General features: G+C 37.1%; 5 protein-coding genes, 1 long non-coding RNA gene and 1 pseudogene across 7 annotated transcripts in view; 2 read left to right on the forward strand and 5 right to left on the reverse strand.

Moving 5' to 3' along the window:
- Window positions 1-4,762: 4,762 nt before the first annotated feature.
- LOC137729074 (B3 domain-containing transcription factor VRN1-like) lies at window positions 4,763-8,035 on the reverse strand. 2 transcript variants are annotated; one of them, XM_068467896.1, is made up of 5 exons: window positions 7,629-8,035; window positions 5,824-6,361; window positions 5,680-5,736; window positions 5,400-5,599; window positions 4,763-5,308 (listed from the first exon to the last, which is right to left on the reverse strand). In XM_068467896.1, exons 1-5 carry the CDS (start codon window positions 7,692-7,694, stop codon window positions 5,015-5,017), a joined length of 1,155 nt encoding a protein of 384 aa, XP_068323997.1. In that variant the 5' UTR covers window positions 7,695-8,035; the 3' UTR covers window positions 4,763-5,014. The 2 variants fall into 2 exon arrangements, with proteins under 2 accessions (XP_068323997.1, XP_068323996.1); XM_068467895.1 differs by having other exon boundaries at window positions 5,680-6,361.
- Window positions 8,036-19,951: 11,916 nt separating this feature from the next.
- LOC137729923 (uncharacterized) lies at window positions 19,952-22,231 on the forward strand. Its single transcript, XR_011068057.1, has 4 exons — window positions 19,952-20,183; window positions 20,548-20,631; window positions 21,332-21,851; window positions 22,035-22,231. It is a non-coding gene; the product is annotated as an uncharacterized lncRNA (long non-coding RNA).
- An 824-nt stretch (window positions 22,232-23,055) lies between these two features.
- Window positions 23,056-25,384, reverse strand: LOC137727334 (B3 domain-containing protein At5g18000-like). Its single transcript, XM_068466201.1, has 4 exons — window positions 25,191-25,384; window positions 24,643-25,051; window positions 24,344-24,540; window positions 23,056-23,469 (listed from the first exon to the last, which is right to left on the reverse strand). Exons 1-4 carry the CDS (start codon window positions 25,377-25,379, stop codon window positions 23,224-23,226), a joined length of 1,041 nt encoding a protein of 346 aa, XP_068322302.1. The 5' UTR covers window positions 25,380-25,384; the 3' UTR covers window positions 23,056-23,223.
- A 16,991-nt stretch (window positions 25,385-42,375) lies between these two features.
- LOC137728148 (uncharacterized) lies at window positions 42,376-44,875 on the reverse strand (annotated as a pseudogene).
- Window positions 44,876-49,753: 4,878 nt separating this feature from the next.
- Window positions 49,754-52,711, reverse strand: LOC137727274 (uncharacterized). Its single transcript, XM_068466139.1, has 5 exons — window positions 52,327-52,711; window positions 51,964-52,197; window positions 51,019-51,102; window positions 50,657-50,786; window positions 49,754-50,311 (listed from the first exon to the last, which is right to left on the reverse strand). Exons 1-5 carry the CDS (start codon window positions 52,584-52,586, stop codon window positions 50,027-50,029), a joined length of 993 nt encoding a protein of 330 aa, XP_068322240.1. The 5' UTR covers window positions 52,587-52,711; the 3' UTR covers window positions 49,754-50,026.
- A 7,559-nt stretch (window positions 52,712-60,270) lies between these two features.
- LOC137728149 (protein DETOXIFICATION 19-like) lies at window positions 60,271-66,630 on the forward strand. Its single transcript, XM_068467025.1, has 7 exons — window positions 60,271-60,591; window positions 64,886-65,430; window positions 65,588-65,674; window positions 65,745-65,801; window positions 65,903-66,141; window positions 66,225-66,343; window positions 66,523-66,630. The coding sequence occupies exons 1-7, from the start codon at window positions 60,271-60,273 to the stop codon at window positions 66,628-66,630; spliced, it is 1,476 nt and encodes a 491-aa protein (XP_068323126.1).
- Window positions 66,631-68,509: 1,879 nt separating this feature from the next.
- Window positions 68,510-71,541, reverse strand: part of LOC137728727 (uncharacterized) — a 10,839-nt gene continuing 7,807 nt past the window's right edge. Inside the window, exons 12-15 of the mRNA XM_068467476.1 lie at window positions 70,976-71,111; window positions 70,025-70,199; window positions 69,292-69,374; window positions 68,510-69,173 (exon numbers count right to left, since the gene is read on the reverse strand). Coding sequence (XP_068323577.1) covers window positions 69,048-69,173; window positions 69,292-69,374; window positions 70,025-70,199; window positions 70,976-71,111 — 520 coding nt within the window. The 3' untranslated portion in view covers window positions 68,510-69,047. The remainder of the gene's footprint in view (window positions 69,174-69,291; window positions 69,375-70,024; window positions 70,200-70,975; window positions 71,112-71,541) is intronic.

Genomic DNA, 71,541 nt, shown 5'->3' on the forward strand with positions numbered 1-71,541 from the left:
ACCAAAAACATAACGAAAACAAACTAGGGGTAAAATTGTAATTTCACACGTGCGTTCCAATAATCCCGGGACGGGATGTCACAGCAATGCCATCAAAAGATGGTGGCCATAGGCGCCAGGCTGAGTAGCATAAAACTCAAAGCTAAAATTACTGTGGGTCCTTAAGATCCGTCGAGAACGATGCGATCTGGGTTTCCAAGTCTGATGAGATTCTTCTAGATCTCTAGAAACCAATTTTCAAGTATGAGTTATCTCATGACGACTACAGGTCATTGTAAATTTCAATTCTCACCGGAATTTGGTGGGGCGCTTTTGGCGCGGTGGGAGAGACGAAAAATAGATGAAAAAAATGGACATACCTAAGAATGATGTCATCTTGAACCATTGTTTTGGGTCTGGATTCTGTGTAGCGTTTTCCACTTAGGCGAGAGCTTTTCGTGCTGATAACATGCTGTAAAATTGGCGATATGTGTGCAGTGGAACATAAAGTAAATAAGACACAATATTATGAGGTTCGGCAAGTGTGCCTACGTCCTCGGGGCAACAGTAGTACTTTATTTCATTATGTGAAATAATAGGAGTACAAAAATAACTCTTACTATTTTCTCTCTTTTTTCTATCCCAGCTCACTGATATTTTCTTTTGTATCTCTCTTCTTTCTCTTCTTCCTCTCCTCTCTTCTTTTCTTTTTCTCTCTTTTTTCCTTCCTCCGTATGCTCTCATTCTCTAGTCAAAAGATCACTGTAGCAACATTATTTGCTTTACTAACTTTCTTCATATGAATAATTATATTACAACATAATGGAGATTAGTGACGAACTATTCATGTGGCCCATCTACGTATTACATTACAACATAATGGAGTTTTTTGTAACTCTATGGCTTTCCTGTTTTTCTCTTTTTATATTTCTCAGCAAACCAATCATAAAAATCTAATGAATCCCCCGAAGAAGTGCATGGAACTTTACCAGTTACTTATTTTTAAAGAGCAAAAGGTAGAATTCGCACAATCTTCGAGAAATATTGGCTGCTGGAAGATTTCCTAACAAAGGTTTCTTGCAATTTTTGGCAGACGGCGAAAATCAGAATACAACCAATTGAAACTTGAGTTTTGAAAGTTTATTTATGTTATTAAGAAGGTAATAGCAGATTGAAACTCTTACCAACCTTGTCTAAATATGCATTTTCTCCAAATGCCTACTCAATTACTTATTTCCCAAACTAATGAAAATTGAACAGTACCGTAGATTTTTCGTTAAAACTCTCAATAAAAAAGCTAAAACACCTACAAACCATTTATTTTCCAAAATAGTAAGGGTCAAGGCAAAATAAAAACATTGGGTTTGGGATCATGTGAACTCAATGACCCCAATGTGGCTCCGCTACCAGCCCCTGTAGGCCCTAACTACTGTCAATTTTATTTTTTTTTTTAAAACAAAATTCTTTTAAAGATTGGTTTATAGGTTGATAAATTTCAACAACTTGACATATTGTAATTAACTTGCAGAACAATTAATATGTCTATGTATGTATCCTCAATTACTATCAGTTTAAAACACACAAAAATATTCCCTTCAAATCTAGATCACCTCTTGCCCTAAACCCTAAATCCTAAATATCACCTTCCAAAGTTTTTCTTGGAATGAATACCACTTTTTGAAGGAAATTTCTTTAATACTATGTATCATTGAAAGAAAGAAAAAAATGAATGAACGAGATTGATAATGAAATTTGGAGAGAAAAAAAAAAGATTGATAATGAAAAATGTACAAATTGTAGAAACCAAATTTAACATCTAAGAACACTAGTAGAATGAAACCACACCCATTTTTAAAACAACGTCGCTTGTTTAAAAAAGGGCTGCATGTGAAATATCTTATGTCTAGGCTTGATGTAAGATCCCACATCGTCCAGGGGTGAGGGTGAGGATCATGTAAGTCCTATATGTATATGCCCATCTCTACCTTGCATGAGGCCTTTCGGGAGCTCACTGGCTTCGGGTTCCATCAGAACTCCGAAGTTAAGCAAGTTCACGCAAGAGCAATCCCAGGATGGGTGACCCACTTGGAAGTTTTCGTGTGAGTTCCCAAAAACAAAACCGTGAAGGCGTGGTCGGGGCCCAAAGTGGACAATATCGTGCTACGGTGGAGTCGAGCCCAAGATGTGGTGGGGGCTCGGGCCGGGATGTGACAATTTGGTATCAGAGCCACTCTCTGGCCGGATGTGTGTTGATGAGAACGTCGGGCCCCTAAGGGGGGTGGATTGTAAGATCTCACCATATCACCAAGGCCGGATGTGTGCTGACGAGGACGTCGGACCCCTAAGGGGGGTGGATTGTAAGATCCCATATCACCAAGGGGTGAGGATCCTGTAAGCCTTATATGTATATTCTCATCTCTACCTAGTACAAGGCCTTTTGGGAGCTCACTGGCTTCGGGTTTTATCAGAACTTCGAAGTTCAGCGAGTTCGCGCGAGAGTAATCCTAGGATGGAAGATCCACTGAGAAGTTCTTGTGTGAGTTCCCAGAAACAAAACCGTAAGGGCGTGGTCAACACTTGAAGTTTTCTATTTCTCAACTTTCCAAAGCGGACTGTTGTATGCCCTATTCAAGTAAAGAATGTAAAAATGTTAATAAAATTGACCTAATTTATACTATAGTAAACGACCATAATCTTGCATTTCCACTTATTCGATTGCATGATGTATTATATTGATAGATTGTTAGATTGAAAGAATAATTCGTTCAAGTTTTTGTAAAACTATATTTCCCACCATCCAAACAAGTTGTCCCAATTTTGTTTTTTATTCCGCCAGTCCTTTCTGAAATGTGGACCGCCCTTGATATAAATAGTAAAATACGCAAAAATATAAAATGAATTTAACTAAAAGATAAACAACCACATGACATGATGTTATTATTTTTTATTTATTAAGAGAAGACAATTAGTAGCAAGCTATAGTTATTCAGCTAGTTCGGGTTTGAAGGAGGCTATTTGAGAATTTCACTTTATCAGTTGCCGCGATCAAACAAATTCACAGCTTATAAAATATGGAACCGAAGATCTCTTGTTTATTCTTTAGAAAGCTGTTGTTTGTACTTTTCTACTGAACAAATTGTCGTGGTTCATGACATGATATATTTGGGTGGAGAATTGGATTGATCCTTTGGCCTGTATGAAACAATTTGTATACGTACGTCTTATTTGTTTCCCTTCCCTCTCCCAATATTATATTTTTAGAGTTGTCAGAGGATTATATTTTTTAGTTGGCTAAATAACAATTGATTATAAGAATAATTAGAGAATTACTATTGTCAGCCATTGACGGAAGCAGGTCTCCCAGCCCATCAACGTATAAATTTTGAATGATTTCACCTACTCAAAATTCACATAAGATGCATCCTACTACTAAAATTCTGGTTTCTGCCACATATTTGTTCATCCACGCAAAAAGAATAAAGAAGTTTGGATATGAAAAAGTATGCTGACGAATTTGTATTGTTTCAAATCCCTATTCTTATCAAACACAAGAAAAACAAAAAATTTCCTACTTGAACAAAAAATCTTGTAGTTTTGCCGTCCACTTTGCGTTGGTGGGTAGTAGTTGCTTGCACAACTCAAATAGTTAATGTGAAAGAACATTTAAACTTTCAAATGTGATAAACCAATTTGGTCTAAAATATCATCTACAAATATGTGTTAGGTCAATTAGTTAATATAGCGTATTTTCGCTTTGCACCAGAGTCGGATCACTCCATATAGACTAAACTAGTTTAGTCTATAATTGACATAACATGACATGCACGCATGACTATCACAATATGCATAAAAATAGTACAAAAATAGGATCTCCCTCACATTTTTCTTGCTTGTATAAAGAAAAAAATGATCATCTTGAGAAAAAAAATCACATTTAATGGCAAAGATGGTGTGCATCTTTTTTCTTTTAAATCATTTTCAATTGTCCCCAACTTCCCAAATACTACCAAATTCCATGAATTAGTCATCAACTACTTCCCTTGATCTCTAATGAGGATTTGGATCCCATCCAGATCCAAATTGTGGGGATTCTAGAGATCGTCACATCTTAACCATTCATCATATATTGTGCAATCAGAAATCATTTTGAAATTTTTATTTAAAAGTAAACACAAATAGTACATAATGAAAACTGACCACACAATATTCGATGAACGGTTAGAATATGAGTATCTCTAGAATTCTCACAAAGAGAATCTGAAGAGAATCCTCGTTCCTCCGCTGAGACATTGGAAAAAGTTGCCACCAAATAAAACAGAGCCGAAAGCAATAATACGTTGAGGCTTTTAATGAGGCTTCTTTTGCCTTTTTCTTATTTCATTCAAGTCTTTGGGTCACTCAGAGAATAGTGAGACTGTAAAGTGATACACAAATACAGCCTAATCCAGCCCAATGTGGCTTGGCTTCCATTAAAAAATTAAAATGATAGACAAAAAGATGGTGTTCAAATAGAATATTGTTATATAAAATTCAATGAGGATAAAGGCAATGCCATGAGCACTTGCACATCAACCTCGTAAAATAATTCAATAGGAATAGTAAACAAATCTGGCAGATGGAAGACATTATCGGAATTATGCATTGGTTGCAGGAGAGAATTTCTCGTAGGTTAGTTAAGCCAGTTGGCCAGATACCCGAATTCAATGCATTTTACCCGTAAGACGTAACTACATAGAACGTAATGCCAGATGAAGTACCAATGACTAATAAATGCATAGAAATATGAAGCAATAACGGCAATTGACAACATAGCATTGAACAATCTATTTACACTGCTAGCCAAGACCCGAAAATTTGTATTAAAACTCCTAAACAACAAAAAAAAGTTCCTAGTCATCCTGAAAGTTGGGTACTAAATAGATCTAAATACTTCCACATGAACAAATCAGATCACTACACAAAGAGAACAGAGATTCTTTGATACAGTTTCGACATTCAAATTTACCAGAAAGGTACCCAGTAATTTCTAGTCGGTTTAGCTGGGGGTGAGTTGTCGCTTTTGAGGCTGGTTCACAAATCCTGCATCTTCAAGAACGCGAAATACAGTAACTTTCAGCACAATGTCCTTCATCTTGAGAAATTCAAAGACACAAACATCCCCCTCTCCCAGATTGTTATCCATCGTAAACTCATACCATCCCTGGCTTAATTTTGCTCTACCTCCTCTATAAAGGCATCGGACTGACCATTGTCTACCATCAGCGGACTGAAGTTTGATGAATCCTGAAACCCCATTTAAATTCTTTTCGGCAAAGCAGGATGGCAAATACTGCATGAGCAAAAAGTAATGTTAAGCCAAGATGTAACAATCTGAAATCAACAAGCAGAAGCAATGTATCACATCATTATTGAAAACTCACCATTATACAACCTCTATATAGGTAGGATGGTCGAAGGACGACCCTGCAGAAAGGATTATCTGGCTCAAATGTTTTGGCTGCATTGATAGCCCTTTCTCTTTCTTCAGCTGTCACGGTTCTCTTCCTTGCAGATGCACTTTCATAAAACCGAAAGCGGATTTCCACTTCTTTTTCTTGTTTAGAAGAAGACTCCTGCACATCTGCACTCTCATAGAATTAAAAACGAGGTTCGCAATTCCCATTAACGATATGACAAACAGTATGAGTTCAGAGATCTTACCAGGATTAACCTTCCGCTTTTTTCTCATAGTCTTCTTTATGCTTCGTGTATCTTCACCTGGACTACGCAATTTGACTTCATCCACTGTCTTTTTAAGCTCTGTTACATTAAATTGAAGACCATTATCTCGAGTAGATTCATTACCTGCTTGTAGATCATCACCCTTCGACAGATGCAGGTTCCCAGCATCACTCCTGCTCATGCAATTCTTAGGTTTGGAACCATTAAACAAATTCTGCAGCGATGGAGTACAATTTTTCCCAGGCATCAGTTGATTTGCAGAGTCACCAAAGCGCTTGTCTCTCAAAGAATCAGTAACAATGGATGTAGGGGAGGAACCCAAGATTTCAACCGAGTCATCATCTTCCATTTCTTCAAAAACTTGATACCGGTAAACAGAACCTCCAGTACTACTGAGAGCAGTAGGTTGATAGTTAATCTCAGCAGTTTTCAAATTAAATATATGGACAGTGAAAGACGAACACCCTTCATATCTGAATGTTAAAAAGTATCCAACACGGATTGAATAATGTTCAATGAACTCCTGCCAAACACCGTGAAACCAAAACTTGTTATCAACCTTCTTTACTCCCACATGCCAAACACGACCATCAGGAACAGTGAGCTTAGCAGTGGTAGATAGCTCATTTCTGAATTTCTGGACAAAACTTTCCGGGATCCTCTACAATTACAAAATCAAGCAAGGGTTTTAGCTAGAATAAAACACCCACCATGCAAAGTTTCAGGTCCATGAAGGTGATTCTTAAACCAATCAGATAATTATATGAACAAAACTCACGTTATTTGTATGAAACAAATCTCATGTTTCAGAGGCCTCCCAAAGGCATGAAGCAAGTAAACCACAAATTTTTTCGGAGACAAAAGTGACCAGAAAATAAAAGCAGAGGCAACTATTAAGAAGCATATCAATTTTTGATATGAGCCTAAACAATCAGATTGGAGAGACTAGAAATGGAGTAAGAACAACGCTATTACCACCATTCGGGAAATGAATTATAATTGTAAAATCCGATAAAAACTTCTTTATTTGCTGAGAATTCATAAATTCAAAGTTGCTAATGCACCGTTGCAACTTTTACCGATAGTAGAGCACTACAACTCTAATTTTGTTTCTTCAACGAATAGCAGAGATTAAGAAAAATAGTGGAAATCTCAAGCGATTTTTGGTCCTACCTAAACTATAGTCCAAATAACTTTTATCTAGTTAAACAATTATACGTGCAACGGTGCAAGACTCCCTCTACCTCGACGAAAATTCCTACCAGGAATAAACAATCTATCATATATCATCCATTGGTGCCAGAAGATTTTCAAACTTAGAATAACATTCCATCTCCCTAAACGGAGCCAAACCGATATCAAATCTCATGTTTTCATTCCAGTAAGAAATAAAGTTAGCATCCATACTGGGCTGGCTTTTGATTATCTTCCTAACATTAGGAATCTGATGAACGAAATTTAAAATTAAAAATAATAATAATAATAAATAAAAAATCATAGAAGTCAAATTTCATTTTGAAAAATCTTATTAACCATTGACAATGTAACCAAACAAGTCTATCGGATTTCTATTAGAACACCCTTTGACGAAAAATTGAAGAAAATATCTAAACAACGTGGAATTACCATACAACCAAACCAAAGTTTCAACCTTTATGTTTTTACCCACCCACCAAAAAAAACACAACACAAACTGGGAATTTGAAGGGTTTTTTCCTGTCTTAAATGGGTCTGCAAAATCCTCCAGAAACAGAAGAAATAAAACCCAATTTTGCATCTGGATTCCACACCCCCAGTTTTCTCAGCACACCAAACAAAGCAAGATTAAAATAACCCAAACATTAATCACTAATCAGCAGTTCAGCACAGAATTAAGAACAAAAAACCACAATTAAAAGGCTAAATATAAAGAGAGTAAGAGATTGTACCAGCTGCTTAGCTTGGAGAGTAGAGGACACAATCAGCTTGTGAAAATAAGGGGTCATCATTTTCATTTTTTTTTTTTTGGGCTTTGGTCGCAGGAAGGCTTATTTTTTTTTTTTTTTTTTTTTTTTGGGGGCGGGGGGTGGGTTGGTTTTGCAGGTTTTGGTCAGGAGAAAAGCATTGAAATTGTGTAGATTTTGCAGGGTGAGAGCGACTGCCTGAGGAGTGAGGGAAGGCTGTTGTGTGAATCTGTGTCCTTTGTTTTCAGATCTGAGTTTTAACCCCTCCACAGAACCTACAGGCCTACACAAAAACACTTCTCCAAAAACAGGTCTTAGGAGTCAAACTCTCGTTTACCAACAAAAAAACACAAAAATAAAAACAAATAAGCCTCTGTGCAATTACGTATCTAATCTACTCTGCTCTGCTACTTGACCTAAACGTTGAACGAGTCCAAGCTGGGTCCATGTCCTTCGCCTGCCACAATCCATTTTGTGTACGGGTCGGGTTCCTCACAGCGGGTCGGGTTCCTCACAGCAAATTGAGTCTAACCCAACTATCATAAACTCGTCAACTTTCTTGCTTTTCCTTGTTTCCCTTTTTTTTTTTTGGTAAACTTCCTTGTTTCCTTTTTTGTGAACGGAATGCTCCAGTTAATTAGTACACAATCACATTCCCAAATAAACCCACATTTTACAATGGTGTAAATGAGATTGGTCGTGCGATCCAATACCTTGGTAAGTTTCTGGCAAGTAGACATTGTGGGACAATGATTTTTCGAGATCGGGGTAAGTGAATCAGAATACAGGTACCTTAGAAGTTCGGTCATGACTCATCAGTTTCGAGTGGAGCTGGATCAGACGGAGTAGTGGTGCCACCATCATTCTATTCCGTGGCAATAGGCAAAGTCAGAGTGACTTCGTCAATAATGACCATACTTGTTCCGCAAGATAAAAAGATCTGATCCAACATGGAATAAGCTAGATCCTCTACATATCTTAGGGTTCCTACAATCTAGAAATTAGCATGCGCTGCAAGTAATCACACTCCTAAGAGGATGTGACATCTACTTCTCGATATTCTTTGACACACCCCGACCGAGATCAGGGCGTGCTGGGCGTCACACGAAGGTGACGTAACCATGTGCACGTGCGGAAGCTAATAAAGTAGTAATATAAAAAGTACGAATAATTAAAAACTAGCATACAAAGTACTAAAACAAGTGCTAGCGTAAGTGAAACACAAATTCAGAGCAAGTCTACAGCAGTCCAAAAGAAAAGATGCGACAACAGTACACCCGAAGGTGACCCTACGCTGGTGAGTGTCTGTCAGAAATGCCAGAAAAGCCCTTTGGGAAACCACCGAAACTGCTAAGCAACTAGAACCTGGAGGGGCGCAAAACAAAAGCGTGAGTGGGCAAAAACAAAGCTTTTCGAAAACCATTTAGTAAAATACATTCTAACCCCTCGCCGTAAAACCTGTATACTTCCCAGAAAATAACATATATACGTATGTATAGATATGCCAATCATGCTCAAGGGTATGCCAATCATGCTCAAGAATATGCCGTGTCGGAACCTCATAATGAAATGCAAGTGCTCAGGTATAGATCGTAATCATAACATATAATCTGGCAGCCGGAGTCACCTAACGTGACCTGTACGGCTGCATATAGAGCTCAAATCTCATACTCAATAACTGAACCTGCCCACGAGTCGGAACCACCTAAAGTGGTCTGTACGACAGGCCTGGGTGTAATACATATATACGCTCTAGTGCTACGATCACGTGAAGGCTGTGCGAATAATCGCGGGTCACCTACGAGTCGGAACCACCTAAAGTGGTCTGTACGACAGGACTGTGCACCTAACTTGGATCCAAGCTGAGCGTGTGGTGCGGGAGGTGAACATCACGTTAAGGACTATGCCCTACTCTGGGCGGGAGCACTAACACCGGGGGTGCAGGTTATGAGCTCTCTAAGCATCTCAAACTACTACTGAATGTAAATATGAATAACACTTACCTGGCACTTACCTGTGCGTCCACAGCACCCAATATGCATATGTATATGTATACCACTACTAATGTATGCAATGATGCATAAACGATAATAATATGGTGCATGGCATAAAACAATTAACCCTTTTCAAACAATTTCTGGGAAAATAAATGTATATAGGTATATACGGAAAACCAAAAGCCCACTCACTGGTATGTGGAAGGGTCGTAGCCCCCTACCTCGAGTGACCACGCTCGTCCTCGGGATACGTATCACCTATATGCGAAACAACTATAAAAACGTCAATTTTAAAGCACATAACCAACTTCTCGTAATAACTTCTCATACATTGCTCAAATTGGACAAATGAATATACCAACGTGCTTTACACAACCTCAGGATCACACCCATATTTTTAGAAAAAAATTTCTCCGCCGCACGCGCCCCCACGCGCCGGCCAAGGCACAGCCACACGCACCGGCCACGCGCAGGCACGTGCCTGGCACGCTGACGGCGTCAACTGACGCCGTGAGGAATATTCCGTTAGTTCTAACGGATTCCGTCAACGGCGTCAGGAATATTCCGTCGGATTTGACGAAATATTCCGTCTCCTTCTCCGGCGAACCTCCGGCGCCGTCGCCGGTGCCGGAAAACTGGGAAATTTTAAAACCGTGTTTTCTCACTCGTTTCTCAACCATTTTTCATGATTCTTGCACCAAAACAACGCCTAGAACTAGTAGAACAACGATATACAAGTTTTAAGGGTCAAAAATCACCAGAACTTACCTGTTCAAACTATCCAAAACCGGCCAACTCCGACCACGGTGATCCCGACGTCAAAACTCTTCAAACGAAGCACTCCGAGGCTCCTTGGGACACCACCAAGCTACCTATGAGCTTCAAATTTCCTAAAACGTTAGTATTTACGTTCGCATGAATAGTACTCAAATCGGACCACCTTGAAACGACGTGAAAACGTTAGAGTTCTCACCTGAAAATGGTACGATCGTGCTCCTCTCAACCTCACGAGCTTGAAGGTGTACTTGGTTTCCTCGATCTGTAAGGGTTTGGTGTAGTTGTGTGTGTGTCCGTACGTTTCCAAAGAGAAGGGAAGGAATGGAGCTCAGGAGAGAGAGACAGGGAAATGGACAGGGGATAGAGGAGAGTGACAGTGTGTGTGTGTGGCCCAGCACATGCCACACCACACAAAACAACCAATAATGTAACGAAAATGAACTAGGGGCAAAGTAGTCATTTCACACGTACGATTTCGATAATTTCGGGACGGGATGTCACATTCTTTAGGATTCTCCAGACTTAGAAGATCAATGAGAATGTCTTAGGATCGAATCAGCTTGACTTCAATCGTCTAATATTTTGTTGATGAGCGAAGAAAAATTCGGGGGCACAATATTCTTGGTGGTGACTTCTTGGATCATCTGATCTATTAAAGTCACATAGAGCTTCGAATTGCCCAACAAGAGCTCCCACGCATGTCTACTAATGTGTGGCATAGTGAGTTGATGGGAGCTTGACATGATTTGAAAATGTCGCAACTAAGGTCAATTATGTGGACCTAGAAGATATTGCGATACTTCCTAATAGTAAAGACATAACCATTTGGGAACACCTTGTGCAAGTTTGATAAGCAACCAGCGTCATCAAAACTAATAAGGCAAACATAATTTTGAGGATTAGGGAGTTGGATCTAGGGCTGGGCCCAATTTTGAAGGGACCAGACTGGACCCGGGTTTAAAAAAAACAGGCCGGGCTGGGGCGGGTACAACAAAATCTAATACATGAACTGAACCTAACCCGGCCCGTTTGAAACGTGCCGGGTCCAAGGGTCATTTTTTTTGTTTTTATTCTCTTCTTCTTTAACTCTCTTGAATCTCGATTGTTCGAGGAGATGTTGAATCATGGCAACAAGAATGCAAGCCTTCTAATTCTCTTCTTCTTCAAGTATCTTGTTCCCATTTAACCCTTTCAACCCTACACAAAGATTGGGGATTCTCCCCCAATCTCAAAACCCTCAATCCAACCTTTTGACATTCCAATATAGCAATACTGCAATAACACCTATATATATCTAGCAATATTGCAATAAGTCAGAAATGTAATTCAAATTTTAAAAAAAACCCTAAACGGTGGTAATAGATCAATCATCAATCTACAAATTTTAATTTAAAAACCCTAAAATCCCTATACCAGAAATTCACATTAATAACAAAACTCTAATTCAAAATTATCTAAATTTGAAAGGGATGATGGTTGGTAGCAGTGTCCTCGACGACGGTGATGGTAGTTACGACGGCAGTGGTGTTGTCGAAGAGGGGAGAATCAAGCCGTCATGGTTTTGGAACTTAGGTTCTCTGGAATGTCGTCGAGGAGGATAGCTGGATAGGTGGTGCTGTTGTGTTGGTCATGACGGAGGTGATGGGTTGGCTGATTTATGTGAGGTGAGGCTGGTGAGCACTATCGTCGAGGAGAAGAAGACGATTGAGAGTTGGAGACGAGGAAGTCGAGGGAGGGACGGATAGTGGAGAGGTGGAGGGACTGATTATGGAAACCTGGACTTGGGATGACTAGGGTAGAAACTAACGGTTGAGATTGGATGATAGGTTATCATTCAATCTCGACCGTTCATTATAATTAGAAATGGGTCAGTCTAAGACCCCATTTTTCTAAGTATATGGACTTGGCCCACCCCGTAAATGACATTAGCCCACCCCGCCCTACCCCGTTTATTCTCTAAAATATTTGGAACCGGCCCGTACCCGCCTCAAACTTAGACTACCCGCCCCAAGCCGTTGTTCCTCTACCCGTTTGCCCACCCTTAGTTGGATATGCTTGAGATGCGAAAAGATAAGCCCAAATTCATAGTACCTCTAGGGTAGTGGAAAAACATTTTTAATGCCAATTTAGTGGTAGCATGCAATTGTGGTGTTGTATGTTGTCAACATATCAGCAACAAAGGTGATATCCTCCTAATACAATTAGTTAAGTACAATAAAGTACAAGTTGAACTTAGATATGGAACTTCGAGTTACACAACCTCTTAAAGGGTCTCATCTGCATCTAGCAAATGGATGATCATGGGTGTACTCAAAAGTAATACTTTTTGGGTGTGGTTTGACAGAAAAACCAGAATATCGTCAGAACAATGCTTGAACTTCAGGTCAAGATATGAACAAGTTTTCCTAAGATTCTTAATCTCAAATTTCCGACTTCATATGTGAGGTAGTTTGCTCATGCTCTTTTAAAATCTTAGTAAGATTCATATCATCAACATAGATTAAAACTCTAGCAAGTTCGGAATACTTCTTAATGAACAAGCAAATGGCATATTATACTCAAATATCCATGATTGATCAAGTAATCACTTAGACGGGTATACCACATTGGCACATTCACTAACATTGATTGAATTCGCAAAGTGAATGTCTCATTCAATTGAGACAATATTTTGTGGTCTATAATTATTTGAACCAATCCATCTTATTCTAAGGAAACTTAATGTAAATCTACGTATCAAGATCCCTAGAGAGAAACAATACAACTACACTTACAATGCTACATCAATCATAGGGCGTTTGAGAGAAGTCTTGCACCATAAGGTGTGCATTGCATCCCATTATTTGATTCATCTTATTACGCTTCCTTTCCTATTTGTCACACATCAAGGTTACGTTAGACAGTGTAGGAATGATAGGTCATAAACATACTTTTATTGTGGTGGGCTAATATGTTAACAAAATTAGCTACTTGCTCCTATATTGTAACATGACCATCATCTACCAATCCACCATGAGTTTGTAGTAAATCACATAAAACTGCAAATGCATTCCTATCCATTCGCAGCTCCCACAAACAGTTAGTATCACTCAATCGCGTGATACGATTTATTTCCTCTCTCCTAACATGAAGTCTAACAAATGTCCTCTGCTCTAAACTAGCTATTTCCCATTGTCTCCTTTGTTGTTGTCTATACCTTAACAATTGTGCATTTATAGTAAAGAATTGTGCCATTATAATCCAAACGTTCAAAAGAACAAAGAATTGAGTCTCATATTCATCCATACCTTCACATGCAAAAAAAACAACACATGAATGAATGAAGCATCAACATACACATGATTCAATTACAAGTGTATGATTAAATGATAAAACAAAGTGGAGCATCATATCCTTATTGCAATTCTTAAAGTGAAGCATCAACTTTGGCATGCACTGAAAATCTGAGAGTGCTACCCTCTGAGGATTCGACTAATGTTATATGACCTAAATGCACTTCAGTCTTGCAAAAACCAAGGTCATTAAAAATTAATGCAAACAAAGAGATGTTGCAATGAAAAGGTGAAATTTTGAAAGATGCATTTGTCTGTGTCCATATTCAAGATATGGTGCTCGGTTCCTTTTACAAGAAAAATTATATATTGTATATTGAAACACCAAATAATGGGACTCGGTCAAATTATTTATGTGCTTGAAAATTCTAAAATAAGTAACTTCTAATTTCAAAGTGTCAAATTATTATCATTTGAAATGCTGATATGAAATAGAGCAAGGGAGAGGCATTTCCTTCCCGGGAAATCCATGTATTATAGCTAGCATACCATATATACTAAATACTGTATAGAATAAGAAGACAAAGAAGACATTTAAGATGATAATAAATGTGTAACTATGAAATTTCTAAGACAAGAAAGAGAATAATCCCTGAACTCATTCGAAACTGATGCCCAGTATCTAACTCTACCCTATAGTTCATCTACTCTCACTCCCTTATAATCCTCAAAATTCTTATACTACAGACAAACCAAATGTTTAAAAAAACTTCCAACGTCAAACAACCCCATGAAACTCTAGCCTTTTCTCCCTTCCTAGAAATCAAAAACTTCTAAGCCAAGCAATTATCCTGAACAATCATATATATTGGTGAGGGGAGCACTAAGATTCTGTGTGTCTCCGTGTTTTTTGTTTAGCATTTAGAAGGTCAATGTATAGAAAACTAGATATAAAATGACTATATTTTAAGTAGCAATGAAGTTCAAAACTATACTTTACGACTTATAAGAAATTTCCAAGAAACACATGGAGGGTGAGATTCCTTGTTCCTCAACAGGAACTTTAGAAATCCAGTTCATTTGAAACGCAAGAGTAACACAACTAAATATAAAGCAAATTAGCAAACAAATAAACCATGAGGATATTCATGCTTGAAAGAGCTTTCTTCTGCCATGTAAATTAGAAAAGAATATGATATTTCTGGTTATCTCTATTTCAGAATTGGTTATTTTTGGGTCGATTTGATAGAAACCATTTGGATGTTTCTTCATACAACTGTTCAATCTCCAGAGAACAATTTACATCTGGGTATTTCTTGACTAGAGAAGCAATGAATTGCTGGGAGTGGAAGAGGAAATAAAAAGGATGCTAGGAGTGGTTCTTGAACATAAAAGCAATTTAATTTGTTTTTTTTAAAAAATAACATAGAACACAATCCAACAGAGGAAAATCCAAAACATGTAACCCAAGCCAATCCAACAAAACCTCAAGACATCAGATTTATTGATTTCAACACATAAAAATCGAAACTTGAACATTGAAAAAATGAATCTAGATAGAGATACCTCTGAATGTAGTACTGCTTAATAGGGGGAGTGGAAGCAAATAAACAGAGGCGGATCTTTGGTTGCAGATGCAGTATTGGGCAGATCGAAGCACTACAAAATAGAAAGAAATCGAAACAAGCAAATCGGAAAAGAATACAAAGAAATCAAAGCACTACAAAATACAAAGAAATTCAGTAGAATTAGGAACTGGGTGTAAATGAATTTGAAACAAGCAAATCAGAAAAGAATAATAATGCCACTTCCAATTTACATCAAAATTAATTAAAGGACCTCTTGGAAGCAATTTTTTTATTTTACAAAGAAAGAGAGACCAAGAGGCTACACAATCACAATCAAATCGAACCTGGAACGGAGATGCAAAGTTGAAGTTCACAGAGAGGCTACACGGAAGAGGATGAGGAGGAAGGTTGCGAAGGGGAGATGCAGAGGTGAAGAAGTTCACAGCGGCAAAGAAGAGAAGATGTTAGTTTTAGGGTTTGTTGTATGATTTAGATGGTGTAAATATTGAAAAAGACAAGGGGTATTTTTGTCTTAAAATGTTATAAATTTGTGTTCCACAAAGGTGGAACAAGTCGTTTCAGAGGGGGAGGTGGAATGAAAAATCACCCAAAACTTGTCTCGTGGAATAGCGTGTTCTACCCGTTTTAGGCACACCAAATGGGACAGAACGCCTCGTCCCATTCCGTTCCATCCTGTCCCACGTACCAAATGCACCCTTATTTATACTAATTGTGATGGGCCTTCATACCTTACAAGTAATACAAAACCTATGATGATTGATCCTAAATTCTGTTGGTTTTCTACTTTAAAATTACATAATCACATTCCTAAATAAGCACACTATTTACAACAATCTCATGTTTTAAATTGCACAATTTTTAGATCATTATTCAAAGATCAGTCTTACGAAAAAATTAGTCAAATCTGATAATATTGAATTATCTAACCATAACCAAACAAATAGACGAACACCATTTTTTTTTGTTAAGAATGAAAATTAAGCCAATATTTGCAAGATTAATATTCAAATGATGATTAGAAAAATGAACTATTCAAATAATAAAACGAAGTAGTGGAGTTAGTCCAATCAAATGATTAGTGATGTATTAACCTACAATAGGTGAAGCAAAATGGTGTGAGTTTATCATTTTCCATTTGAAAAAAATCTCCCCATTTTATTTATTTCTCATCCAATGATTCGGTTAAACAAATAAAATATTAAACCAACTAGCATTCAACGGTTCAGTTTTGACTAATACCTCATTTGAACATTTAAACCTATTCCAATATATCAATAACAAATGTCCAACATTTTAAGACTCAAGAGTTTTAATTGTTCTAAGCATCCATGCGTCTCACACGTTTGAATACATTCAAATTGTGACATCCCACATCGCCTAGGGGTGTGATCCTTATATGTATATTCCCATTCCTACCTAGCACGAGGCCTTTTGGGAGCTCACTGGCTTCGGGTTCTGTAGGAACTCCGAAGTTAAGCGAGAAGGGGGCTTGAGTAATCCCATGATGGGTGACCCATTGGGAAGTTGCTCGTGAGTTCCCAAAAACAAAACCGTGAGGGAATGGTAAGCCCAAAGCGGACAATATCGTGCTATGGTGGTGGAGCGGGCCCGGGAAGTGATCCACCCCGGGCCGGGATGTGACAGATTGGTATCAGAGCCTAATCCTGGTAGCATGTGTGCCGACGAGGACGTCGGGCTCCTAAGGGGGGTGGATTGTGACATCCCACATCGCCCAGGGGTGTGATCCTTGTATGTATATTCCCATCCCTACCTAGCACGAGGCCTTTTGGGAGCTCACTGGCTTCGGGTTCTGTAGGAACTCCGAAGTTAAGCGAGAAGGGGGCTTGAGCAATCCCATGATGGGTGACCCATTGGGAAGTTGCTCGTGAGTTCCCAAAAACAAAACCGTGAGGGAATGGTAAGCTCAAAGCGGATAATATCGTGCTGTGGTGGTGGAGCGGACCCGGGAAGTGGTCTCCCCCGGGCCGAGATGTGACAAATATTTATTTGGTATCAGAGCGTAACCCTGGTAGCGTGTGTTCCGACGAGGACGTCGGGCCCCTAAGGGGGGTGGATTGTGAAATCCCACATCGCCCAGGGGTGTGATCCTTATATGTATATTCCCATCCCTACCTAGCACGAGGCCTTTTGGGAGCTCACTGGCTTCGGGTTCTGTAGGAACTCCGAAGTTAAGCGAGAAGGGGGCTTGAGCAATCTCATGATGGGTGACTCACTGGGAAGTTCTCGTGTTAGTTCCCAAAAACAAAACCGTGAGGGCGTGGTCGGGGCCCAAAGCGGACAATATCGTGCTACGGTGGTGGAGCGGGCCCAGGAAGTGGTGCCGTCCGGGGCGGGATGTGACACAAATGATTAAGTTTTTTGGAACATAAAAATTTTGTAACAACTCGTCCCGAGGGTTTACAGAGAAAAAAGGGTATTTTGTATTTTCACTAAGTTTGTGGATATTTTTCTTTTAAAAAAAATGATTTTTGGTGTTAAATGGTGTGCCCAGGGGCCCACCCCTATTTTGGCTATCCCCAGCCCCATTTTCTAGACTGCCACGTGGTAGTTCCCTAGCCCTCTTCGGAGAAGGAGGATTCTCTACCCTCCTATTCTCATTCCCTTCCATCCCCTCCTTTCACACATTGTTTTTTGTCTTATTATCTCTATAAAAACAATCAATATAAGATGTTGACGTGGCATCACCATGACCGTTCAAATAGGAAAAGATGGAAGGGTAAAGAGATTAGGAGGGTAGAGAATCCTCCTCGCTCTTCTTCTCTCTCTCCTTTTCATGCCGTGCTCTCATTTCTCTCCCTCTCTTCACTCTCGGACTCCCTCTCTCTGAGCTTTCACCACTCTACAAACCCAGCTTCCTCCTCTCTGTGATCACACACATGCACCACCACCTGCACACCTAGATGGAAGAGCCCCAAAAACCCCAAGCCGTGCATGGGAAGCCCCACAGTGAAGTTATCACTGTTCATTGTCTTCTCCGACGTGTTTCGTATTTTTCCAACGTTGGGAAGCTTCTAGAAACCCTTGGGCTGTGCTTTAGGATTAGATTGAAGCTTATTTTAATTGGTGTATACGTGTGAATCGCAGAAAATAGCTCGGAGTAGCTTTTCCAAATTTTTGAGCGAGCATCGTCCTTTTCGAGGCAATTTTCGGCCAAACCACGGCGAGTTGGCCAGAATGCAAGGTATCAATCTCTTCTTCTCGTTGAGTACTGCAACTTTCCTTTTTGAATCACCCAATTTCGTTGAGTATTGAATAAGTTATATCCATTTGCATCTAATCGATGAGGGGGAGAAGTGTTCTAGAGAGAGATTAAATAAAAAAATAAACCACAAATAAAACGCACAATAAATTACTATATTACATCTAAAATCACATTATTTTTAGTCATTTGACATAGTCACTTTAGTTTTATATAGATGTTTATCAAACACTCAATTGCATTATTTTACAGCTTTTTATTTTTACAGCACACAACAGAAGCATTTTTTTTTCTAAGTACGACAATACCAAACTATCCCTAATTTTCACTCGTCCCGCAGAACAACCTGAGCCCATCTCGGGTGCTTGTTGAGCCATTTTTTTTTTTCTCAAGTGTAATATGTTTTTTTGTTGCCGTATTACTCCGGGTGTCCATATTAGTCAAGGGCTTTCAATCAATGAGAATTACACTACTAGACAATGTGCTATAGGGCATCGTTTTGAGGACACCCTTCTTCATCAGTAGCTTTGTAAATTGAACTGTCACCATAGCTAAAATTTAGTGTCTTAAACTTTTGTAACACCAATCATTGGTGGCTTTAACCTTTATAACACCATTCATTGGTGTCAAACCAGAAAAATTTTGACACCAGAGACTTGTTATATGTTTTTCAACCTTGGGAGCTGATTTTTTTTTAACTTCTTTCAGTTTTCTTCTCCTTTTTTCTGTCAAAGATATTTTTATTTTCATTTAATAATGCTATTCTAGTATTCTACAGTACTGCACCCCTCGTACAAATACAAAGTTTACCCGGGGTACCGTTTGGTACGTGGGACGGAACGGAACAAAGTGGGACAAGGCGTTCCATCCCACATTTGGTGCGCCTAAAACGGATGGAACGAGCTGTTCCACGGGACGAGTTTTGGGTAAATTTTCGTTCCACCTCACCCCCCTAGAACAACTCGTTCCACATCCGTGGAACACAAAATTATAACCTCTCTGTCTCCTTCTTCCTCCTTGTTTCCATCCGAGGGCATCTTTGCTCCTGCCCGTTCCGTTTCGTCCTGTCCCGTCCCGTCCCGTCCCGTCCCGTCCCATTCCGTTCCGTTCCGTCCCGTCCCATTCCGTTCCGTTCCGTCCAGTCTCTCTTAGGCCTGGTTTGGTACTGAGGTGATTCTAAAAAAAGCTGGTATCAAAAAAAGCTGGGAGCTGTTTTTGTGTTTGATAAACATTCAGCTTCAGCTTTTTTTTAACAGTTTTGAGTGAAAAAAAGCCAAAAACAAGAAGTTGCAAAACCCAGCTTTGAAAAACTAACTTTTTCACATTTGTTTTACATAAAAGTTTACCAAACACTATAATACTGCTTTTTTTTTTTTTTCAAAAGCACTTTTACAAAAAAGTTTACTAAACACTCTGCTACTTTATTTCACAGTTGCTTATTCTCACAGCAGAAACAGCTTTTTTTCAAAGCACATAAATACCAAACCAGCCATTACTCTCCCCTCCCTGCGCTGAACTCCTCGCCTTCTCCCTAGCTCCCTAACCTTTCGATTGTAAAGCTTTCTGAACCCAGAAATTAAAACCCATTTCGTTTATCTTCCTTCAATTTTTGATGCCATCCACCACTAATTCCCACTCTCTTAACATTTCAGGCTCAACAGTCCATCTCGGAAGCCAAAGACAAGGTAGATTTCATCTCTCTTTCAGATTAAAGTTTTTTCATTTTTTCTTACACCAAAACCCCCTGCATACGAAACGTGTACCTTTTGTTTCTCTGCTGTTTTTGGGTACTCCTATTCGTTCATCTGGATGCTAAAAATGAATTTTGCTTATACCAATGGGATTCTGCAATTTGGGTACCGGTAGAGTTTTTGGAATTATGTAATTTGAATTACTTATATCTTGATTTTTATGGATGGGTTGGTACTTATAGGAGAAATCGACTCTGAATGGGTTTTTGATATATCTTCAAACAGTTTATCCAATAACTTCAGTTTTGAACCAAATATTATGCAACTGTCATTCAAATATAAATTGATTATTTGGTAGGAACCCAAATCGAAACCCAGATCTTCTTTCGGAACCCCCAGCAGAGGACATACTCTTCCTTTCATCTCTCTCTACGGCCTCTGGGTATTCTCTCAATTGATGCTATAGTATTTGTTAAAATTGTTAGATTTAGGGTTTGGATTTAAATTAATTTTAGGGATTTTGATTGTGGTTTAAGTGTTTTGGTATGTTCCCTGCACATTGCAAAATTCGGATACTATTTGGGAGTTTTGGTATTGCAAGTCCGGTGTTTGGCTTAGATGTGGTGTTTCAATCTGAATGCAGTTCTGTATTTAAAATTTCAGCTAAGGTTTCTCTGTATTCATTATATGGAGAGATTTTCTTTTAATGTATTAATTTGTACTTATTTGGAGATTTTAAGGATTTTTGTGTGTACTTATTTGTGCTTTAGTTCTCCAGTTTGAAATATATATACATGTATCAGGTTACCAAGAATTCCTCATTGGGGTCATTAAACCCTACAGTTATTAGTTAAGTTCCTCAGTGCGGATTTCTACAAACTAAACTTCAGAAAAATAATTATGTAGGGGCTCTATTTCGTCTTTTGAAAAACAAACCAAGGAAATGTAGATATTATTTTTACAATTTGGATACCTCTGATCAATTTTACGAGTGTTACTGTAAAAATCAAAGCACACCATTTCTTTTTTCAAAGGATTCCTAATAGCTTGGTTTGGCAAGTGCTAGTCCATATTAAATTAGTCATCTTTATCAATAATAGTAATAATAATAATTTTACTCAGTCTTGTTATTTTTATTCCAGGTGTTTGGGCTTGAATTTAATGTGATTGCTCTTGCTTATGACGATGGTGGCGGTGAATTTTTTTTCAAGTATATCGTATAATTTGTCCCTTTATTATGTTTTCTTGTTGGTTGCTAACTTATTTTGCCCCTCTGTTGTGCAGAACACAGTGAGCAAAGAGCTTTCTGCAGGTAAGTTTGATTATGCTGGGAATATATTGTATATTTTGGTTCTTTTTGTGCCTTGTTTTAATTCTACAAGCATGGATGAAGTCATTTGCATTTTCTTGCATGTTGGAGTAGTTTGATCGTGTATAATGATAGGCATGAGCAAGGAGCATTGTGCAACAAAGTTTGATTTCCCTACAATTTGCGAACTGTAGTCATTAATATAATATCATGTTGTGAGAATTTTCTTAAGTTTCAGAATTTCTTTTGTATTCTTGAGGGTTGCTAATAAATGTTGAATTGCTTCTTAATTATTATTGTGTTGGCATTTAGAATAGCTTTGGACCATTTCCGCCACAAGAGGTTTCCTTGAGGTAATTCATTTTTTTGGCAAATTCATATTAAATTGTTGTTGGCATCTAGAGTAGCTTCCAACCATTTCCTTTGGACTGAATAATCTATGGTGTTATTGCAGCCCTTCCCCATTTTCTAACTTTTAACTGTTTGTTGTGTCCAAGTGTCTTGTATTCTAATGACGGTTTTTATTATTTTTGCAGGATATCGCTAAATCAATGTTGAAGAATGAGATTGGGATGGGATAATTTTATTGTATATTAGAATACTTTGTATAACCACTGTGCTTCTACATTTTATATTACCATTCATTGGAAAGAGACCCCATTTTGTATCAATAATAGAGTATTATAAAAAAAAATAAAAAATAAAAATATTGAGAGGTCTTAGGTTTGATTCTCGCCAAAGGCGAATTTGAACCAAATTATTGATTGCTAGTCCATTGTGATGCTTATTCTACTTCCTCATCTTTTTAGTGTAGATCATATCGTTTGTTAAAAAAAATATTGGGTTAGCGAAGTCTTGAAAAATAGAGTGTTATTAAGGTCTTACGTTTCCAAAAAATAATCTTGAGTCTCTATTTTCACGCGGATGCAGGAAACAAATCGACAACTTACTTGTTCTCTGTTGCTTATAATGCATGGCATACGTTGCTAATACTAAAAAGATTATCTCTAGATATCCAAATATATGTGCATGATAATGTCGAGAGTTCCTTTGTTCTTTTAATTTTTGGTACATATAAAGTCCAAAGTCTGGAAGGAACAGAAAAGACCTACAATGGGACATTCCTGGTTCAAATGATACCGCATTCATCATCACTCATCAGTCAAAAGATTAGGAATGTTAAGTGGGAGAAGTCCCCATATATACATTGCATATCAAAACTAAGATGATTACTCGTATATATCAATCATATATACCAAATACAGATTTTTGAGAGCTTTTACTTTGGCGAATATATCGGAGAATGTAAAGTTAAATTTTTAGATAAAAATTTCAAGTAATCTTGTATGAGCGTATAAAAGGGTGGACGATTCCTGCTACTGCTAATTGACTGAAGTGAAATATAAGCACTTCCACGTCCCTTTAGGGACATCCGAGAGTGGCTTCTACTTTGATGCGAGGAGGATTATTTCTAGTGGTAAAGGCAAAAGACCAAATCCACTGTTGCTTTGTAACGCATGCAGAGTAGCTCTAGACATTCATGATTCATGATACCGATAACTCTTAAGATTTAAAAGTAAAAATTATGATTAGATAGTACAAAACAATTTGCACCACTATCCAACTCTTAATCCGAAATACAACTACGAGTGGCGACCGGCGAGGAGAAGAACTACAAGGCTAGCTAAAGCTCACCACTTAAATTACCCTACTATTAATATAGCTTCAAACTGATGCCTTGTGGATAATGCGAACCTTCATCTCGTTGCTGCTCAAAAGCTCAAATATGCAAGTATCGCCGATACCAATTTGGTTAGAAGATGCGAACCGAGACCACCCGGCAGAAAAGGAGTGTGATGTGTTCAAATGGACAACGTTCACAGCCCATGTTTTTTCCTCTGCATTTTTCATGAAAATCTTGAATTGTTGTTGTTTAGAAAAATGCTTCCTAGAGAAGGCGGCAGGGACGTACTGCATGATTGACATCAAACAAGACTTCAAAAGAAATTACATTTGACATGTAGAGAGAGAGAGAGAGAGAGAGATAACAACACTAACCAACATAATTGAAGGAAATAAACATTCAAGAGATTTTTATTCTAGCTTTCTATTTGCACACATGAAACATTCAAATTGATATTTCTCAAACATACTTGTAACAAATGTATCAACTAGCATATGCAACTCCGTATAGCCGATTTAGTATTTTCCTCAAGCATAATTATTAGAAAATCTAGCTGATTTTTACTTGTATTTGCACCCCACCGTCAATTTCCCTCCTTAAATTTTATTTCGGCCTGGATCTCCATGACCTATTATGAATGGCCAATTGCCCACCCATAATCATCTTCCTCACATTTTATCAAACTTTTGTGGCAGAAAATTTGATGAAATGTTGGAAACACGACAATAGGGGGAAATTGTCTATTTATGATAGTTCAAAAGAAAAATTGGCCAAGATAAGAATTCAAGAAAAAAATTAGCTCAGATGAAAAATCGATAATAATACTCTAATTTTTATGTATCTTTGACTGTTTGGATACAATGAATAAATCATGATGGTGCTTTTTTGTTATAATATTGGAATTGTGATGCTGCAGGCTTGAGCAGTAATAAATTTGGTTATAGCTTCTTAACATGTTAACATATATAGTACTGGAAATGTATCTGTTGCCAAAGGCTTTGATTTTATTATTTAACCTCTTTCAAACGACACAAAAGAGAAATTTTATTTCTTGGATGCATCATGCATGTACTAAAGAGAACTCGTTAATTGTAATTGTCAACAAAATTGTGGCCTAAAACAAAACTAAATGAATGAAAACTTAATTAGTGGTTGCCTTACCACATTACTTGACGTTCTTACTACGCTTTTAAAATGAGGGAATTTTGATTTGAAAAACTCAGGCTCAGCTGCAGCTTCCATATCCTCCTCAGATGTGTCATCTTCCGAATCCTCATCAGATGTGTTGTCTTCGTCATCGTCCCAATCGTTAGATGTGCTGTCTTCGTCATCTTCTTCGGGTTCACAAAGGTTTTCACCTGTAGTTTCAAATCCAAAAAAAAAATAAAAAAATAAAAAAATAAATCATAGACATAAGTTTCATGGGTTCCAGTAGTTAGCAACATCTGATCTGACGATACCTGAATCATCGTTGCTGCAAGAGCTCGTTGGATGAGGACGCTTAGACGAGCTCCCATCGCACGTTCTTTGTCTACCACTACCACTAGGAATTTTAGTAGTGTCAGCAAAGGTGGAATTCTGATTAGTTGATCCAATCTTGGTAGAACCGACTTCTCGCTCACACGCGTTTGTGCCATATACCCTTATGCTGAACTTCATCCTCCCATCATAGATGAATACTACAAAGTTGCCGTGACCCAAGGAATTATCCCTCAAGAACTCCTGCCAGCCATCTGTGAAACGCACAGCACCCATTGTCGTTCTACTCACTTTGACACTCCATGAACAATCCAAGGAATCGGTCAGCGTCAAAAATGCTCTCTCGGACAGGTCTTTCTGTATATGTTTCAAGAAGTCTCTGGGGATATGCTTCAAAAAATAGACACACAAAATGTATTTACAAACAAAAATTTCAGAATTGAATATGCAATTGCAACCAAGCAGTTACAGAGAAACAAGAAAAATGCGAGAAACTAAAATCCACAGCGCAGTAGTCGGAAACTATTACCAAATACTCAGTGTTGTAACCGGCAACAAGAATCCGGAAGAAGGAAGGCTTCTTCTCATCATTTGTGGATATGTTTTTCACCATTTTACCGCTTGAAAGCTGCAAAAACCTAATGGTGACATGGAGGAACTTTAACTTGGTCAAATATAGAGAAATGAACTCAGACTTGAAGAAGGTTGGTGAGTTCATTCAATATCTACATGTGTTCATCTTCAGTCACTAGTGTCCAAATAAATGGAGTCAATGGCATTGATTTCCAAGTTTCTGTTTAAGGAAACACAATACCATTTTTACTTCGCTTTAAGATCAATAGAATGTGGACTATTGTGGGACGGTAGGTGTGTTGTGGGGACGGATGCTTTTAAAATCTTTAAAACTATTTCTACGAATTGAATTTGTTTTGTTTTTCTTTTTTTTTTATTTTTTATTTTTTTTATTTTTTATTTTTTTTAACTCACATGGCAACAAATTAGTGTAGTTAAAATCAAACATCACTTCACTAATAGTAACAAAGTCAACCTCCGTAAGGCTTGTCGTAATTCTTTACCAGGATTCTAAATTAACAGCATTATAACTTTGAATTACAAACACAAGCATAACCCTGAGCAACATTTACTACAAGAATCTGCTGTCTAGGGTCTCAGACAAACTCAACAGTACCGATTAGGGAAAGGGATTCCGGACTACTCAACGGAATCCAACGAAGATAGGGTTCCAGACCACTCAACGGAACCGATTAGGAAAAGGGATTCTAGACCACTCCATGGAATCCAACGAAAATAGGGTTCTTGACCACTCAATGTAATCTTTTACTACAATGTGTATGGTCCTCCAATGCGGAGTAACCAGATGGGACCATAAGTATCCATCTGATAGCGTGGTCCCCTAATGCAGATTAACCAAGCTAGACCACTTATGGATCTAATATGACCAAGTAAGCAGTGACCCCCTGGTGTGGATTAACCAGGCAGAGTCACCCCTATAATGCGTATGGTTCCCAATGTGGATTAATCGGGCAGAACCGTAGGCATGCATCCAATAGTATGGTTCCCCAATGTGGATTAACTAGGTGAAATCACCAATGAATATAATGTGATCAAGTAGGCAGGGAACCCCCCCCCCCCCCGGCAATGCGGATTAACTAGGGCAGGACAATGGGCATACATATAATAGTATGGCCCCCCCAATGCAGATTAACCAGGCCAAAACATCCATGTACCACACTGCTACATGGTGCACTCACATCATCACATAACATACGTTCTACAACATACATCAGTTCACCATGAATTACAAGTGCAAGCGCGCGCACACACATACACACCCCCCTAACCAACCAATATTTAGTACCACCGACATACAAGTTCTACAGAATAACTCTAATATGGTCCTTAATTATCCCTTCATATTAGAAGTTGCACATTATCATTACTATCATCTAAAATCTCATTACATACATAGGTGTCACTTGCATGCAAACTGAGATACACCTTCCCCAGATGGTTCGTTGACCAAGATAGGCCCACTAGACTCTATCGGGTCCCTAGTAATGTTATTTGAGTATTTAAGAACAATTTAGGACATTTGATCAAAAGTTAACCCTTGGTCAACGTGCCCAACAGTAAGGTCAACAACCCTACATAATCCAATTTTCCATGTATCAGATTTTTGATCCGTAAATTCTTAAGATCCTTAAATAATACAAATAACATGTTAAAATTTCTTCATGATCCAACAGTCGGATCTTCACCTACCACAAAGGTCTAGTGGAGGCCATTTATGAAACTAAGCTTAAATGACGAAATCACACAAAACAGATATCAAATATGGTTTCAGGGCATCAAAATTAGTTAAAGGGAACAAAGTGGGTCATCGCACTCACGCTCCTCCGCACTTGGTGGCTAGCAGCTAAAGTTGTCGGAATTCTAACCATCACAAAATCATCCCAAATTATACCAAATTGAAGTTCACAGTAAGGCGTGCACCGAGGTTTGGAAATGGCCGAAGGACCTCAATTTTTGCCGATGACTGTCATATTCCACAAACATCACACCTCTATAGTTGCCTCGTCGTAGCTCTGTCGCCTGATCTAAGATATGGGTTTTGTAGCTGGGGTCGAAGTGAGTTGATTGGTGGTGGTAGATGGTGTTGACTGATTGGAAACAGAGAAATCACTGTCAAGAAGTTTAGGAAAAACTAGAGCTTTGCTCCACCGCACTAGGTAGCCAAATGGATTGATGCTGGGGTAGAGCTGAGTTGGTTGGTGTAGTGGTGGTGACGATCGGTGTTGAAAACTTTTCTAGGGAACCGGGCATGCATAGAGAATTGAGTTGCAAAGTCGACCTATGAGTCGGGTTGCAATTTCGCCAGGGGGGATGGGGGAGTTCCCAAATTCTTGGGCCTTCTACAAATAAAGGTCCATATAACCTTTTTGCCCTTAGCTTTCCGTGCTTATTTCTCTGTCATTATAACTCTGATTTGCGAACGATTTTTCACCTACGCGTTCTTGGAATCAAGCTTAACACGAAAATACTAATATTGACCCTGAAAGGTCTATGGACTTTCAATAACCAATTACGAAAATTTCAACTTTGTAACGAGTTAATTAATGCTCTAAAACTAACAAAACAAAATAATTATAAAAAAAATATGTAAATACAAAATCCGTAAATTTCAATAGTGAAATTCGGGAACGGGATTTCATATCTCTTCATGGCTTGAGTGAATCTCCCAAATCATGATCTAGGTGACCGCTTGAGGCCATATAAAGATTTCTGAAGTCTGCACACTTTCCCATTGAAATTTGGCACGCCATACCCTAAGCAGGAGAGCCATGTACAGATCCTCCAAATCTCAATGCAAGAAAGATTTTTTACGCATACTGACTCAGGGGTTCCTACCCATGTTTAAAGGATGTATAATGTAGAATTTATGACAAATTGTGAAGGAGTATTGATTTGAATGGGTTATGTTCTTCAATTTAAAGTATGAGCAAATTTTCGTGGCCTTAACATTGCTTCTCAGCACAATTGTTTCTTCAGATAATTGAATTCGACTCTAAGCTTGATGTGGACTGATTAAACAAGAAAAAAAACTTTCATCATGATCAAACTAATTGATCTGAAACACATCTATTTAGAGTACAACCAACGTCCATTCCAGCATTAAGGAAATGCGAGTACAAGCAAGTGCACTACTTAAAGCATGCTCTAGTTAAATTGCCATATTTTAATAGCTTCAAAATCTCAAATATGCAAGTATTGTCGATAATGATCTGACTAGCAGATGCAAATTCAAGCCACCCTTTCAACAAAAACTGTGATCCATTGGTAGGGTAAGCTTTAACTTTCCATTTCTTTCCCTCTACATTTTTCAGGATCACCTCAAAACTTTTCTCTTGGGGAAAGTGCTTCCTGGAGAAGGCTAGAATATAGTCTAGACAACTTCAATTTCTGGCAGATTCGAATGAAGACGATATTTCGATCTCACAAACTCTGGGATATAGTCGAGAGGGGCTTTGCTACTTTGGCAAAGAAGAAGGAAGAACTCACCGAAACAGAGAGCAAGCTGCTAAAGAAGAACATCGTCAAAGAAGCAAAGGCACTTGGAATCATGCAAGGGGCGGTTTCCGATCAAATCTTTTCGAGAATCGCCATCCAAGAGACTGCAAACTCTGCTTGGAATGTTCTGAAGCAAGAATTTGTGGGAGATAAACAAGTGAGAGCCGTGAAACTTCAAGGCTTACACCGAGATTTTGAGTATACTAGAATGGGTGAAAATGAAGCTTTGTTTGCATATCTAGTTAGACTGTTTGATTTAATTAGTCAACTGAAGAGTTATGGTAAGATATTAGTAATCGAAGAATTGTTCAAAAGTTGCTGATAAGTCTACCTAGATCTTATGATAGTATTGCCTCTATGATTGAAAACACTAAGGATCTAGAGACTGTTGATGCTCAAGATGTTGTTGCTATCCTAAAGGGGCATGAACAAAGGATTTATATGCATGCTGAAACTTAAACTAAGAAGGCATTTGCTAGTCTTAGTGTTGCTCCAAAACAAAATAAGTATAATGGGAATCAAGGGTTCAAGCCACAAAAAAATTGGAAGTCAAAAGGAAAGAAGAGGGATAATAGGTTTGCAAATCAAGCTAGAAAAGCTACAGGTACCACTAAGGGAGCTAAGAATCTGTGTATACACTGTGATAAGTTGCATTTTGGTGAGTGTTGGTTCAAGGATAAGCCTAGATGTCATAACTGCAATAAGTTGGGCATATTGCAAAAGATTGATGTGTCAAGAAGGAGAAGGCTAATTAGCATGTAAACTTTATCAACCAAGTCAATGACACTCCTACAATGTTTTATGCCTACAACAATGCCATTGTGAAGAAATGTGAAGAGATATGGTTTGTTGACAGTGGATGTAGCAATCATATGACTGGAAGGGAGGATTTGTTGGTTGACATTGATAGAACAATGACTGCTAAAGTTGAAATGGGCATTGGTCAACTTATTGATGTCACAGGCAAGGAAACTTGGTAATTGAAACCAAGATGGGGAGGAGATATATCAAGAAGGTAATGTTGGTTCCAGGATTGAAAGAAAATTTACTCAGTGTAGGGCAAATGATCGAACATGACTATTTTATGGTGTTTGTGTTGGAAGTATGCCCACAAAGCCACTCATTTGATGTAATAGCTTTTTGGAATACTTATTGTGTTAAACTTTTATATGTTTAATAGAGGGCAAAGCTTATTGTTAATCACCATTTATAGTATCTTGTGTTTAAGCAATAAGGGAATCCAAGGAATGTATTTGATCTAAGAGACAAGTGATTTAAGTTAGTTAAATTGACGAGACCTTTCTCTTATGTTCATTCCTAAAACGTTCCTAGCCATAGGATTGCCAATTGGGCATTGACAATCCGCTAAGGTTAGTATGTGTTATGTCGACTCAAGCGTGAGTATGAATTAGTCTCAAGTCATTTGGTGTTGGACACTAAGGCAAACACATAGGTGCTCGAAAGAGTAATCGAGTACACTGAACAACGATCAAACGAGAGTTCGAACATACATGTCATGTGAGAACTCAATAGTTGCAATATGCAAAGTAGTCCTTTGACCTGAGGCATCATTGATGTCTAATGGTTAGGTCCTTGATCTTTGATTATGTCAACGGCATTCCATTGGAGTGTCCACGGCATTGTTGGGGTCAAGCTATCTAGTCATGTAGGCATATGAATGCACAACAAGGGATCTCTAACCTTCCATGGTGGAAGGAGAATACTCTAAGATATGATTCGAGAGTCTTTGGCCAAAGCAATATGACTAAGGAAGGTTGTTCCAAATCTTATTCAATTGAATCATATAGAGAAATATCACATTGGATAGTAGACATGAAACAAACTATTACTTAAACAATGTGATTAAGAGTATTGTATTAGAGAAGGACCGTATTGCATTGTAGTTGTAACTGGATAGGTTCTCCAACCACTTCTACTTAGCTTGGGTAACCATGACATGCTGCTAGGCGTCACCCATGGTTTGTGGAAGCCCTAAAGATTAGCAAACACTAATTTTAAGGGAGAATTGAAATGTGGTTTCAATTCACAATCGATCGTTAAGAGTAACATCGCCCACTACCTCGCTAATTGGAACCTAATGGATCGTACACCGAGTAAGGATATAAGTGAAGAAATTATATGAAATGGATAAGCAATTAAATGGTTTAATTGAAGAATGGTCAAGATTAATTAAATAGTTAATTAATTATACGAAACGTTCGTATTGGGCGTTTAAGTTAGTTTTGGGCTTCGGGGCACAAAAACGTTTTGGTCCACAAGGCCCATTATGTTTAAGTTGTATGACAACTAAAACAAAATGGGCAATTAAGCCCAATAACAAATGGAGGCCGGCCATATCAAGGGTAGTGGGAATTTTTGCTTAATTGCAAGTTTGTCACTAACCTAAGAGATGAAGTATAAAGTCATCTTTATAGCTTTGTTTCTAATTAGGGTTTTCTAATTGAATTTGGGTGAAACATATTCTCTCATTTTCTACATAGAGGCCGGCCACTTAGGGGAGGAACATCTAGCAATCTTCTTCTTCCCTAAGTCATCCATTTCATCTTCACACTACATCTTTGGTGTGGAGACTTAGAGACACCAAACCTTTGGTGTTTTTGGAGAACAAATCCTCAAATCCTCAAAGAAGAAAAGGAGCACTAAAAGGGAGGAAATCACAAGGAAGATCCAAGGAGCAAGGAGGTGACTTGAAGGCCCTCCACTTGGGTGAATCCCTTGTGTGATCAAGGATGAGCTTCAAGGGTAAAGAATCTCTAAATTCTTATTCTCTTTAATATTGTTAAAGAGTCTTATGGTTCACCATATACTAGGCTTTGAAAGTCATGGGTTTTATGAATTGTTTTTGAATGCATGCCTACTTTAAAGTGTTATTAGTATGCCTATGTATTCAAATGTTCTTACATGTTCTTAGCTAGGACAAAATTTTTCCTTCAAGTGGTATCAAGAGCCTAGGCCTAGTTTATGGTGGATCCTTTTGGGTTTTGTGATTTTTCATATTTTGTGATTTAAGTGTTGTAAATGTTACAAGCTTTGTTCTTGCTTTGAATATAAATTTTGCTTGAAAATTTAGCATCTCAAATGTTGTAGATGTATTTCATTAAAGCATGAATAATGGAACTAAAAGTTGGTGCCAAGTGTTTTGGGATTTTCGGCCAAATCCAAAGGGTGAGTTTTTTGGGTTCTTGTTAGCCTTGTTAAAATGGTTTTAATGTGCCTTTTGGAACCCCTAAGTACCCTAGGATATTAACCCTCTTTTGAGTTGTGAAAATTTGAGTTTTTGGTGAAAGAAAACATCCATGGAGCTATTATGAGTTTTCATGTATGTTCTTCATATTTCTTGAAGTTCTTACCAAGAACAAAAAGTTTTGAAGTTTTGATTCAAAAGTTTTATGTTTTTCATAAAGTTTTGTTTTTCAAATGGTGGGTGATAATTATTGGTGAGATGTGACTAAAAGAATTTTAAAGTAAACCATCAAAGTCACCTTTGTCTCACCTACCAAAAACCACTTACAAAACTTTAGATTTTTTTTAGTTTTCTCTCAAATGGCCGGCCACCCATTAGAAAAAGGTGTTGGAGGGACTTTTGTGCAATTATATAAAGTTTTGATACTTTTGTGTATTTGCATTTTGACCCCAAAAGTTTTTGTTTTAACAAAGTGACCCAAATTGTTGTGGTCATTGTTTTTGGCCCAAAACAAAATGAGAACAAAAATTGTTTTGTCTCTTTAATGAGAATTTGATTTTCATTATATTTAGTTCCATTTAAATCAATTCTATGGATCCAAAAACCAATTGTTTAAAGTTGCTTTCTTAGTTAATTTAGTTAATTAAGAAAAGGGTGATTATGAACCAAAGGCCTCGATAATTGAGCTATGTGATTGGCCGATTTACATTATGAATGCTTGGGTTTTAAGTAATGTAGATTTGAATGTAATTTGATTAATTCAAGTTGTTGTAAAGGGCATAAGCCCATTATTTGTGTTGTAAAAGGGCATAAGCCCTTCTTATTATTTCATGTATTCCTCTTTGTTTATATGTATGCAAATTGGAATAGTTGGGTCCAACGCCCAATAGGAAATAACGGTTTAATTGGATTAAACGCGTAACTAAAATCAACAACTATCTACCTTAAACCCAAGGTCCAACACAAGGCTCGTGTTGGATCAAATCAAACGGTTCATAATCATCCTAAAACCTAATACTATATAGTCCATATGAGGATGCAATGCGTTCGTTAGTAGTTCCATATAGTCTCGCTTGTTTCAACGAAACAGTGGGAGTATTATATGCTACTAATTCATATTAACTTGGACCAATAGTTATGATAGGGCCATGTTCTTTTAATATGATTAAAATGTTTTGATGTAGCCCAAAACTACTCCCTCAACAAACGAATATTAAGTTGATAAACGAGAGGTGTTTTGAACATTTCTTCGTGGGCCTTCCACCGTGGTGGGCTCCAATCGTTTGTGACTTGTACACCGGCTTCACCCTATCATGGGGGAGTACAAAGTGCATGCGTACACTCAGGAGGAGTCCATAAACATATGATGAGGTAAGTGTAGGCAACGAGGATGGCCGATATCATATCATTGTGAGGCTATTCTTGAACCCCTTCATGAACTAAGCATGGTGGGAATAACTTAACTAAGTGCAATGGTGCCGATATCGTATCATCGTGAGGCCACATTCTCTAGAGGCCAAACTAGATGGGTAATTACAAGAGTTGTAAATGAGTAAAGTGTTATTCTCTCATCATTATTTTTGCTAACCGATATCGTATCATCGTGAGGGGGGCTTGGTAATGGTGAGTCTCCCATACCCCGCTAAGAGTTCAAGATAACTCTCGGATTCTATTGAGGGATATGGAATTTGCCAAAAATAGTGGGTGGTACTATTTGATTCAAGACCCAATCAAGTAGTTAATCAACAATCTAATACGATTTCTGTTATGTTATGTAGTTAACGACATGCCTAAAATACTACCCACCATTATACTTGACAAAATGGCCCAAGACTTTTTCCTTGCATATCTCTCGGATGATTTCACTAAGTTTATTGTAAATTATAAAGTGAATAGATTCGATCATACTTTTAACGAGATGATTGACATGTGCTGTAAATTTGAAAAATGTTTCAAAAAGGACAGTGGGAGTAAGAATGCAAAAACAAGGAAAAGGTTACATAAGAAGAAGGCAAAGAAATCCAAAAGAACATGCTTTCATTGTGGAAAGGATGAACGTTGGAAGAAGAAATACAGGGTGCGCATTGCGAGCCTTATGACACGAACTTTTGAAGAGACTATTTCGGTCATAGAAAGTGCTTTTACAGTGAGCTCCAATTCCTGGATATTTGATTCAGGCGCTAGTCAACATATCTGTAATACGATGCAGGGACTAGCAGAGAGCAAGACACTGCGCAATGGGGAGATAGTTGTGCGAGTTGGGAACGGCACTAAAATCTCTGCAAAAGCAATAGGCACCTATATGCTTAAACTACCCTCTGGGGAAGTCTTGGAACTTAAAAATTGTTTATATTTTCCTTCATGTATAAAGAATTTGATTTCTATCTCTAAGCTTTTACGAGATGGGCACTCAGTATTGTTTGACAAAATGAGTTGCACTTTATACTTGAACGGTCGTATTATCTCTCATGGTAATATGATAGAGGGACTTTTTCACCAAGAGACGAATAGTGGTTTGCACTGTATTGAAAGCGGGAATACCTCAAAACCCAAAAGGGCTAGAGAAGAAGTTAATCAAGAAAAGATGTGGCATCTTAAACTTGGACATGTGAACCTTGATAAGATTCGCAAGATGTCGAAAGACGGATATTTCCGCCCGTTAGGTAATGACCAGATGGGTACTTGTGAATGTTGCTTGAAAGGGAAGATGACCAAATCTCCATTCACTGGGAAAGGAGAGCGTGCCACTGAAATTCTAGGGTTAATCCACACTGACGTATGTGGACCTATGTCTACTACGTCGAGAGGAGGCTTCTCCTACTATATCACATTCACCGACGATCACTCTCGGTTTGGCTATGTGTATCTTATGAAGTACAAGTCAGAATCCTTTGAAAGGTTCAAAGAATTCAAGAATGAAGTTGAGAAGCAAACTGGGAAACAGATAAAGATCCTAAGATCAGATCGAGGGGGTGAATATCTGAGTAATGAGTTCCTAGATTATCTCAAAGAGTGTGGAATAATATCACAGCGGACTCCACCGGGAACTCCACAACTTAATGGAGTTTCTGAAAGGAGAAATCGAACCTTGATGAACATGGTTCGTTCTATGATGAGTTCCGCTGATCTACCAGTAACATTCTGGGGATGCGCTCTATATACAGCAGCTTACTTGCTAAATAGAGTACCTTCCAAATCAGTTTCACAAACGCCCTATGAGATATGGCATGGAAGAAAGCCAAGTCTTAAGCATATTAAGATTTGGGGTTGTGAAGCATATGTCAAGAAGCTTGAAGCTACTAAGCTTGAAGCGAGATCAGTAAGGTGCTATTTTGTGGGATATCCTAGAGAAACTATGGGATATGAGTTCTACCATCCTGACGACCAGAAAGTCTTTGTCGCCAGAACTGCTATGTTCCTTGAGGAACAATTTGTTCTCAAAGGAACTATAAGTAAAACGATGGAAATTAATGAGATTAATGATGAACCACAAACAAGCACACGACATGTTGACAACCCTGTTCCTGAACCCCTAGCTCCACGTAAATCTGAACGGGTTAATAAGCCACCTAAGAGGTATGGCTTAGACAAAGACTTTGGGGAATTGTACCTTCTAGGTGACAATGACACAAAGGAAGACCCTAGAGACTACTTTGAGGCAATGTCCGACATTGACTCAAAGAGATGGCAAGAAGCCATGAAATCCGAGATGGATTCCATGTATCAAAATCAAGTCTGGACTCTTGTAGACCCTCCAGAAGGTATAGTACCTGTTGGAAACAAATGGATCTTCAAGAGGAAAATAGGCGTTGATGGGAACGTGGAGACTTATAAGGCTAGACTAGTAGCCAAGGGTTACAGGCAAAGAGAAGGGATTGACTATGAAGAAACCTTTTCTCCTGTAGCCATGATTAAGTCCATTCGGATTTTGCTTGCAATAGCTGCGTACCATGATTATGAAATCTGGCAAATGGACGTGAAGACAACCTTTCTGAACGGCTACCTAGAGGAAGAGCTTTATATGGCTCAACCCGAAGGTTTCATGTCCAAGTCTGAAAAGACTAAGGTATGCAAACTTCAGAGGTCCATTTATGGACTTAAGCAAGCCTCCAGGAGCTGGAACATTCGTTTTGATACTGAAATCAAATCGTTTGGTTTTACTCAAAACGAAGACGACAATTGTGTTTATCAAAAGGTCGTTGGGGAAGCAGTTGTATTCCTAGTGTTATATGTAGATGACATATTACTATTCGGGAATGACACTGCAGTACTTTCTTCTGTAAAAGTGTGGTTGTCCAAAACCTTCCACATGAAAGATTTAGGAGATGCATCTTATGTACTTGGGATAAAGCTCTATCGTGATAGATCCAGAAAATTAATTGGATTATCCCAATCTATGTACATTGATAAGGTGCTAAGTAGGTTCCAGATGGAGCAATCTAAGAAAGGTATTCTTCCTGTAGGACATGGAATTCATCTTTCTAAGTCCATGGGACCTAAGACTCCTGAAGAGATACGGCATATGAATATGATTCCTTATGCTTCCGCCATAGGAAGTCTTATGTATGCCATGATATGCACAAGGCCTGATATCGCATATGCTGTGAGCATTACTAGTCGATATCAATCTAACCCAGGATCAGAACACTGGGCAGCTGTCAAGACGGTCCTTAAGTACTTAAGAAGAACTAAGGACATGTTCCTCATTTATGGAGGAGCGACAGAGTTGCGAATGGAAGGCTATACAGACGCAGATTTCCAATCTGACGTCGATGATAGAAGTTCCAACTCCGGATATGTATTCACTCTGAATGGTGGGGCTGTCAGCTGGAAAAGCAAGAAACAAAGTGTAATTGCTGATTCCACGACAGAGGCTGAATATGTCGCTGCAGCTGAAGCCGGCAAAGAAGCGTTCTGGATGAAGAAGTTCATCAATGAACTTGGAGTGGTTCCAACCATTACATCACCAGTAACTTTGTACTGTGATAATAGTGGGGCGATAGCTCAAGCCAAGGAACCCAGGGCACATCAAAAGAACAAGCATTTTGATAGGCGCTTTAATATCATTAGAAGATATGCTGCCGAGGGGAAAGTTAACATCCTCAAAGTTGCTTCAGCCGATAACGTAGCAGATCCACTAACGAAGCCAATGTCTCAAATCCAACTTGACCGTCATATGGAAAAGATGGGTATTAGATACATGGGAAGATGGCTTTGAGTGCAAGTGGGAGATTGTTGGAAGTATGCCCACAAAGCCACTCATTTGATGTAATAGCTTTTTGGAATACTTATTGTGTTAAACTTTTATATGTTTAATAGAGGGCAAAGCTTATTGTTAATCACCATTTATAGTATCTTGTGTTTAAGCAATAAGGGAATCCAAGGAATGTATTTGATCTAAGAAACAAGTGATTTAAGTTAGTTAAATTGACGAGACCTTTCTCTTATGTTCATTCCTAAAACGTTCCTAGCCATAGGATTGCCAATTGGGCATTGACAATCCGCTAAGGTTAGTATGTGTTATGTCGACTCAAGCGTGAGTATGAATTAGTCTCAAGTCATTTGGTGTTGGACACTAAGGTAAACACATAGGTGCTCGAAAGAGTAATCGAGTACACTGAACAACGATCAAACGAGAGTTCGAACATACATGTCATGTGAGAACTCAATAGTTGCAATATGCAAAGTAGTCCTTTGACCTGAGGCATCATTGATGTCTAATGGTTAGGTCCTTGATCTTTGATTATGTCAACGGCATTCCATTGGAGTGTCCACGGCATTGTTGGGGTCAAGCTATCTAGTCATGTAGGCATATGAATGCACAACAAGGGATCTCTAACCTTCCATGGTGGAAGGTTGTTCCAAATCTTATTCAATTGAATCATATAGAGAAATATCACATTGGATAGTAGACATGAAACAAACTATCACTTAAACAATGTGATTAAGAGTATTGTATTAGAGAAGGACCGTATTGCATTGTAGTTGTAACTGGATAGGTTCTTCAACCACTTCTACTTAGCTTGGGTAACCATGACATGCTGCTAGGCGTCACCCATGGTTTGTGGAAGCCCTAAAGATTAGCAAACACTAATTTTAAGGGAGAATTGAAATGTGGTTTCAATTCACAATCGATCGTTAAGAGTAACATCGCCCACTACCTCGCTAATTGGAACCTAATGGATCATACACCGAGTAAGGATATAAGTGAAGAAATTATATGAAATGGATAAGCAATTAAATGGTTTAATTGAAGAATGGTCAAGATTAATTAAATAGTTAATTAATTATACGAAACGTTCGTATTGGGCGTTTAAGTTAGTTTTGGGCTTCGGGGCACAAAAACGTTTTGGTCCACAAGGCCCATTATGTTTAAGTTGTATGACAACTAAAACAAAATGGGCAATTAAGCCCAATAACAAATGGAGGCCGGCCATATCAAGGGTAGTGGGAATTTTTGCTTAATTGCAAGTTTGTCACTAACCTAAGAGATGAAGTATAAAGTCATCTTTATAGCTTTGTTTCTAATTAGGGTTTTCTAATTGAATTTGGGTGAAACATATTCTCTCATTTTCTACATAGAGGCCGGCCACTTAGGGGAGGAACATCTAGCAATCTTCTTCCCTAAGTCATCCATTTCATCTTCACACTACATCTTTGGTGTGGAGACTTAGAGACACCAAACCTTTGGTGTTTTTGGAGAACAAATCCTCAAATCCTCAAAGAAGAAAAGGAGCACTAAAAGGGAGGAAATCACAAGGAAGATCCAAGGAGCAAGGAGGTGACTTGAAGGCCCTCCACTTGGGTGAATCCCTTGTGTGATCAAGGATGAGCTTCAAGGGTAAAGAATCTCTAAATTCTTATTCTCTTTAATATTGTTAAAGAGTCTTATGGTTCACCATATACTAGGCTTTGAAAGTCATGGGTTTTATGAATTGTTTTTGAATGCATGCCTACTTTAAAGTGTTATTAGTATGCCTATGTATTCAAATGTTCTTACATGTTCTTAGCTAGGACAAAATTTTTCCTTCAGTTTGGTGGTACAAATGCTGAGTTATATGATGATTGCTCTCTGTCAAACTTAGTAGCCAAGATACCAATGAAAGGAAATAGAAGTTTTCCCTTGAAACTCTAACCTTAGATGCAAATCACTCTAAAAGATGGTGTGTGTCAATCATCCATGATTTGGCACAGAAGACTAGGACACTTGAATATGGGCAATCTGAGGCAACTCAAAGAACATGATATGGTGCTGGGATTGCCTGAACTCAAAGTGACAGATGAGATATGTGAAGGATGTGCTTTTAGGAAGCATTGCAGAGATGCATTTCCAAAGGAACATCATGGAGGGCATCTCTTCCTTTAGAACTTGTTCATTCTGACATCTGTGGACCTATGCAAACTCCTACAAAGGCTGGGAATAGGTATTTTCTTACCTTTATAGATGATTGCACAAGAATGTGTTGGGTCTATTTCTTGAGATATAAGTCAGAAGTGTTTGGTGTATTCAAAAAATTTAAAGGCAATGTTGAATTACAAAGTGGATATTATTTGAAGAAGTTAAGGAGTGATAGAGGAGAAGAGTATACATATGTTGAATTTAGTGAGTTCTGTGAAGAAATTGGCATGTAAAGACAGCTCACAGTTACTTATACACCACAACAAAATGGTGTAGTTGAAAGGAAGAACAAAACAATAGTAGAAATGGTAAAATGCATGATGATTGCAAAAAAAGGTTCCATTTGAATTTTGGACTGAAGCTATCAACACAGCAATGTACATCTTGAATAGGTGTCCCACTAAGTCTCTTGACAAAAAAAAAACTCCTTTTGAGGCTTATAGTGGAAGGAAGCTTGGAATCGAGCACTTAAAAGTCTTTGGTTCTGTATGTTATGCCATCTGAGAAACAAGTTGGATGAAACCAGTGTTAAATGCATTTTCTTGGGGTATGGTACATGTGAGAAAGGTTATAGACTTTATGACCTCGACTCAAAGAAGATGATTGTATCAATGGATGTTATATTTGATGAAAATGCTTTCTGGGATCGAAAATGTCAATCTGAGAAGAGTATCAATGTACCAATAACTAATGTAGATCTTTGTGAACAAAGGGAAAAAGGGAGTTCAAGTGACAGATGTGATGTAAGTGATGAGTCTCTGATACCAGCATCTGAAACTTGTGAATCAATTGAAAATGGTTTAAGATTGGTCCCAATGAAGAATAGCACGGATCCCCAAGAGTATGATCACACCCCACTGAAATTCAAGAGTTTGAAATAAGTGTATGCAAAGTGTAATCTGTGTATAGTTGAGCCTAAGAGTTTTGACAAGGCAGCCAAAGATGAGTCATGGCAAAAGGCAATGGAGGCAGAAATTGCTATGATAGAGAAGAACTACACTTAGGAACTTGTTGACAGACCATTTGATAAACCAGTAGTTGGTGTCAAGTGGATTTACAAGACAAAATTGAACCTAGATGGATCTATACAGAAGAATAAGGCAAGATTGGTTGCAAAGGGGTACTCTCAAAAGCCTGGGGTTGATTTCAATGAGACATTTGCCCCCAAGGATTGATACCATTAGAACTCTAATTGGCTTAGCTATATAGAAAAGGTGGAATTTGTTCCAACGTGATGTGAAATTTGCATTTTTGAATGGGGTTCTAAATGAAGAGGTGTATATGGATTAGCCACTTGGATTTGTGATTGCAATTAAGGAAGACAAGGTTTACAAGCTCAAGAAGGCCTTAAATGGTTTGAAACAGGCACCAAGGACTTGGTATAAAGAGATTGACTCTTATTTTTGTAATGTTGGCTTTCATATAAGTCCAAGTGAGGCAACTATTTACATCAAGGCAACTGAGGCAGGAATTCTCATTGTTTCCTTGTATGTGGATGTTCCCATCGGAGCCTCCACTTGCCAAATTAAATATGTAAAAAATAATAATAAATAAAATTTCCTCTTCTTATATGGATTTTTTTATTGACATTCTACAAAACGTTGAACGCACACTCGACATTAAAATTTAATATTAAATGACTTATGTACCATATTATGAGTTGCATCACTTCTTGGGGCTTGGAGTAATTCAAACAGAAGATTGTATCTTTCTGCATCAAAATAAATATGCAAGGACCTTGCTAGAGAAGTTTGGATTGAAGGATTGCAATCCTGTTGCAACTCCACTTGCAGCAAATGAAAAAATTAAGCAAAGTTGATGGAATTGAGATGGTAGTCTTTATAGAAAGATTGTTGGTAGTCTGTTAATTTAACAGCTAAAAGACCTGATATTATGTTTGCTGCAAGTTTGCTAGCAAGACATGCATAATCTAACCAGAAAGCACATGGGAACTGCAAAGAGGGTGCTGAGGTATATCCAAGGAACGCTGGACTATGGAATTGCATATGAGAAAGGCAAAGATGTTGTGCTTATTGGCTATTGCGACAGTGACTGGGCAGGGAGTGAAGATGACATGAAGAGTACTTCGGGTTATGCTTCAATTTTGGTTCTGGAGCATTTCTTGGGCCTCAATCAAGCAAAGTAGTGTAGCATTGTCCACTGCAGAGGCTAAGTATGTAAGTTCTGCAGAAGCAACTGCACAAGTCATCTGGTTAAGGTTTGTTCTCTCATACTTTGGTGAGGAACAAATGGAGCCAACTCAAATTTTATGTGATAACACCTCTGCCATAGAAATTTAGAAGAATCCAGTGGCACATCACAAGACAAAGCATATCAACAAAAGGTTTCATTTTATCAGAGATGCATTGCAGAAAGGTGAGATTTATGCACATATATTTACAAAGGCCTTGGCAAGGGATTGATTGAGTACTTGAGGAAAGCTTTGAGGGTGATTTATGCTAAACACTTAGAAGGGAGTGTTAGTGTGTAAGTGTATTAGCAGAAATAGGTTTAGTCATTTTGCTTGTTTTAATCAGAGCCATTGGATCATATTCCAAATGGATATTCTAGATTAAGTTAGAGTAAGTAATGTTGTGCAACACATGTTACTATCTCATAGGATAGATGACATGGAAGGCTGAGATCATTTCTTTCTATTAGAGGAGAGAGAGTGGCTTCATTCCTTTCAGTTGCAAAGGTAATACTCCGATTGCTTTGTGTAGAGAATGAGAATGAATAAACTCAGTGAAGCTCTCATCACTGTGTTTTTCTCTCTTCGACAATCATCTTCTTTTCTCCTAGAAATTTATACAAACTCCATTAAATCACAGCACAAAACCTATATTCTAACAAACTTTTCCACTGCAGGATCAGGAACTGCACAAAACGGCTATAGCTGCACTAGATTGGTCGCCACCAAAGAGGAATTTATTTGAGCAAAAGGCGTTTGGTATCTCCCAACCTTCATGAATTGATCGGAGACTAGTCTGTATTATGAGCAGGCTATAATCCACTAAAGTTTTAATTCCTGCTCAGCCTTGTACTCCTCAGCTTTTTATTTGCCTCACCATCAACTGCAACACCCTCAGCAACACCATCCGTGTTACCCACATCATTGTCACCAACATGCTCGCTAGCATCAAGGCTACAGCCTGTCCCTGAAGATTCATCATGTGAAAAGGGCTCCAATGAAGGTGTTGATCCCTCTGAAACAACCTCTTCACCTGCGGTTTCTGAGTTTGTTGGGGCATGGAGGGTTTGAATAAGATAGTGTGCCACGGACTTGTATCCCAGTTTTACAACCTGATAAGATAACAAAATTTAGCCATGGGTTCATTTAATTAGTTGCATTGGTCTTTCGCTTCCATTATGTACCAAAACCCTGGTTCCCAAACTATGTACTGAACAAATATATGTAGATATGCACTCAAGTGTATGTGTGCGTGTAATTTTGTATGTTTGTGCCTGTGTTCTATAGTAATGCGTGCTTTTCTCTTCATGGGAGTAGCTCAGTAAGGATGGGAGGGTTCACCTTTCCATACACATCACCAGTTGGTTCCCACCCCTTTGATTGACGGCAGAGACGGCAGTTGCAGGATGCCCCGACAAACAGGACATGTCCAATCAGGATTTTCGCTGGCTTCAATCACAGTCTCTCCATATCTATGGAACACGGCAAAATACAATGCATAAGACCACAACATTGATTAAAAAACAAATAAAATTTGCTTCTGGCAACATCAAAATTATTGAGAAGTGTAATGTTGTCTTGTTGTCAGTTGTCTTCAAGGTACATGTACAATCTTTTCATTAATTACACGTTTTCGGTAAGAACTGGAACATAAAAAATAATAAGAAATCAACTTTTATGAAAAAATTTACCTCATGTATAAGCAATATCCACAAAACTGCCCTTGGACCAAGTCACATTTCCAGCACTGTGTATGATGCCCGAGAGTTTTCTGCCTGCAAGGAAGTATGTTATCTCCAAACATATTTACCAAGTGAAAGGACACATTTAAGTAACATGAAATTAAGCTGAAATAAAACACGATGAATGTATTGTACGGGTACATAATGAACCCAGTACAGCAGTTAATTTAAGAACTTCTGCTATACATTTGAGAAGGTAACTTCTTCCCTTGGGTTATTAATCATATGTATAAGCTTTCTCCCTTAAACAAAAGAGACTACTTACACGTATAAAAGAATAGTCCATGCATGCATAAAAATTGTGTGAGAACCAGCCAATGTATGTTAAAACTCAGAGAAGAGTACAAGAACAAATCCACTAGAAGAGCATTTGACTGAAATTTTCAATTGGAAGCATAATTTGCGTGGCGATGAGTCGATGACAAAACTTTATTAAGTGCTACATTTTCAACTATCCGTATAAGCAATCTGTTGAAATGAAAGCCTAAAGCCGAAACAGACAACATAGTTGAAATGGTTCTAACTTCTAAAGTGGTTGTGGAGTAAAAGGACATAAAAATGGAAAACGTTAAGATAAATGTAAAGCTTGACATATTCACAAATAAAAAAACAAGAAAACCGCTAGGACGGTGATATACATGGGTTTGAGATTCTCATTAGAATCAGAATGAAATCTACTGGCGCTCAGGCAATCCTTTAACGACAATGACTCAAAATGTCAAACAGGCCGCCAATTGACAGAACGTCGTTGGTCTATGGAACATGACTTGACTAAAATTGTGACATGTTCAAATTCTACTCCTCGTTAAAAAACATTATTACCAGCTAGTCAACAAAGTTAGCTCAACTAATTTGTATAAACTATCAAGTAAGAAACCTTATCAGGGCTTCGAAGAAATTTGCAACGATCATTATTATGCCTATACTAAAATAAACATAACACGTTCTATCAGACAACAAAAATAAACATCAGAAATCGTATATTTCGATTAATTTAGAAACCCATCAAATGCACGATGACCTACCTGCATTGGTGGCAAAATTCTCCCTTAACCAGATCGTAAATGCGGCTCCCATCTTCGCCATAGTCATCAACACCCAGCTCCCAGTTTTCGACACAATCCCCCAACAGATTTTCATGCTCCTCTGGACAAATATCTGGCTTTGACCCTTCCTTTATAAAAATTTCAACACTCGTCTTTGTTTTTGTACTACCAACACGCCTCTTTGGGCTCTTTGGATTCTCGTCTTTCTTCACAGGCCTCTTCTTTTGCACATAATCTACTGGAGCCACAGTCTTCAACCTAACAAAAACCCGAAAACCAGAAACCCCTTATTTTAAAAAAATAAAAATCCTTCAAAGATGCAAACTTTGCCACATTTTCTTTTCCATTTTCTCGGCATCCAAACAAGAGAGAAAGTGGATTACCTGGACTAGCGCCTGGGGCAGCCAGAAACGAGAAGTGGGTTGTGGGTTTTGGGTCGCTAGGGACGTTTTGGGGCTGCAGCTTCGGTCTTAAGCTAGCCGGCTAGCAACTTTCTTTCTTGATACCATAAAATTGAGGTAGATCTACCACTTTACCTCCATTTATGTATACACTTATACTCTCTTTTTATTCTTTTTGCTTTTAATTCTTTTTTCTTACATATTTTTATTCCAAAGATCCTCCTACATTTTGTTTGTACGTTTAATACTTAATACATAAAATGATATAAGCTATATATTATAAAAAAGGCTCACTCTTATTAATTTAAAAAAAAAAATTAATACATCATATATATTTTTTCCTAACTTAAACCTGTTTATTGGGTTTTAGCAAAAAAAAAAAAAAAAAAACAAAAATATTAAACTTTCTTTATGACTCAGATTACAAATTTTATAGTCCTAAAATGCCCTTATTATGTGATTGAAAATTTGATTGTGTTTGATTGTAAGTTATTGCAATTTAGCTAATTAATGATTGTTTTGAATTCCATAAAAATTAAAATTTCAAAATGATTTAACGTTCATGGGTATTGGTGGGTGGAATTTTTAAATAATTTTTTTCAATATTGTATGATACTAATTTACCAATTGGTGCTAGGTAAATTGTTGTGTTGTACTTCAAAATCAAATTATTTCAAAGGGCGAAGTGGGAGTTTGTATCATTCAACGGATGAAATTAAGATAAAAGAACTTAGCTAATCCAACAAACGGTTTATAAGTGATGAAATCTAATTTTATTAGAATTTGAACTTTTTTAGGTTGAAAGGTTCAATAAAAAAAAATTAAGATAACATGTCCAAAAATCAATTTAAGAAAACTTAACACAAAAGAAAACAAATTATCGCATAATCAAATTATTACATAAATAAATATATGCAGCCTCATATACACGCAACAAGAAATAGCCCCTCATTGGTAGAGGTTGAAGGGTTCATAAAAAAAATTGAGATAACACGTTCAAAAATCAATTTAAGAAAACTTAACACACAAAAAAAATAAAAATAAAAATAAAAAATATTGCATAATCAAATTATTACATAAATAAATATATACTGCCTCATATACACCCAACAAAAAATAGCCCTTCATTGGGAGGGATTCTTTTATAAAACTCCAAAGATTTCTTGGAGCTCTAAAATGGGCTATATCCACCACTTCTACAACCCCATATACAACCCATTCACTTTAGTGTAGATAATATTATTTGTTAAAATAAAATTCAATTTTGTCCCTTTGAGAATTTTTTGCTAATTTTAGTCCCGAGGTTTTTATTTTTTATTTTTTTTATACAAAGAAAATCATTAAAGTACAACCTCTAATACAACCGTTTCCAATTCAATCAAAATTACAGGCAGAGCAACATCAGGTAAACAAAAATCCCAATAATGAGGATTCGAGAGGGAGAGACCAAGGTGAGATAAAGTATCCGCAACAAAGTTTGCCTCCCTGAAAATGTGCTTCCAGTCAACATGACTAAAAGACTGAGCCAGCATACAAATATCATTGATTATAGAGCTGACTCTCCAAGGAATCCCCCAATGACCCTGCACAACTTCAATGATGAGTTTAGAGTCCCCCTCCACCATCACTTTGGTGAAACCCTTACGCCTAGCACACTGGAGTCCTTCTCACAAACCCATCGCTTTTGCTACCAAAATAGTAGCACCATCAAGGTCAAAAGCCCGCCGCCCCAATCACCTGAGAATTACTTTACGGAGCACAAAGGCAGCAGCCACACGGTTGTTCAAAATTGAACCATCAAAATTGAGTTTAATCACATCATGCCGATCAGGAGGATGCCATTTATTAAAGGAATAGATAGGTAAAGCCTCCTTGGAGTCACATTTCCCATTAGCCTTGAGAAAAGCCGAACCAACACTACCGACGATATAAACACAACGCGCCAAGACCAGGGGCACACTTCTGAACACCAAGTTATTTCTTTCCATCCAGATTTTCCAGCCGTTTAGAATTACTTTACTAAGATCAGAAATGTCATCTTTGTCATTAGAACTTAAGGATTCCATACAATCAAAAAAAATTATCATTAGTACTTATGTTACCATTATTAAAACTACCAAAAGTTGAGCTCCAAACTTTAGTAGCAAAAACACAATTACAAAAGAGATGACATTGATCTTCTTCAGCTGTATTACATAACGGACATAACTTATCAATTTTTTTAACAAAACGACTTAAGCGTTTTCTAGTTTGCAATCTTTCCTGAATCATAAGCCAAGCAAACATTTTAACCTTAGGAGGAATAGTTAGCTTCCACATTTTCTTTAACAATGTAAGGCGATTACTAAAGTGATTGTTCCGATTTTGTAGCCAGGTAGCAGACTTAATGGCAAAGTTCCCATTATTGGTTAAACCCCAAATTAACTTGTCCTTCGACTCCTGTAAAGGGAGATGAATGCGACAAATTTTTCTAATGATGTCATCATCAACTACAGTAGCTAATTTAATGTTATCCCAACTATTATGAACTATAAAGTTGCTTACTTTAAGATTCCAAATAATATTATTCCTATCATTCATGGGAATTAAATGAAAAAGGGGGTAAGGAAAAACCCATTGATTGGTCCATAAGAGTATGTCTTCACCATTACCCACAATCCATCTCATTCCCTCATGGATGATGTTTCTATAAGAAAGAATACTTTTCCAAGCGAGTAGTTTCATTAGTCACTATTTATATTTAATTTTAAATTTTAAATTTTAAAATAATTTCTGACTACACGATGTACGATGAAAGTCATGATCACGTAATCCCTATGACCCCTTAAAAAATGATCCGGTGATGATCATTTTCCCAATTTAAGGATACAACGTGAATATTTTCAACGATTCTAAACATGGAAGGACACGTCGCGCGACAGAATTGATTAAAAATCTTATTGAAATCTATTCACAAAAATTGTATTTTCGAATCATGACACGTGACATGGCGAGATCATTTAAAAATCCTATCCAAAATTAAAAAATAAATTATTTTTTATTATTTTAGAAAATAAAAAATACTAATTATTTATTGCCTATTGCTATGACTATTCAGTTTACTGTTAGGGGTAGAGATGTAAAAGAACATACATGTTCGTTAAAGGCAGTTACTATTCACTTGAGGGGATTGAATTGCCTATTGCCAAGGGAGCCTTTACACACTGGAAGTGCTTTAACGTCATTTCCGTTTACTCATTAATCAAACATATCTAAAATATTAAATCTTTAAGGGCGCGTAGTGCCCGTTATGTAAAAAAGATATTTTGCACGCGCATAAATGCGTGCAAAAAGGCTAGTCTATATATAAAGCCAACACAAAGGTGAATAGTGATTTTGGTGTCACCAAGCTTCAACAAAAATATTTGGACAAAAATGCCTCCAAGACAAAAAACTTCAAAGGCATCCCAAAATAATGCATCAAATAAGGTAGGGGCATTTTCGTTATTTTAACAGTGTTTTTTTTTTATAATTAATTTTTTGGTATAGTTTTTTATTTTTTTTATTTTTATTTTAAAATTAGTGTCTCGCAATAAACTACCAATAATGTGATTCAATTTCTCTATTTTGAAACACGTTCAAAACATCTTAAGAGGGGGTGGGTTTAGCCTCACAATGGGCTAGCAATAATGTGATTAATTCAGTTGTTTATTAAATATTATTTTTTCTATTTTTAAACACGTTCAAAACATCTTAATAGGCATGAAATGCGGATTATAAAAAAAATGTCTTTCGCACGCGGATAATAATGTGATTAAATTAATTGTCAAATGATTGTTTTTTTTTTTTTTTAACAAACGATATTATCTACACTAAGGGGAAGGGGATGAGCTTAGCCTCAAAATGGCCTAGCAAGATGTGATTCAATAAATTGTTTATTAAATATTATTTTCTCTATTCTTAATGTAAATTCTATAGAGACCGATTTTATTATATGAATTCAGTTGCTTTAATTGGTTTATGAGGAGTTTTTTTTCTGGCATGATCTAAAATTATTCATTTGCTTTAAATATTTGACTTTTCTTTTGTCAATTTACGCATATAAATGTATTTAAAACCTATAAGTCGCGCATAGCACGCCGTGATTCAAAAAATGTCTTCTACACTCTCGTGCATGAAGGCTAATTTAATGTCATTATGTCCACTATAAATATCTTGTCAAATTTTATAACTAACGTTGTCATTGTTGTCTTTGTTTGACACATTTCAAAAAGTTTAGGGACCAACTTAGAACCAAAAATAAAAGTTTGAGGACCAAGGTTAAACAACCACTAAAATTTAAGAACCAAGTTTGTAAAAAACTCTTAAAACTTCAAAAATTTATAGTGTTTTCAAATTTGAGTCCTTCATACACTTCATTTAAAATAAAAAAACACTTTAGAATTCAAACTTAATCAAAAATAATAAAAAAAAACCAAACCAAAAATAAAGGGTGCCTCTATCGGCACCCAATTTTTAGCTAAGCTCACCTAATTTTTAATAAAGCTTTCATTTTTTTCGTTATAACTTTGAACAAAATGACCAAAAAAGACAGACATTAAATAAAGCTCAAGAAAACTCACATTTGATTTTGTTACTGAACCCAACTCCCACACCCACCCATAGTTCCTCCTTAATCTCACTTCCCAATTCCTCCAAAAACCTAAGCAATAGTCCTAATACAACAATAACAACAAAATTTTATGCCACTAAGTGGAGTCGCCTATAGAAATTAAAACGCCACTGCGCTCAACCGTATAAATCCTAAGGCTGGTGGGTACATGGTAGCAAAAAATGAAAAAAATGCAAGGGTCTTGTAACCGGGATGCAGCACTTTTATTTGTTACAACTAAAGCAACAATGGACATAATGAAAATTATGGAGCATGAAAATGTCGAAGTTTTCTCCATGCCTTGTTAATTTTGTTAAGAATCCTTCATCTGCATACGAATCCACCGCATCAACTACGAAAGCAGGCAAGTAGAAGACTACATACGACTACATATTTCATTTGCAATACCAGTAGTAGTCTGGCTGATTCATGTTTCAAAACACCACAATTCTCATACTACCACATATAAAGCAAAAGAAGTTCAAGGAAACTATTCCCCGGCAAAATCATAACTCCACAAAAAACCTATAGTTGCACTAGATTAGTCTTCAGGCTAACAAAAGAGAAATATATGTGCTCGAAAAGCGTTTGGTGTGTCCCAACCTTACATGAGTTGATGCGGGACTAGATTGTATTAAGAGCAGGCTGTAATCCGCAAAAGTTTAATCCTTGCTCAGCCTTATATTCCTTCTCAGCTTTTTCTTTGCCTCGCCGTCAACTGCATCACCAGCAGCAACAGCATCTACGTTGCCCACATCATTGTCATCAACATGCTTGCTAGTATCAAGGTCATTGCCTGTTCCTGAAGATTCATCATGTGAAGAGGGTTCCACTGAAGGAGTTGATCCCTCTGCTACAACTTCTTCACCTGTGGTCTCTGAGTTTGTTGGGGAACGGCGGGTTTGGATAAGATAGTGTGCCACAGACTTGTAACCCAGTTTTATGACCTGATACATGAACAAAACTTAGCCATTGGTTCCCCACGTTAATTTGTTGCCTTGGTCTTTCTTTTCCATTATGTACGAAAAATCACAGTGCCCAAACATGTATTGAACAATTGTATGTAGATATATATGCATTTAAGTGTATGTGGGTGCGTGAGTTTGTGTGTTTGTGCCTGTGTTCTATTCTATTGCATGCTTTTCTCAGATGGGAGTAGCCCATTAAGTCCGGCATGCAGGGACCAAAGACTGTCAACTGGGAAACTGCAGGAAACATGCTTGGAGAAGAATATTACACCAAATTATGCATAAACCATACATGAATGTATGCATAAGGTTGATAAGGTTCACCTTTCTATACAGATTACCGGTGGGTTCCCACCCCTTTGCTTGACGGCAGAGACTACAGTTGCAGATGCCCCGACAAACAGGACATGTCCAACCAGGATTTTCATTGGCTTCAATCACATTCTCTCCATATCTATGGAACACAGTAATATTCAATGCATAAGACCATAAAATTGATAACAAAGATAAAATTTGCTTCTGGGTGAAAACATCCAAATTATTGGCGTGCGTAATGTGGCCTTGTTGTCAGTTGTCCTCATGGTACTCGTACAATCTTTTCATTCATTGCACATTTTCGGTAAGACTTGGAACATAAAAAATAAATAAAAAAAAGTTTTCAACAGATAACTTATGAAAAAATTCACCTCATGTATAAGCAATCTCCACAAAACTGCCCTTGGACCAAGTCACATTTCCAGCACTTTGTATGATGCCCAAGAGTTTTCTGCCTGCAAGGAAGTATGTTATCTCCAAACATATTTACCAAGCGAAAGGACACCTAAGCTCAAACAATACACGATGAATGTAGTGTATGAGTACATAATGAACCCAGTATAGCAGTTAATTTAACAACTTCTGCTATACCCTTGAGAAGGTGACTTCTTCAGTTGGGTTATTAATCATATTTATAAGCTTTCTCGATCACCAACGGCCCTTAAATTCTTGTTTCCATTTTAGATCAGAAAAAAAAAAAGACTACTTACTAGTATATAAGAATCGTACATGAATGAATAATCAGAAGGAGCATTTGCTTAAAAATTTTCAATTGGAAGCATAATTTGTGTGGCAATGACAAGACTCCTTAAGTGCTACATTTTCATCTATCCATAGAAGCAATCTGATGAAATGAAAGCCTAAACCCAAAACAGGCAACATACTTGTAATGTGTCTAACTTCTAAAGTAGTCGTGGAGTAAAAGGACAGAAAAATGGAAAACATAAAATAAATGTAAAGCTTAAGACATTCACAAAACTCTGTCAGTCCTGAAATCCGCTGGGAGCTCAGGCAATCGTTTAACGGCAATGACTCAAATGACAAACAAGCCAATTGACAGAACTCTGTCAGTCTATTTAAAATGACTAACTAGGCTCGCAGACTTACACATAAAATTGTTACTAAAATATTGGATTCTTCTACAAAATTCGATCTTATAATTACGAACATCATTACCAGCTATTCAATTAAGTTAGCTCATGTAAAATAAACATCCGAAATAAACACCTGAAAATCTATTACAAAAACAAAAATAAACATCCGAAATAGTATTTTTCGATGGAATTTAGAAACCCATCAAATGCATGATGACCTACCTGCATTGATGGCAAGTTTCTCCATTAACCGGATCGTAAATGCGCTTCCGATCCTCACCATAGCCATCAACACCAAGCTCCCAGCTTTCGACACAATCCCCCAACAGCTTCTCATGTTCCTCTGTATAAATCTCTGGCTTTGAACCTTCCTTTATAAAAATTTCAACACTCTTTCTCTTTGAGCTCTCGTTTTTCTTCTTTTCCACATAATCTACTGGAGCCACACTCTTCAACCTAACAAAAACCCAAAAACAAAAAACTCTGTTTGAAAAAAAAAAACATCAAAACCCTTCAAAGATGCAAACTTTCCCACATTTTCTTTTCCATTTTCCCGGAATCCAAACAAGAGAGAAAGTGGGTTACCTGGAAGAGCGCCTGGGGGACCCAGGATTAGGAAGTGGGTTGTGGGTTTTGGGTCGGTAGGGACGTTTTGGGGCGGCAGCTTCGGTCTTGAGCTTCTTGGCAAGGTCCAAAATTCCCAGCTTCTGCAATCTCTCCTTGTTCTCTCTGATCTTTTGGTCCCTGAAGTGCTCGTACCCTGAAACCCCCGCACTTCCATTCTCTACGGTTTCTCCGCCGCCCTCTTCGGAGTCGCCTCCGCGTCGATTTCTCCGAACCACCATTGGAAATGGTGGACTGTGGAGCCGAAAGCACCTCTTGTAAACGAAAGTGGCAAAACCTCGGTACGCGCGAGTCTGAATGAGGGAGAGGGGAGGGAGGAAGGGGGAATTTTCAAAAAAGGTTGAAATTCTTTTTTTGGTTTTTGCGGGAAGTTAAAATTCAGTTTCGTTTCGTCATTTAGTATTATAATCTAGTAGTATTTCTCTGTAATTGTAAATGAAAATATTAAGTTTGAAGGTGAATTTGAACAACATTCTTGCTAATTTATTGTGAAACTTAGTTCACTCCTCCATTCTTTTATATAAATAATATCGTTTGTTCAAAAAAATTTAGTTGCATCCCTATTCGAAATTTCTGCTAACCTATTGGAAAAGATTGTTTTGTGTCGATTGATTAGAGAAATATTATATACTCCATATACAACTGAATGTAACTTTTGAATTTTTATTAATTAATGTGACAAGATGATCACATATTTTGTATGTTTGTAATTTGCTTCACAACGGAAAAATGTAATGAAATAAAAAACAATCAATCAATGTCCATAAATACATTTAAAACTTGTACATTGTGACGAGAGAACATTTTACACGTGCAAAGAATCTGGCAATTTCTCGTTCTTTGTTACTATTGGACAAGACATGCACCATTCAGCTTGAATAGGATCTATCTTTTATTTTTCTTTTTTTTTGTTTTAACTATTACTCTACACAAAGTAAAAACAAAAAATACGACAATACGTCCATGATAAAGAAAGGGTGGTGACACTCCTTGTTAGTTTATGTCATTTGATCCGAAACCAAAAATTGAGAAATGCGTGAAAGGTAAAAATGGTAGATAGATAGCATCATCGTAAAGAAAATGTCTTTTGCTTGAATATACTAAAAATACATGTTAAAAATTATAATGGAAAGCAAGTAACACAACATATTTTTAGAAGCACATAGTGCTCGTGATTAAAAAAAAACTTTTCGCATGTACATGGGTGTGTGCAAAGAGACTAGTGTAATGTAAAGATGGGAACACGACCCAAGAACACTCTAGCAACCAAAACTACTTGTTGTTTTGACGGTTACATGGATAACATATAAATCATTATTCTAGTTAAAGTAAAAACAAAATACATGACAAATGTTTGAGACGTGCCTGTAGGGCCGTCCATGAGGTTAGCCGGAAGAGGCCTATGGCCCACGGTTACTAGGACAACAAATTTTGTTTTTTACTTAATAGATATATGTTATATAATAAATATATAAAAAAAATATTATAAGCAGTGCAGAGGAAAACGCACAAGCTACTTTCTCAAGATTCTTATTTCGAAAGCGTGGGTGTGCGCTGTTTTTATGTATTGTATTTAGTTTTAGTTTTCTAGTCTGAAAAATGGGCTCAAACCATGTACATTTAAGAAGGGCCCATACCACTAAAAGTTATATTTTTTTTTAATCAAGATAAACAAAAATTAGACTCCTAACAACAAAGGAGAACATATTTCATGTGTAATTATTTTAGGCTTGGCTTTTACTCCAAAGAAAGTATGAGCACAAGCCTTCACCATCATTTCTCTTCAATTCTCTTTCTCTCACTTCCTCTCCATCTCTTTCTTTTTCAAATTCTAAGCAATTTTATACAAGTGAAGGGGCAACTCAAAATATATCATTAGGTAAACTATGAATTTATTTTTTATTATTGTATATTTTGTTTGGTGTGTTAATTTTTTGTTCCAGTCTAAATGTTCGTAAGTGATGATATGATAAATATTTACGAAATAACTATTAAAAAGGATAAATTATATGATCATTATTCATTAAAATACCTATCAACTGAAGGGCTTCCTAACAGTGGCTCACACAGGGCTCTAAAATCTCAGGGTCAACCTTGCATGCGTGATAAAGAAAAAGTCTTTCGCTTGCACAAAACATTATAACTTTTAAGTAATATTTCTTAAAAACTATAATGAAAAGCAACTAATGCATTACATCTTTAGAGGCGCGTAGTGCTCACAAAGACCTCTCACACGCTTGTGCATGGAAAGAGGCTAGTTTGCAATTAAAGATATTGGAGTACTCATAAATTAGTAAAATTATTAAGTTAGCTAATTCATGAGTATTTTGGACATTTCACTTCTTCCACATATGTGACTTTGTTGCACTTGACAACAAGTTAACTGACATAAAAAGATAATAAAACGAAAAAGGAAAGATGAAAGAAAAATCGACATATGTGCTAACAATTAGTAGAGCATATAGTATTTCACATAAAGTTATGAGAGGTTTCACATAGGGTGTTGATTTGTGTATTGAGTTAAGTTGTGAGAGGTATCGCATAGGGCATTGATTTGTGTAATTGAGTTGAAGGTCCTCTCTTAGTTGCAAATTCCCCTGTATTTATAGAAACGAATTTCCTAATACTCAAGTAAGTTGTAGAGTTTGATAGTTTTGCAATCTGAAATTGGGTACTAGGCAGAATATCTTGTAAATAAAAATTTAATTTTGCATTGTAGACTAGTCAAATGAGCTAGTCAACTAGTTACAAGCTAGTCAGTGATATAAAGTGCAGATGCAAGAACATATCTTAACTGACCAATATGTTCAACTAATCAGAGTCTGTTCAGATTAGTTTCACAACAATAATTCCTAAACTTGAACACGTTTACATATTAGTTCATTATGCAAACAATAACAAAACAATTATGAATTTGTATGCTGGATTGACTAGTTAAGCTCACCAGTCAACTAAGTACAAATTCATCAATTGATCAAATGCAAATCTACGAATAAAACTTGGTTCACTACAAGTTATCCTAGTCAACAACAATTCATTTCATTGCTCATAATATGCAGGGTAAAGTTAGTCTATAACACATATCAAATAACAATTCATAGGATGCATAATACATATGCAAGTAAATAAGATATGTGAACAAGTTTAAGAGACAAAGAACTCAAGAAGGTTTTGGCCCTAAAAACCCACATCTGGGTTAAAAATCAGGGATTCTCCACTAAGTCCAATCCACTAGTATAAACAAGATTCTTACAAAGTACCACGCAAAGCTTAATTCCTAGAACTAATCTACAGAGCCGCTTTACCTTTGTGCAACCTTACCTTACATGAGACGGATTCCTTCGGTCTTCACAAAGTGGCAACTCCTCCTGAGCTCTTCACCTTGTGGCACCAAGATCGAATCAATTTATGTAAATGAGGTTATGATGAAGTTAATGTAAATCTGGATTCGATGTCTAGTCAGTTTCACCAGTCAAACACTTGAAAGATGAAACTGACGCAAATTCAAAAAGAGGTCCGTTCAAAGATTTGAAACTTAGAAAAATTTAACCTAAAACATAAACCAAAATCACAAAAATAATGCGACCCTAATATGCAATTATGTGGGTATTTAGTGCATGAGTGTGATTTTGTGGCTAGGGTTTTCAAATAAGAATATAAGAGGTAGCTCAAAGTTAAACCAACTATTTTATGAAAAATGTAAATCTCCTAACCAAAACAAATGAGCATATAAAGAGATATAAGCAAGCAAATTCAAAGATAGATTTATAAATATTCAAAGAAAGATATTACCCATAAAGTATGCTTGATGCTCTTAGGGGATCTGAGATAGAGAAGAAAAAGTAAAGCTCTCAAATTTTCCAATCCCAGTCCTCAAAAAAGACACGTGTCATGTGCAAAAGCAATATGAAAGATCTAAGGTTGAAAATCCATTTTCAAGAAAAAGCTGTCAAATGGCCCATGTGGGTTGTCTTAAAGTGTGTGTCCAACTCGCATGAAAGCAGCGAGAAGTTTTGACGAGACACAACCACTAAACAGAATGTAATGGAAATAATGAAATGAAGTGTATATATATATAAACAAACCTTTGATGTGAGAAGTTAAGCTCTTAAGATAAATATTTCCAGCAATGTGATCCCAGAGAAGCATTTTAACCCTAAATCTAACTAGAGCTTGGTGGTACAATTTACAACATTTGATAAGAGAAGCCAAACAATAAATCTAGACTTCACACAATTTCTTGTCCATTGCCACCTAGACTCACTCGAACTAGGATTCTGAATCTAATTGTATTATGTGGTGAATTCAAACTTTATCTAGAAACCAATCATAATCCTTAGGCAAGTAATTCAAATCTTATCAAAAACTCCTTTCAATCCTTAGACAATCTTTCTTTGCCTAGAACTCGGCCATGCCCGAAACCAAATCCTGATTATTAAGCATTCCTACTTCACCTAGGATTCAACCGAGCCACCAACACTATATTACTAGGCCAAAATACACTGCTTCTTTATGGTTCACATTTACTAACTTCGATCCAAACATTAATTTGGTTGAAATGTGGATTTTAGCCCCAAAAAATTGTCTAAGGCCATCTCCAACCGAAAGAGTAAAATATAGTACCATCCATAATTATAGCCCTGCAAAAAATAATTTTTAAATAAACAGTGTCAGGTCATACTCATATACCATCTCTAACTGAATAAGCTAAACATAGCCCCTAAATAATTTATTAGTTTTAAGTTTATACTTTGATTTTATTGGCTAATTTAGTTAAACTGATGCTGGATGTTTTCAAATATAACCATTGGATTTGAATTAATTATTGTGACTGAGGAGCTGGGCCTCGAAAAAAGAGGTAAGATGGGTGCTACATTTAACCAGCTTGATGCCCATTTGCCCAAATAATGGTTTGGTGGGCTCCTTAAAATTATAGCCCGACCATCGGTTAGAGACGAGTTTTTGGACAAATCAGGCCATTTTTTGGCTTTTGGACTTTTAGCCCTCTCCGTTGGAGATGACCTAATAAAGAAATTGATAGAGTATCTTGATTACATGGACGAAACAAAACCCAAAGATTTCCTATGGTTCAACAAATTCCCCACCATTGATGTGCCTGCTCCTAAGGCAAAAAGGTACTTCTTTTGTTTTCCATTCATCTTCATAAAATTTATTACGTTTGTTAATTTTTTTGTCAAGTGGGTGGACGCCTGTCGACACAGGAAAGCAGGCAGAGAGTGGGCAAGTGGTTATTTTAGGCACAACAGATCTGCCTTTCTTGACTAGTCCAACAAAGTCAAATGATAGGACTTTTAGTGCCTACGCAAATAGGGTTAAAATCACTTAAAATACTTGCAAGAGTACAAGGTAATTGTAGTATAATCGCTCATGCAAGGTCGTTCTCCATAAGGATTGAATGAATAATTTGTAATTAAACTAGCCCTTAATTAATTAATTAAAACATATTTTAGCAAAGATTTGAGATTTTGAAATTTGAAAGATTAAAATAAACATTAAACTAATCTGAAAGGTTGCCGAAAACAATAACAAAGCAAGAAAAAATGTTTTTTTTAAAGATTACAATTATGAAAAACACTAGGGTTTAGCCGTCACCATTAACAATCATATGCAGTTTTACTAATCACTTATGAATTTCCACAGACATGATTTGAAGGTTAGGTTTTCCTAATGCATATTTTCCTCGATCGTGATGTTCAAGCGAAAACGTATATCTTATATGCAACCCGTCTGTGATGTTCAGATCAAATATAAACATGTAAGACTCATTAAGTTTTATGAAAACCTTTTGAAAAACCATGCAACTCTTAAAAGCGTGATGTTCGCCTTAAGTGAACTTATAATTACTAATCACAAGAAACCCTCCTCAATTTTAGGGTAACGTTCCAACAAAAATTGCATCAAATTATTTGTCTAGTTACCCTAATGGTAGCTAAGCATTAAGCCAATTAGATAGTTTAAACTCAGTGATTAATAATTCAAGATAAACATGCATCCATTCATAAGCAAATTAAAACAATCACATATTCATACTAAGGCTCATGGCCTCGCCCTAGCAAAATGAATTAGTTACGCATACTCATAATAAAAACCAAAGAAAATATCATTAAGTAGAAAAAAATTGAAAACACTTTGTAGGTAAAAAGTCTGAAATTCGCCAAAACTTTGTCAAGTTCTTTCAATGCTGCGTAAAGAATCCTAATGGCTAAATTGCCTTATTTATACTACTACAAATTAAAATTCTTCCTAGAAAACGTTTCTTAACTAGGAAACAAAATAATAAAAAGATAACTTAGAATCACAATCCAAATTAAGATAGAGAATCTGCCCAGCAGAGAAATTCCCACGTTTCTGAATCTTTAGGGTTCCAAAAATGGGTCCAAAATAACTTGAATCAAAGATTAGGACCTCCTTTTCAAGTTCCAAGAAGAGCCCAAGTCCAAAATCCATCATCTTCTGGTCCAAAAGTCGCAAATAAGCTTTGCAACCCAATCTGCCAACACTGCACATTGGACATAAATTAAATTGCCATGACCAGATGCTTCGAGATGAAATTTTGAAATGCTGATACATTCTTGTTGATAGACTCATGAACCCGCTTCAATTGGAATCACTCAAAAATTCAACCATTTGACTACTTTACGCTAAAAAAAGATTCCCATGTCTTACATTTAAAATACATAATCAAGCATCATCATCTCACCAAAATAATCATCAAAACATACTAAGAATAAGGGAAAGGAAAATTTTATTTGGACCCAAAATTTTTATTTCTACCCCCAACTAATAAACTTTCAAATTTATCCTTAAAAAATGAAAATAAATAAAATTGAAGTCTAATTTGGATCTTGACACCCAATAAACCCCACCACCACCACTGCACGCCTGCATAATTCTGACGAACCCAACCTAAACTCCAACAACACTTAAATCAACAAATTAAGAGTGGAGAACAGGGAACAGGATTATATCCGGATTCTCTTTGTGAGGATACTAGGGATCAATTCATCCTATTCATTCATCAATTATCATGCAGCTAGAAATTATTTTGTTTTTTTATTTAAAATTGATCACAAATAGTATTTAACAAAAACTGATTGCACTATATAAACTGAACAGCTATAATGAATTGATCTATAGGATCCTCACAAAGAGAATTCGGAAAGGATCCTCATAAAGAGGATTCGAAAGATTCCTTATCCGGAAAACAGACGGTCGAGGAGTCCCAATGAGAGGCTTAAAGCAAACTTGAGCTTAAAAGGTCATTCTTTCTTTCAATGACCGTAAGAACCTTGGACTAAGAACATAAGAAACCTTAGGGTTTAGCGGTCCCTTCCGCACCATATGCGTAAGCACCTTTTTCTTCATATATTGATTTACGAAAAGGAAATTAATACTATTATTCTCATGAAAAGTGGGAAAGCCAAGTAAAGAGATCCCCTCCACCCGGCTCCTTTTTATTTTCTGATTAGATAGATCCCAAGAAAGAGTCAATGGTCGTGGTACTTGGATTGCGTTCACCGTAAAAAATGGAGATGCAGTGGTGATGTGAGTTTAGGGTTGTTGATTTATTTAAGGGAAAATTTAAAGTTTAGTGGAAAAATTTTGTTAGTAAGGTGTAGATATAAAAAAGTTGGGTTCAAATAAAATTTTCCGAACTCATTACAAACAAACAAATAAACCCTACACCAGGGTTTGTCAGTTGCCGCCGCGGCGGCTGTAGAGACTCATCGCCTCCGGAGCATCTCTGCGGTGCCTTGAACCCTGAATTTTCCTCTACACTTTATTGCAGTTTCTTACATTCCAAACACATTTTTTCCTCCCTGTTGTTGGACTCCGAACCTCCCAAGCCCCTCCACTTCCTCACCGATCAACACATTTTTCATCATGACTGACTCTATCACTGCCGCGACTCCGCAGTCCTCACCTCCCGCTGCTTCGATAGGAATCGAAATCTCTCCGAACCCTGTTCCGATTGCTTCTGTTACAATTCAAGAACGGAACAAAGGAGGGTGGTGGAATAAATTGCTGGACAAGGAGGAGGCCAAGAAGCAGATCGTGCTTTCGCTGCCATTGATTCTTACTAACGTTTGCTATTACCTGATCCCGGTGGTGTCCGTCATGTTTGCCGGTCACCTTGGGGAGCTGGAGCTTGCTGCTGCAAATCTTGCCAATTCATGGGCCACCGTTACTGGCTTCGCTTTCATGGTATGGCAAAACCCTCACAATCACTATACGTACTCTTATATCATGCACTGTCTATTATAATATGATTATTAAGCAATGCAAGTATACACGAGCCAACAATCCCAATATGTCTATTTTGTCGATTTCCCTAGTGATAAGTCGAGTTGTCATCGAACCGCCCAACCTGGCTGTTCCGAACCGTTGTGGGCGTTTCGGTTTGATTTTGGTGCTCAAAAACTCGAACGGTCTCAGAACGGAGTCAATAGTTTGTGGTTCTCGCTTTTATTTTTGTTGGTACAATGAATTTTTTTTTTTTTGTGTGCACTAATTGTATTATCATGTTTGATATACTGACTTGTGTGCACGACACCATAAAAAATCTCTTGATACAATGAATAGTAAGAACGAAGGTTATGCAAAACTCAACGGAACAAAAGATGCATCTAAAACACATAAAAGTGGACCACAGTTTTCGTATTTTATAAATTGCTTCAAATTGGATTGCCCCGTAACTTTCTTATTTATTCTTTTTCTGCACATTTCATCTTTTATTTGTATTTCTTTACGATTTTTTTTATGCGTTGCAAACCTTGGATTTTAGTAACTAAACTTAGATGGTTTTGTAGTTTATTTGTATTTACATGCAGATGTATGGTTGTATGAGAGAAGTGATAACATTGAAGTCTTAATTACTTTGTTATTTGATGACATGATTATTTCATAATATTAAGGAAACTGTTATTAACACTCCAAAAATCTTATTCTACATTCCTCACAAGTTTAATTTTTTTTTTCTAATTACAGATAGTTTGGCATGCAAAATTAGATTTTTAAAGTGCCAATAACAATTTCTAATATTAAAAACTATTTAGTTTTCATTTTTGTTTCAAAATGGCATTTACAAATGCTACCTAAAAAACAATTGGAAGAAATGTACCCTCTCAAATCTCAATTTAAAAGTTGTCGCAATGTTCCTTCCGTCCAAAAAGTTGGATTTCTTTCGCACTTGATCCTTAAAAAAAAGTTCTATTGATATTCAATCATCATAATACCCTTCGAAGGGTCACCTTCTTGACAAATTTTTGGATCTAAAAAAATAGATCGAGTTGGATTAGAAGTGACAGGACATTTCAAACAATTTTGAATTGATGTTACGTATTGCTTGAATTTCTTTTCAGATGGCATTGGTACAATGAAAGGGAATCAAATCTTTGACCTCACCACTTAGGCGAACCCGAGGGGCTTAGGAACTTCTATTATTTGTTTCTACATGCTTACAACAACAACAAAAACCAAACTTTATTTCACTAAGCAAAGTTGATTGTATAAATTCTAAAACGTCATCGCGCTCTGTTTGCGCCAAGTCTTCCGTTGGATCTAATTACTTCATATCTTTTCTTAAAGTCTCTTTCAAAGTCTTTCTAAATCTTCCTCTGCTCTTTTTGCCTTAACCGTCCGTCTCATAGTCACATCTTCTAACCGAGGCATTTGTAAGCCTTCGGCTTACGTGTACAAACCACCTTAACGGATTTTCTCTCATCTTATCTTCAATTGTGGTCACTCCTACTTTACTTTGGATATCATTGTTCTTAATCCTGTTCTTTCTCGTGTGCCCACACATCAAACAAAGTATTCTTATCTCCGCTACACTCATTTTTTGCATGTGTTGCTTTTTGACCACCTAACATTCTATGTCATAAAGCATTGTTGACCTTATTGTCATCCTTTAAATTTTTCCCTTGAGCTTTAATTGCATACAATAGTCGCACAACACCCGATGCACTTTTCCACTTCATCCACCCAGTTTGTATTTTATGGTTGAGACCTCCATCTAATTTTTTATTCTTTCGCAACATAGATTCAAGATACTGAAAGTGTTCACTCTTTGTATTTCCTGATCTCAAATCCTCACTCATATCTCATTTTGATCCCATTCTCACTGAACTTGCACGCTATATACTCTATCTTTGTCTACTTAGGCGAAGACCTTTATATTCTAACACTTCCTGCCAAAGGGTAAGCTTTGGATTTACTCCCTCTTGTGTCTTATCTATCAGCACTATTCTAACACTTCCTGCCAAAGGGTAAGCTTCAGATTTACTCCCTCTTGTGTCTTATCTATTAGCACTATATCATCTGCAAAGAGCATACACTAAGGGATATCATCTTAAGTATGTCTCATTAACTTGTCAATTACTAATGCAAAATGTTAAGGACTTGAAGCTGAGCCTTGGTGTACCCTTATAGTTGTGAGAAAGCTTTCAGTTTGTCCTTCATAAGTTCTTACTGTAGCCTTGCTCTGTCATACATTTATTGCTTGGATATACACTACTTGTACTTCTTTCTTCTCTAGAATCATGCAAAGAATTTCTCTTGGGACCCTATCATACGCTTTTTCCAAATCTATAAAAATCATGTGCAAATCCTTTCGTATATCTCTATATCGTTCAATTGATCTTTGTTAGAGATGGATTGCCTCCATAGTTGAGTGCCCTGGCATGATCCCAAATTGATTCTGTGTCCTGTGTCTCTTGTCTTAGGCTATGCTCAATTACTCTCTCCTTAAGCTTCATGGTATGACTCATTAACTTAATACCCCTATAGCTCATGTAATTTTGTACGTCGCCATTATTCTTCTAGATAGGCACCAAAATGAATTTTCGTTGGCATCTTCTTCGTTGTCAAAATCTTATTGAAAAGGTTTGTGATTCATGCAATACCCGTCTCTCCCAAGACCTTCAACACTTAGACAGTATATTGTCGGGACCCATTACTTTTCTATGCTTTATGCTTCATCATTTTCAATGCTACATCCACTTCGTCTTTCTTGATTTGATGGCAGAAAGAATAATTTCTACAATCTTCCGAGTTATTCAATGCACCCAACAAAGTACTCCTTTCGTGTTTTTCATTGAAGAGATTATAAAGATAAACTCTCCATCTGTCTTTAACCGTGTTCTCGTAGCCAGAACATTTTCATTCTCATCCTTGATGCACCTTACTTGGTTCAAATCTCTTGTCTTCCTTTTCCTTGCTCTAGCCAGTTTATAGATATCCAACCCTCCTTCTTTGGTATATAATCTCTTATACATGTCGTCAAAAGCCACTAGCTTAGATTTTCTCACGAATTTCTTTGCCTTTTTCTTTGCTATCTTACCTCTCACATTTTTCATTAGTTATGTTCTTGTGTAAGGCTTTACAACATTCCTTCTCAGCCTTAACCTTTTTTTGTACCTCCTCCTTCCACCACCAAGATTCCTTTCTACGTGGAGCAAAACCCTTAGGCTCTCGTAATACCCCTTCTGCAACTGTTTGGAAACAACTAGTCAGGGAATCTCACATTTGGCTAGCGTTCCCCTCTATTTCCCAAACGGATTGGGTGAGTACTTTCTCTGTGAAAGTGACTTGTTTTTTAGATCTCACCATCTAGTTCTTGGACACTTCAAGTTCTTGTTCTTCCTTTTATCTCTTTTGATATGTACATCCATTACCAAAAGTCGACGTTGGTTAGCAAGCTCTCCCATGGTATAAATTTACAATTCTTATAAGTTATACAATTCCCCTTCCTTAGTAAAAAGAATCTATTTGTGTCTTTGATGACCCATTCTTGTAAGTGATCACATACTTCTCTTTTCTTGAAGACAGTAATGGCTAGATAGAGATCATATGCATAGCAAAATCCAAAATGGCTTCCCCTCCTCGATTCTCTCCCCAAAACCATGGCCACCATGAAAACTTATATAGTTGCTGAACTAAAAATATTTACACCATACATATATTTGCCTGTCCAATATGTATGCTTCAAAAAGACAAATGAATAGTTCCCCTACAAGACTTAGATCTGCTCTTGATATTAGTTGGTAAGAGGTTTGGCAACCTAATCGAAAACCCAAGTAGTAGCTCAATTTGGTTGTAATGAAAGTGCATGAACTTCATATCTACTCGTTTTATCAATTTATTGTCACAAGTTTATTCAGTATTCTGCCAAGAAATATATTTCATTACTGTTCTTAGGAGTTTATATTACTTAATTTTGATTCCCCGAATTGCTTATCTTGCTTTAAAGCCAATGTTGATTCAAGTTGCATATTGTGAAGCCATGTACAAGAATTGTGTATCTAGCAAGCAGTCTGTCCTCAGGAGATGATAATCTGAATTTGGACTTACATTTACCTTGTCCTTATGTTTTAACATTATAGTAACTGGGAAATTTGAAACTATATGTTCAGAATTGTAATCGAGATGACATGAAATTTAATAAGAATACATGCCTTTTCTTTGAGTTGTTCTTTTGTCTAATTATTTCTTGGTTTAGGTTGGTTTAAGTGGAGCTCTTGAGACGCTGTGTGGCCAGGGGTTCGGTGCAAAGTTATACAGAATGTTAGGGATTTATCTACAAGCGTCTTCCATCATTTCTTTCGCGGTCCCTATCATCATATCTATAATCTGGTGGTTTACGGAGCCCATATTCATCTTACTTCATCAAGATCCTCAAATTTCCAAATATGCTGCTCTCTATATCAAATTTCTGATTCCAGGACTATTTGCCTATGGCTTCCTTCATAATATTTTGAGATTTCTTCAGACACAATCGGTTGTCATGCCATTGGTCTTTTTCTCAGTGATCCCTTTGGCTCTTCATGTTCTTGTTGCATACAGTTTGGTACACTGGACAACTCTTGGTTTCAGGGGAGCTCCGCTAGCAGCCTCAATTTCGATATGGATATCAATGCTTATGTTGGCCATGTATGTTATGCGTGCGAAAAAGTTTGAGCGTACGTGGGAAGGATTTTCATTTGAATCATTTCATTATGTCCTCATGGACTTGAAGCTTGCCCTCCCATCCGCAGCAATGGTATGGTAAGTGTTCTTCAATTTTAGTTTTACTTTTTTTCGTATGTTTAACTACAGGAAAGACTGATTTCCGGCTTAGATCAGTAAGCAAAATTTATTGAAGTTCATAAAGCCGGAGGCTTTGAAATTTTAGTACTAAGGTCTTCACCTTTTTATCTTTCAGTTTGGAGTACTGGGCTTTTGAGATTCTAGTGTTCTTGGCGGGAGTGATGCCAAATGCGAAACAAATCACTTCCCTGATTGCAATGTGGTAAGCTTTCGGTTTTAAACGCTTGATTTTCAACTGACTCAAGTAGCCTTTTTCTTAATCATCTCTCTAGTGTGAATACAGAGGCAATTGCATACATGATCACGTATGGCCTGAGCGCTGTTGCAAGGTTGGTAGAACAACAAATCCTGGGTTATTCTTATCCCTCAAAGTTTTTCAGTACCTGCATTCTGTTTCACCATCTGAAACATGTATTACTGTTTTGGGTAGCACAAGGGTGTCAAATGAACTGGGAGCAGGCAATCCGGGCAAAGCGAAGAAAGCAATGGTGGTGACTCTTAAGCTCTCCGTGCTTCTTGCTCTCCTCGTTGATCTGGCTCTAGCAGTTGGTCACAATTTATGGGCTGGCCTTTTCAGCGACAGCCGTGCAATAATCAAGCTATTTGCTTATATGACACCGTTTCTTGCCATATCAATACTTGCAGATTCCGTCCAAGGTGTCTTATCAGGTTGGGATCATCTAGTATTTCCATGGGGGCTATTTAATCTAATATTCTAGTGAGCATCTTTGAAATGACTTTTGGTATTTTAGGTGTGGCCAGAGGATGTGGGTGGCAGCACTTGGCTGTGTACGTAAACTTGGGCACGTTCTATTTGATCGGGATGACAATTGCAGGTGTTCTTGGGTTTAAGGCGAAACTCTACGCTAAGGTGAGACCGCCATCCTTGTAGTTTTTAGTACACCCAAATACTTGTACACACTCATATCAGTTGAGATTACCCAATTCCTATGCTGAATAGAGAAAGTGGAACAAGCAGGGGGTTAATAGTCGATTGGTTTTGTTTATATAATCTAATTCATTTCACATTTTGTGCTTGATTCTGCACAGGGCTTATGGCTCGGTTTAATCTGTGGTGTTTGTTGTCAAGCCGGCCTACTTTTGTTGGTTATGCTGCGCAGAAAGTGGATTCGGTTGGATTTAGCCCATACTGCATAGGCAGTTTTTGGTCTAAACAAAGTCCTCAAGCAAAACTTTTAAGCAACACCATTTGGCCAAATTATTCCACTAGTTTTGTTGGTTAGGCTGCGCAGAATGTGCATTTGCTATATATTTTTTAGGCAAAGCTTGTATTAGTTGGAGTGGGTTTGCGATATTTAAACTCTTCATTTCTCAGAGATAAGATCGATGTGGAATTTCAACAACTTGCGCTCTGTTAACCGGACTTGCAAGCTACTTTGAGTTTGAGCAAGTTTTTGCACATTGTATCCTAATAACACAACAAATAAACATATGAACTAATACGATTGTTTACGATTTCATGTGTTTTTTTCAATGTAATGTAATTTGAATGATAATTATTCGTTGTGAATCTAAAATTGGCACTGCATTTTAGGTATTTTCAATTCCATTTGTTTTTTTTCTTTCAATGTAATGCAATTTGAATGGTAATTATTTGTTGTGAACCTAAAATTGGCATTGCAATTTAGGTATTTTCGATTTCATGTGTTTTTTTCCCAATGTAATGTAATTTTAATGGTTTAAAATTGGCAATGCATTTTGGGTATTTTCGATTTCATGTGTTCTTTTTCAATGCAATGTATTTTGAAAGGTAATTATTCGTTGTGAAACTAAAATTTGCACTGCATTTGAATTTTGGGTGTAGTGTCCTATATTTTTGGGCAACACATTGGAGTGCCTTGGGACTTTGGTTGAGATTTTTGGGTACCTTATGGCTGACAGCCTTGTAGTGTGTAATGGATAATTACTTGTGACTCAAGTTATAAGTTTGCATGAGAATGATGCTGAGAGAAGACGAAGGGAAACTGATGATGGCTGCATGAGAGAGAAAGGTACGATTTATAGGGCAAAAATATATATTTTTTTGGATGAATCCAGGGTATCCCCGCACGTAGATGAGGATTAATCCCTCGAGCTGGGTCAGACCCAATTTGGGGGGCAAGCTCATTCAATGTTGGCTTCTTCATTCACAAGGCTTCAACTCGAGACCTTACTTAAGGGGAACAAACTCCTTACCACTTGAACCACCAAGCATTGGTATAGGGCAAAAATATTCATATAGTAACAAGACATGAACAAATGCACGTGATGATGGACTTTGGACATTAGCATTCATATGTCTGGAGGATGGAGCGAAAGCTAAAACTATAGTTCTACGAATGGGGCAATGACACGTAAGGAACTTTGTCTCTTTCTTTTTCGTTATCCATTGCAAATAGAGTTCACTTGAATGCATACGCCGGCCAAAAAGGCAAAAACCCTTGGAACTAATGAGGGAGTTGGTAAGCGAGTTCTAAACAACTTTTCGGCTTCGGATACCATATACAAAGAAAATGAGTGAACCACCACGGGAAGATTAGTTTCTGATTATTCAATGAGCATCTTGTATGTGAATTGCGTGAAAGTAGGATACTATAAATTTAGTAGTTAAAGAATTTTATAAAACGTTTTTTATGGAAAAAAAAAAAAAGGATATAAAAGATCTCACTGAATTAAATTTGATCTATGAATCTTAGAAATAGTGAGAATTTTGAATCTCTCTCAATCTCTCTCTCAAAGAAGAATTGAAATTATTAAATTAAAGAAAGGATGAGATCAATTTAGAGGTACCTTTTTACTTAATTTCGAATTAAAATAATTATAATAGACCTAATTCAATTGGTCTAATTTGGGGCCAACCGATAGTTACCCATCCTACAAAGTTACAAACATATCAAGATTAAAAGAAAGAACATGGAGTGGCTTAGCGGTTCGGATTTAATTCCAAACCCATAATCCACACGGCACATCCTGAATTCAATTTCTAACGCTCCGGATCACACAATGGTGACCCCCTAGAAGGGTTAACTGTCGTTGTAAAACCACCAGCTGGTCCTTTTTTAATAAACAAAGAAAGAAAGTGGTGGATGGAGATTCCATGTGGGTTCCCTTCCCTTGGCGTTAAGGCATTTGAAGTGGAAGAGATAACTGGGTTTAGAATAATAAGCAACAAAAGTAGACTGATCGAGACTAAAACCAAAAGAGACATTACAATTGATGCTTCATTTCTCACTGCCGCATTTTGTTACTGCTCATACTTTCTTTTCTTCAACACACACATAATATACACAAACAAGACGCCGCCTGTACACACCCTACGACTAAATTTTGTACAGTTGAAATGCCAGAGAGTGAAAACACAACTATTTCTCGCATTCCAACAAGAATTTCAGAAATTTCAAAGTCATCATTCCTGTTACCTACAAAACAATACTACAGGCGATGCCGAGAAAATTGAATCTGGTGCTCTTCGTCCTGCATATCTTGAAAAGTACATCGGTATGTTGAGGCTTGTGATGATTGGGAAGATAACCAGCTACTATTAAGAGCAAGGATGACACAAGCATGTCTATCCACTATACAGTTTGATCAACACCCATCTTTTGATGAATATCAACAACAAGATCCCGCAGCTCAGGGAAAATTGAAACAAGTGACAGTTCAAGTACTGCATATGCAAGTTGCTTTATGCAGATAGTAGACTGCACAGCAGAATAATGCGAAATTAACATGTTTGTTTTCCTTGAAAGAAATGACATTATTGAAGAATCCGTCAAACTTAAATTTTCAGCAGACAATGCAAAAGGATGAGAGACTAACCTGAGTGAAATAATAAATGTCTCTTGCACAACGTCTGTACTGCTTATGCCCAATTAAGCTGACCAAGGCCGTCGGAGTTCCATCTGATAAAGTGGGGATCAGTTTTTTGTGTTTTCATGTATTGGTCAAAGGAATTTATTAAATAATTACACACGTAGGTCTTAAGTCTTCACACTAGTCTAACAACCATGGCATACTATATATATATATATATATATATATGAAAACTGACTAGAGTATATATCACAAAATTCTATGCCAAAATTATATGCATATACAGAGAAAGTGGCAGAAGATTCGTGAGTTATGCCACAAAATTCTATGCCAAGAACTTTATTTCACCTTTGTGACAACAACTGACTAGAGTATATATCACAAATTACAATCTAGACTCACATCCCTATAGAATTAGTACTCCAATTCTTTGGATTCATGTCTGTATAAGATCGTAAGTGTCGTATGAAAAGCGATTATTAACTTACATCTATGAGCAACACCACACGAATTTTTCTCCGTTGAAAAAAAAAAGGTTGAAATCTCACACCATACAACTCTTAGAATTCAAAGTTTTAATATAAGCCCTTATTAAAAACCACCAAAGAAATGAATAAATATAGCACAGATGTTTGACTAAAACTACACAGGGCAGTACCATTACCAGGAAGACTAAGGCTGCAACCTCAAGCTAAAACACAGGAACACTAAGCAGAAATAGATAAAATTAACTACTCACCAAAGAGCATTTTCTTGATGTCACTAGCTCTACGAGCAGCCTCAAGCTGCTGCTCAAAAGACCCCGGTTTACCAGCCTTACTTCCACCAAGCTGACTTGCATTATGAAGAGGGTTTTGGTTGTCATCTTGAACATTGCCAATTCTAAGGAAGAATGTGCCATTGGGCCACAGAACCTAAAAAAACACACGATTATTTTTGTCAGAAAAGGTCACATGATTAGAAAGCAAAAATAAATAACTCTTTTCCTTTCAAATTTCTAAAATATTCCCTTGGACTGCAAGAATAATTATACATTGAAAACAAATCTAGGAAAGACATGCCAAAGTTATGGTGATCAAGAATTGGGAGTTCACAGAAATTAAAACTGAAAAAACAGGAGTACATTAAGTGGCTTGGTTCAAGTGCAAGCAAAAAGTCTTCAAGCTTCGAGAAAGACAATTCTAAAGAAACAAAGAGAAAAAAAAAACCTCTATATGATTTTTGCAGAGAGTAAATTAAAAACAAGAATGGGCTTTAAACAGGAGTTGGCTTTTACTGGTCAACAATATTCCCTTTAAGCAATGTAGATTTACTTTCTGTCGGGTCCTTAAGCTCGCCTACAACCAACATCGATTTTGCAATTATAAATAATTAATAGTAAGGGCATTGTTTTGCACAGGGACTGAACCTGCTGAATGGAACCACCCAACAGGCCTCATCCCTCTCAATTTCAGAAACCTACTGAGGAATGCCCAGGCAAAGGTGACTCCATTCACATATGAAACACAGTTACCATAATATAATGTGGTAGACAAATAAGCACCAATAAACAATTTGTGTAACTATTCTTTTGCAGTATTCAATTAAGCTTTAAACTTAATGCTGCTAATGGAATATACTGCTTACACCACTAAGTTGATTTATGCTTTTACAGTAAAATGAAGATGTTTATGATTGGTTCAGTCCTTACATCTTTAAGCCAATAAATTCCCGAAGCAATAACATCCTCCCTCCGAAGCCAATGAATCTGCCTCATGAGCCAGTCATCAATAGCATCCTCCATCATTAACTGCAATATTTGTTTTGACATCCAAAAGACCTGTCTTCTGCATGGACCAAAGAAAACATGTGTAAAAGACCAGTTATTTACTCTAATTACACACGTTCCAGCACTACTTTTTATATACAATTCAGCCCATATATGGGACTTTGCTTGCATACTAAAAGGAATAAAGAAAAGAAGCTTATAAAGCTATAAACAGTTACTCATACAGTCATACACAGGGAGAAGAATAACAATACAATCAGAAAACCATAGTTATTGAATGCATTAAATACAAATGAGAAAAGGCTTTTCCATAAAATTTAAAAACCATGCTAGAACAAACTAAGTAATAGGATAAAAGCCTAATAAAACTAAGGAATTATTACTCATACACCAAGAAGAATGCAAAATTCGTTGACTTGAAAGAATAGATTGAATAAATGGGGAAAATAATTGGATGAGATGAGCAACCGAAAGAAATATAAACACAA

The sequence above is a fragment of the Pyrus communis genome, chromosome 3 (genome assembly GCF_963583255.1).
Source record: "Pyrus communis chromosome 3, drPyrComm1.1, whole genome shotgun sequence".
In the NCBI taxonomy this organism is placed as follows: Eukaryota; Viridiplantae; Streptophyta; class Magnoliopsida; order Rosales; family Rosaceae; genus Pyrus; species Pyrus communis.

What these genes read in the sequence shown, in the direction of transcription:
- LOC137727334 (XM_068466201.1), bottom strand. Translation starts at nt 25,379, where the DNA reads ATGAACTCACCAACCTTCTTCAAGTCTGAGTTCATTTCTCTATATTTG. An exon ending in GTTACAACACTGAGTATTTG is followed by an intron (nt 25,052 to 25,190) that starts GTAATAGTTTCC and finishes TATTTTTTGAAG; the next exon opens with CATATCCCCAGAGACTTCTT. An exon ending in TTGCAGCAACGATGATTCAG is followed by an intron (nt 24,541 to 24,642) that starts GTATCGTCAGAT and finishes TTGAAACTACAG; the next exon opens with GTGAAAACCTTTGTGAACCC.
- LOC137728149 (XM_068467025.1), top strand. Translation starts at nt 60,271, where the DNA reads ATGACTGACTCTATCACTGCCGCGACTCCGCAGTCCTCACCTCCCGCT. An exon ending in TTACTGGCTTCGCTTTCATG is followed by an intron (nt 60,592 to 64,885) that starts GTATGGCAAAAC and finishes TTCTTGGTTTAG; the next exon opens with GTTGGTTTAAGTGGAGCTCT. An exon ending in CGTCCAAGGTGTCTTATCAG is followed by an intron (nt 66,142 to 66,224) that starts GTTGGGATCATC and finishes TTGGTATTTTAG; the next exon opens with GTGTGGCCAGAGGATGTGGG.
- LOC137727274 (XM_068466139.1), bottom strand. Translation starts at nt 52,586, where the DNA reads ATGGTGGTTCGGAGAAATCGACGCGGAGGCGACTCCGAAGAGGGCGGC. An exon ending in TCCCCCAGGCGCTCTTCCAG is followed by an intron (nt 52,198 to 52,326) that starts GTAACCCACTTT and finishes GGTTTTTGTTAG; the next exon opens with GTTGAAGAGTGTGGCTCCAG. An exon ending in CCGGTAATCTGTATAGAAAG is followed by an intron (nt 50,312 to 50,656) that starts GTGAACCTTATC and finishes TTCATGTATCAG; the next exon opens with GTCATAAAACTGGGTTACAA.
- LOC137729074 (XM_068467895.1), bottom strand. Translation starts at nt 7,694, where the DNA reads ATGAAAATGATGACCCCTTATTTTCACAAGCTGATTGTGTCCTCTACT. An exon ending in AAAGCGGAAGGTTAATCCTG is followed by an intron (nt 5,600 to 5,679) that starts GTAAGATCTCTG and finishes ATGAGAGTGCAG; the next exon opens with ATGTGCAGGAGTCTTCTTCT. An exon ending in TATATAGAGGTTGTATAATG is followed by an intron (nt 5,309 to 5,399) that starts GTGAGTTTTCAA and finishes TTGCTCATGCAG; the next exon opens with TATTTGCCATCCTGCTTTGC.